The sequence below is a fragment of the Elephas maximus genome, chromosome 6 (assembly GCF_024166365.1).
Source record: "Elephas maximus indicus isolate mEleMax1 chromosome 6, mEleMax1 primary haplotype, whole genome shotgun sequence".
Taxonomy (NCBI): Eukaryota; Metazoa; Chordata; class Mammalia; order Proboscidea; family Elephantidae; genus Elephas; species Elephas maximus.
In genome coordinates, this window is record NC_064824.1 from 74,741,133 (window position 1) to 74,813,221 (window position 72,089).

General features: G+C 40.0%; 1 long non-coding RNA gene across 1 annotated transcript; it reads right to left on the reverse strand.

Moving 5' to 3' along the window:
* Positions 1–13,331: 13,331 nt before the first annotated feature.
* On the reverse strand, positions 13,332–18,170 carry LOC126078441 (uncharacterized). The gene is made up of 3 exons (XR_007518039.1): positions 17,385–18,170; positions 16,162–16,263; positions 13,332–13,674 (listed from the first exon to the last, which is right to left on the reverse strand). It is a non-coding gene; the product is annotated as an uncharacterized LOC126078441 (long non-coding RNA).
* Positions 18,171–72,089: the final 53,919 nt, after the last annotated feature.

Sequence of the window (72,089 nt, forward strand, 5' to 3'; positions counted from 1 at the left end):
AATCCATCCACCTATAGTAACCTGATCTTAGAATTAAATAAGGACCCAAAATTCATTCAATGGGGAAAAGACAGTCTTCTTAACAAATGACGCTGGCAAAACTTGATGTCCATCTGCAAAAAAATGAAACAGCACCCATAGCTCACACCATACACAAAAACTAATTCAAAATGGATCAAAGGCCTAAATATAACACCAAAAAGTGTAAAGATGATAGAAGAAAAAATAGGATCAACACCAGAGGCCCTAATACACATCATTAACAGGATATAAACCATAACTAACAAGGCACAAACTCCAGAAGATAAGCTAGATAACCAGGATCTTCTAAAAATTAAACACTTATGCTCATCAAAAGACTTCCCCAAAAGAGCAAAAAGAGAACCTATAGACTGGGAAAAAATTTTAGGCTATTACAAATGCAACAAAGGTCTAATCTCTAAAATCTATAGTAAAACCCAACACCTCTACAACAAAAAGACAAATAATCCAATTAAAAAATGAACAAAGGAAATGAACAAACACTTCACCAAAGACGACATTCAAGTGGCTAAAAGACACATGAAGAAATGCTTCCGATCACTAGCCATTAGAGAAACGCAAATCAAAACCACAATGAGATGCCACCTCACCCTGGCATTACTGACAAAAACAAAAAACAAAAAACCCAGAAAATAACAAATGTTGGAGAGGCTTGGGGGAGACTGGAACCCTTATGCACTGCTGGTGGGGAAGCAAAATGGTGCAACCATTTTAGAAAATGATATGGTGCTTCCTTAGAAAGCTAGAAATAGAAATAGCTTATGATCCAGCAATCTCACTCCTAGGAATATATCCTAGAGAAATAAGCGTTATCACACGAATAGACATATGCACACCCATGTTAATTGCAGCTTTGTTCACAACAGCAAAAAGATGGAAACAACCTAGATGCCCATCAACAAATGAATGGATAAACAAACTGTCCCTACAGGTTTGTAGGAAGGAAGGGACTCTTACTCTGAATGGAAAACCCAAGTGTTGGGACCAGCAGTCCAAGATTCACACCATCACTGCCGGTGGCCTGACTTTTCAGCAAGTTAGAGGCAGCAACTTCATGGGTTCTGTGAGTTGAAGCCTTATCCTCTGCTCGTCAGCTCGCAAACCTAGAAAGTTGCAAGGAAAGATCTGTCCCATTAGCTGTGGGGGATTCTTTCCTTGACCAGTGCTTAATAAGTCAACCCTTCTCTCATCTTCTACCAAAAAACAAACAAACAAACAAACCTGTTGCCATGGAGTCTATTCTGATTACATGTGTCAGAGTAGAGCTGTGTTCTATAGTTTTTTCAATGGCCATGACCTTTCAGAAGCAGATCACCAGGACTTTCTTCCAAGGTGTTTCTGGGTGGACTTGAATAGCCAACCCTTCGGTTAGTAGCTGAATACGTAACCGTTTGCACTACCTAGTGTCTCCTCTTGCCTTCTATGGTCCTTGTCAAAGGAGTTGGAAAGGGGTGTACCATAAAGATGCAGTTTGTTAATGCCACATTCCTCTGCCATTGTTCTCAGTTCATTCCTACTAGCCTTGGGGAGAATAGAAAGCTATGTTATTTTGATAGTGCTTTCAGTTATAACACAGGGCATATTTTATTATTACCTTCACTTGAGAGATGACAAAATTGAAGTTCAGGGACATTAAAAGAGTCACCTAGAGAGAGAATCGTGGCAGAAATTTGAGTCCCAGTCTGGGGTACTTTCTACTGCAAGACACTTGGTTACGGAAATACTGCACGAAGACTGTACTGCTTCAGTGTGATTTACAATATAAACTTGAATATTTCCAAGGCAATAAAGTGCCCATTCACTCTTTGTTTTCTGCAGGTGTGGTTACCTGACGCCCTTCCTTAGACTCGCTGATCTTGAGTAAGTGTAGCTCTGTGCACCTAATAACAGCAGCGAGTTTCTCGGAGGCCTATGCTGCTTGGGAGCTCCGTGGATGCTGACCAGCATTACTTAAGTTTTCATTCAAAATCTCCTTTAGGGTGACCTCTGTGCACCTGAAGTGCCCATTCAAGAAGATCAACAAATGGCTGAAGACAGATTTTTCAGCTAGAGGAAAGAACTATTACCTTACCATCAGTCTAATGAAAACAGAGGTGAAATACCAACCTGCACTAGATAAACAGCACACGGAGCCATCCATCACACTCAGCCGCACTGAGTAGCATACCCTAACCAGTTTCAACTGACTTTCTGCTCCACTCAGACAGGGGTTCACAGCACCAGAGAGCTGGGACTTTTCCTGCAATTTTCTATCAGAATAAAAAACTGAACAGGAATCCTTTAGGCCATTCCTTCTTCCGGTCTGAATTCCCTTTTCTCTGTAGCCATAGACAGCAGTGGATAGCTTTTTTAGGGGCTCCCTTCTCACCAGCATTATCTGCTAAACTGCTGTTCTCTTCCAGGACCTGGTTTCTACCTCTGAGTCTATTCAGCATATCCAATGGTAACTCTCTTTCTCAGGACCCCCCAGTTGATAACTAGCATGTCCATTCATGTCATATAAATGCTTGCCCACCACGTAACAGGCACTCTGGGTATAAAGATGCCAGGTCCCTCTCTTCTAAGAACTCACAATCTGAGGAAGGTGATAGAAATCTTGTATTTACATAGACATTTTCTTTCATTTTTCACATATATCAACACTTACTTCACCTTAGCAATAGCATTAAGGATAGGAGGCACTGTTAAACTCACCTCCAAGAAGAGGAAGCTATGACAGACAGGTGGTGTCACCCTAGTCATATAAAGAAGTAAACCAGAACTCTGAAGAATTTTTTGAATGTGTAATTAGGCTTCAATCTACTGATCATAGATCAAGGATTCTCCACTACCATCACCAGTGTATCAGGCTTCTTTGATCCTGTTTTCGGATTTCCCCTTTTCTTCCAGAAATCTGAAAATGAAATCTTCTGTAGCATCTAACCTGGCCAGCCCCTACAGAAGACCTTCCACCCAACTACTACTCCTTTATCATTTCCTTCCAGAAATCAGTGTTTGGATAGTCTCAGGGAATTTAGACAACTGCTAAAACAATTACTTAAATTTAGGAGCAGCTTTTGGATGTGGCTACTTCTAATCTTTTGAGTCGGAGGTAAATACAAATAATATAGTTCCTGGTTCTAGACCCAGGTATATTTTGTTCAGGATTCTCATTCATGGGGTTCTGTGTCTTCCCTGTGCCCAAAGATCTGGGTCTCCTAGAAGTAGTGATGCTGGAAGGAAAAGCAATATTGCCACTGTTGGTGTGGTAAGTAGATGGAGCCAGAAGCTACATGGTGGCAGGTGGTGGTGAATCCTTTAGGCCACCCGAACAGAATGGACCGAGTGAGATGAGGATCAGTGCTGTCATCGGTAATAATCACTTGTCACTTCCTTACCCAGGACAGCAGCCCTCAGAGTTTACAGGTGGCTGCAGAGTATGTAGGCCATCCTTAATATGCGGTTCCTTGTCTTGCACATGGCTCACGTCAAAAAATTAGTTTTTCTAGCATTGTGATATTTGTGTGCTGAATGTCACCAAGTCAAACTTAAATGTTGGTCTTCCACTGCCTGAGTGTATTTGTTTGAAAGAAAATGCCCATAAAAATCTAACAGATTTTAAATGTACAATAAATAAATTGTTTAGACACAACTGTATGTTTTTGGCTAGTACGGCCAAGGCCAGAGATCTGATTTTTTATGTTCCCAACTCAGTATCACTCATAGCCAAATATTTGGTCTTGTAAAAGACGAGATGTAAAAATCTGATCATTCTTCAGAAAAAAAAAACAAAAAACAAAGCAAAGCCCATTATGACCTTCATTGACTGGATAATGACGTTAATATCATAGACCCACAACTAAGGAGCAAAATTCCTAAAGCAAGGAATATGTTTATATCCTCTTTGAATTTTGCAAGGTGAGTGACACTTGTGAGTGACTGATGTGGGTGCTTGACTATGTCTTTGCGATAGTGAATAAAAGAAAGAAATACGCATTTTGTTAACTGTAGCCTATTGAGGAGCATGTTTGAAGAGCTCTGGCGTATTGTAAAATCATGTCAGTGTCTGCTGATCCCTGATATAAGGAATTACAATAGAAACAAAATTAAATATTAAATAGATTTGTGGAATGCTTATTGTGTGACAGGCACTAAGCATATACTACCTCTTTTAATATTTACAGCAATCCCATGATGTTTTAGTCTCCACAGTGTACAAATGAAAAAATCAAGGTGTAGAGCTTGCCCAAGATTATACACCTCATAAGTGGCAAAGCTATGATTTGAACCCAGGTCTTTTTCAGGGTATTCAGAAATGACTGGACTCTAACTCACAAGAAACTTACAGGTAAACTAAAACACTGACCATTTACCTGTAGTGGCCACCACGCATCTGTCAGATTGTCATACTGTACAGCCAGAGTGCTCCTTGAAAGCAAAGATGGTGAGACTTGAATTGTAAACTTTCACCTAAAGCACAATAAAGAAAAAACAGCTGGGATTTTGGACTTTCTTCTGTAGTTGTGAACCTTGGAAGTAATCCAGCTGTTGAGTCAATGACAAACTTCACCTGCGCTGTTTCAGATCCATCATGCGTACGAAATGGCAAGATAAGGTTACACCCCGTGAGGTGCTGAAACAAGGAAAATCAAACTGACCCAAGGGCCACGTTAATTAAAACAAAGCTCTGCCGAGCAGGGTTTATCAACTGAAGTGACCTGAGCCTCCCCAATGTGCACAGTTCAGGATCAAACCCAGCAGGCCCTTACCCACGGCTGAGAGGCAGTCCGAGGACCCATTTGAAGCACAACCTGAACTTCACTGGCACAGGCCCAAATATCTACAACTGACTTTGATCATGTAGCTCTGAGTGCCACAGGATTTCAGGCCAATCTGAAGCACAACTACTGCCATTAACAATGACAAAAGGTGGAGACTAGAGGATGCAAGGAAGGCCTCAAACTTCAATCACATGCCAAGCAGATAATACTATGATGCAAAGTAGTTCATGCCTCATAAACTGTGCTTTGAGCCTCGGATCAGAGCCAAACCAAAACCAAACTCTTTGCTGTTGAGTCAATTTCGACTCAGTGATCCTATAGGACAGAGTAGAACTGCCCCATGGGGTTTCCAGGGAGCGGCTGGTGGATTCAAACTACCAATCTTTTGGTTAGCAGCCATAGCAGAAGAGAAGCATCAATATCTCCCTCACAGATATTTTTGTTGGTGGTGGTGGCTTTTTTTTTTTTTTTTACTCTTTTCTGCAACTTAAGACAATTTATTGTGATAAAAATATATATTATATGTATATCTATACATATATTACATAAAATCTGTCATTTGGCCATGTGTTTTTAAACATACAACTCAGTGTCATCAGTAACATTCACAATATTGTGCAGCCATCACCACTAGCTTATTTCCAAAATGTTTTCATCACCTTAGATATTTTGCTTGTCACGTTTCCCTTTTAAGTTCATGTGCATCCATAGCTTTTTGCATACTAATTTTTCTTTCTTTACTGTATTCATACTTCTATGGCACGTCTCATGCTATGGCAGTTAGAGAATCTTGATGTGGCCTAGATTCGGGACAAACATTTCTAGGAATATTTGTTTTCCTTTGTTATGATGGAACACAAACCAAGCCTGAGGCTGGAAAGCTGTTCTCACAGTAAGAGTTCGACAATTTTGGGAAAGACGTGGTATGCATCCAGCCCTTATTCCTTGTTCACCCTTTTTTAGGAGACTTCGCTCATGGTGTCCATGCTCGCTGGAAGCTGAGTGCTGAGAGAAGGAAAGCTGGTGTGTGGGGGCGTGCTGATGGAAGGCGGGTGGAGTGGCAAGTCTGCCAGCCGTGCTGAGTGACATTCTGCACCGTTAGCCTGGGCCAGATGTCCTGGACAGAAGGGATTTGTATGACCCACACAGTTATGAATCTGGAGTCTGTAGCTATGAAGAGGCATTGCAAGAAAGGAATTCCCTCTGCTTGCATGGCCTTTCTGGCATGTCTAGAACTCTTTCCTGGTGAATGGAGTAATTATGTATTTCATTAGTTATGGGGCTAAGTGCCACCTAATAAAATAGCTATTTAATTGCTAATTATACCAATAATAGCCAAAGAACAAGGGCCCTGAATAACTCGTTCAAAACCAAATGTACAAAAAAAAGCAAAACACAATTATTTTCTTTGGTGTTTTTATTAGATAATCATTCACAACTCAGTGTTCCTCGGTGGAGGTAGATTGTAAAATTAAATTCTTTGGTCACTGACGTTGCCTACCTTCATGATCTTTCCACCTCCAAGCATGAATCTCCTGCAAAGACATGATTTGGGGTCATGCCCTCATGATGTCATGTGTGTTCTGCTTGCATTCTGCATAAGAACTACAGGTGGTGTGTGGTTGGGTGCTTTGCTCTCATCAACAAGCTTCTGATAGCTGAGCTTTGTTCATGCTGAATAACTATCATTGTTTTGAATCATTAAAATTGTAGTTTAAAGTAGTCTTTAAAGCAGAACAGGGTACAGCCTTGTCTATTTATTTGGATCTTCCAGACCACGGCACAAATACTAGGTAATAACGGACAACAGTCCTTCAACAACTATCTACTGAGTGCTTATCTGTATGATGGAGATCTTAGCCCCATTGTTCACGCTCCTCTGACCTCATCTCCTGTTTCTCTGCTCCTTGCTCTCTGCACTCTACCCCACTGACATCTTTAATGTTCCTGGGACACACCAGACCTGCTTCATCTCAGGGCCTTTGCACTTGCTATTTCCTCAGCCTGACTGCTCTTCCCAAGCTATCTGCATGGCTCACTCTCTCACTTCCTTCAGTTTTTTACTCAAATTTCACAATTTTAGGGAGGCCTTCCCCCTGCACCACTTACTGTCCTTCTTCCTCACTTTATTTTTTTTCACTGAGCATTTATTGCTATTTTATATACTAGGTATTTTATCAAGTTTTACTGTTAGTTTCCCCAACTAGAATGCAGGGGCAGGGATTAATCTGCATTAAACCTGTTGCATTAAACCAAACGAAACCAACTACATCAAGTCAATTCTGACTTATAGCAACCCTACAGGACAGAGTAAAACCGCCCCATAGGGTTTCCAAGGCTCTAATCTTTGCAGAAGCAGACTGCCACATCTTTCTCCCGCAGAGCAGCTGGTGGGTTCAAACCATCGGCCTTTCAGTTAGCAGTCAAGCATTTTAACCACTGCGCCACCTCTGACAACTGGAGAGTGCCAAATAGGGATTTATGAATGAATGAATGAACGGGAGCCAGGCTCTGTGCTGGCCATTTGTGATCAAGCCAGGCAAGGTTTCTCTTTGCAATGAGTTTATAGTCTAGTAGGAAAGACAGCTATTAAATAAGTAATTAAAATAAAATATGCTTAGTGCAGGGGCTGTGAGAACAAACAGGAGAGGAACCTAACTTGATCTCCCTGAGGACGCGATATTTAAACTGAGATCTGAGCTTATGCGAAGGGCCAGATGCAGGGGACAAAATGGCGCCTTCCGGGAACTGAAAGAAGACCCGGGGGCCTGGAATTCCGCTGTGAGAGGTGAGGAGGATCTAGAGGCACAATGAAGCTCAAGAGGAAGGAAGGGACCAGGCTGTGCAGGTCTTGCAAGACATCTTCTACTAGAGACTGAGAAATGGGAAGCCACAGAAAGGCTGTAAGCAGAGGAATGGCATGACCAGAATAGCATTTTTAACCTGGTTTGAGAGACAGTAGATAAATATTTGAAATGAAATAGGCCTCAGTGTGCACAGAGTGTCGGGTCTGTCAGAGTCTGTCTGGCAGACTCTGAACAAACAAAAATAGTAAGCACAGAGGGTACAAATGAACCATTTTTGGGAGATCATTACAGTTCTAAGAACACACTGAGCTCATTCCTGCCTCTACATTTTCACCCACATGTTCCCCTACTGGAAACATTCTTTTCGTCCATCCAAAGCTACCCACTTTTCACAAATGCAATTTCAGGCCAGCTCCTCTGGTGAGCACTTCCATAGCTCTTCCTGTTCTCACTGGTATTTCTTTTCTTTGATCTCCTAAGGCACTAAGGTACGTCCCACGTAATTTAGCTCTTAATGATCTACCTTCTTGAATAGTCTGATGTTCTCTCCTTGCTGACAAGGACCCCAAGTCCCTTGCCCTCCCTCCCCTCTCCCCAACACACACACATAAAGAAGGGATAAGAGCCTAATCAATGTGCCAATGATTTAGGTCAAGATTTCTGAATATACACTGACATTCTGCAATCTTAGAATGACCTTTTAAGGAGTCACATTTATAAACTGAGATACAGAAAGATTTACTGACTGGCACCTGGGCATTTGTCGGTGAGGGGGGAAAACCAGGGGAAGAACTAAGTTTTAGAGTTATTAGCTTGCTATAATCTAGCCGAATAGCCCTTGAAAAACAAGAACAAAAAATCTGAAAAGCTCTTTTAAGGTGGCCGGGCACTTCTAAATAGCAAAGGTGGAATATGCAAAATTTAAGGGCAAATATCAAATATAATCTAGTGTTAGGAAATTGCCACTAGAATATCCAGTTGGACCTGAAAACCAAACTTTGGTGAAGAAACCAAACCAAGGTCCTAAATATGCAGGAACGGCTCTGTTCTGGAGTAAGGTGTTGAAGCATCGCTTTCTTTTTGATATTAAGAATATTACGGACACCTTCATTAACAATGACTTCATTCCTGTATTCTTCCAGTGTTTTTTCATTGGTGGTCAAGGACCATTCAATGGATCAACATAGCACGGTGTGTGGTATCTCCTGGCTCCATTTACAAAATATCAGTGTTTGAAAAGGATTGGAGGAAGACCCATTACCCACCTGCCATATGCAGATGATACAACCTTGCTTGCTTGCTAAAAGTGAAGAGGACTCAAAGCACTTACTGATGAAGATAAACAACTACAGGCTTCAATATGGATTACACCTCAACATAAAGAAAACAAAAGTCCTTACAACTGGACCAATAAGCAACATCATGATAGATGGAGAAAATATTGAAGCTGTCAAGGATTTCACTTTACTCGGATCCAAAAATCAATGCCCATGGAAGCAGCAGTCAAGAAGTCAAACGATGTGTTGCATTGGGTAAATCTGGGGCAAGATGTCACTTTGAGGACTAAGGTGTGCCTGACCCAAGCCATGGTATTTTCAATTGTCTCACATGCATGTAAAAGCTGAGCAATGAATAAGGAAGACTGAAGAAAAATTGATGCTTTTGAATGTGTTGGCAAAGAATGATGAATTTACCGGGGACTGCCAGAAGAACAAATAGATCTGTCTTGGAAGAGGTACGGTGAGAATGCTGCTTAGAAACAGGGATGGCAAGACTTCATCTCACATACTTTGGACACATTATTAGGAGGGACCAGTCCCTGGAGAAGGACTTCACGCTTGGTAACGTGGAGTGTCAGCAAAAAACAGCAAGATCTTCAACAAGATGGACTGCAACAGTGGCTGCAACAATGGGCTCAAACAGCAATGACTGAGAGGATGGCGCAGACTGGGCAGTGTTTCGTTCTGTTGTACACAGGGTTGCTATGTGTCAGAATTGACTCAATGGCACCTAACAACAATGTTTTATTGAGGCCTTGTTGAAAGAAGGAGCTCCTGGGTGGTACAAATGGTTAACTTACTCACCGGAAGGCTGGCAGTTCGAGTCCACTCAGAAGCTGCTACACGGAAACGTTGGCAGTTTGAGTCCACCCACAGATACCCTGGACGAAAGGCCTGGAGATGGACTTCGGAAAAATTGCCGTGGAAAACCTCACGGAGCACAGTTCTACTCTGACACATATAGGGTCACCAGGAGTTGGAACCAACTCGATGGCAACTGGTCTGTTTTTGTTTTTGTTGAGAGAGATGACAATGAAAGGATGGCACATTGCTGATCTAGATCAAGCAGTTGATCCGACATTACAATATGCCCATACATAAAAGTCAGAGCTAAGTCCTCTGCTGCCTAAACTATGCAGCTATTATCCTGAGCTTAGTTTGAGGCAGATGTCAGTCACACAGCTCTAGTTAAACACGTGTCAGCATTTCTAGTCTAGGTCCTTATATGCAAGAGTTTATAACTTGGACATAAAAAACTAATTATGGAATGAATCTTGGCATATAAAAGTCACTTCCAGAAGAATTAAAACAAAGTAGAAAAAAGCTCCTCACGCTTTGCCTTTCTTACATTACTCCCAGTTCCCAAAATGAATTAGCAAGTCCTTTTTCCTCATTTATTTATTTTCTCCAAGGAAATTGTTTTTGCACTTCAGGGCCTTTGGGTCATTTTTAACCTGCCTTATAAAGGTTATTGCTTGCAGTGGAAAGAATTAAGTTCTTTTGTGTTATACAAAAAATATTTTTTCTTCAGGTGCTGACAGGAGGAGGGAGAGTTGGCTAACACTGAAGCCTCAAGTTTGAGTTCAGGGTTGTATTTCTGAGTGTGAATGAAATGCCAGTACTGTATTGTAATTGTGCATTTAGATGCTGTCTGTTGTTGTTGAATGACTGCTAAAATTTTAGGTAATAAAAAACTGTGAGAATAAAGATTCAATCTTGTTTTTTTTCCTTACAACCCCAGTAACAGATATTCACTGACTGTAAACTGTTCCCAGGTACTTTATGAACACTATGCCATTTATAACTTGCACTTATCCTGCAAACAGGCATTACTGCGTTCATTCTATAAATAAATGAGAAACTAAGGCTAACAGCAGTTAAGTTATTGCCAGTGGTCACACAGCAGAGCTGGAACTTAAAACCCAGGCCTATGGGCAGAAGTGGTTCTATATAGTCATAATGGTGATAAGTAATGTTAAAAAGCACCAATACTTACGTGGAATAAATTACTGGTAGTTAAATATATAACCTAAGGGCTTGATTATGCTAACATACAGTAAATGTTTGGATGATAACTATTAGGGCTCTGTAGCAGCTGATACAGGCAGCCCCTCCATTTAGCATGCCCATTTTGTCTACATCTTCTTTGGCAATTTCCTCAGCTTTCTTCAAGACTTCAAAAAGTTTACTTCAAGAGTTAACTGATCATAGTGACTGGCAGATAGCATTAACTCAAAGCTACAAGTGGTCTTGCTCTCAAAGAAAATTCCAAGCCTGGGGCCTGGCTACAGCCAGGCTAAGCCTGGTGGGCTTCCCTCAAATGCTGATTCGTATTCAAGGAAGCTGAACTTGTCCCCAAACGGCTGCTAGTTATTAAAGTTTTGTTTTGATCAGTTCTATGCCCCGATGTTTAGTAGTGGAAGTCCAATTCACCAGGTTTCCAGATCTTTCAAAAATGGCTTTTCTTTCTCATGTTTTGCTTTCATTTTAATTGGAGGAGCAAGAAAATAATAAGAGGAAGAAGAGGTACAGGAGAAGAAAAGGAAAAGAGATATGATATGTGTTAAAAAGCACTTTTAAAACAATCCTTGATCAAACAGAATTTCAAATACACAAAATCTTTTACCATCTTTTTTTTTTTTTTAATATCGTATCTATTTTTATCATAAGCCCAGTAGGCACAGACCAAGTCAGTTTCAGAATCTGGCATGGAGCCTGCTCCAATGTTGATGATGTAATATCAATCACAATTATAAGTTACTCTGTTATCATTATGTGAATATTATTTTATAAGCTTTGATAAGTTGCATGAGCACTGAAGATGAATAGTTTAAATGCCTAAATTCATATCATGCCAAATATGCAGGATATATTTTTCATAATTGTTCTTATCCCTTGGGTCAATAATACAGTTTATAACGATCATAAAATTTCATTCTTAATTCCTTTTAATTTATCAGAAGGAAAATATGAATGGTTATTACCCAATTAAAATACTCTTGATGCTTTTAAGGTAGACATTATGGGGTTTTTGGAGTTTCACTGAAGACAATGAAAAAAAGGAGAAGCAGCTGCAGAACTTCAAAGTGTTTTTACGTGCTCTGAGTTTGCAGAGCTATTCAGCTGTTCAGTGCCCTGTCCCCACCTGTCTTGTTCTCATATCATCTGTGATGTAAACATTTCACTCACGTGAAAGGTGCAGGAGCGTGTGACTAAAGATAGAATTTTCATTTGGTAGCTATAGAATCCCTCTGACACTGACACACACTTGGCTTAGAACTGCCAAGAGCTGGAAAAGGGTCATCAAAGAAACTGAGACTAAGGCATGAATCTGCGTCTACCTCTGTGGCTTCTAATGTAGAGGCCCCTTGTTTTATTAGAGACATGAAAAGTGTGACCTTAGAGTGGATCCGCATGCTAAAAAACCAACTAAATCTGTTGCCATTGAGCTGCTTCAGACTCATGGTGACCCCATGTGTTACACAGCAGAACTGCTCCATAGGGTCTTCTTGGCTGTAATCTTTATGGAAGCAGATTGCCAAGCTTTTCTTCCGAGGCACTTCTGGGTGAGTCTGAACCATCAACCTTTAGGTTAAGAGTTGAGCACAAACCATCTGCACTACCTGGGGACCTATTCACATGCTACTGACTATAAAAAAAAAATTGAAAATAGGTGTCAGTATGCAACCTAGTAAGGCAGACTTGGTTCCGATGGCTATGATTTCTTTCAGAGAAATTAAATGAATCAACTGGAATAATATCGACAAAAAGAAAATGCCTAGTAATCAAAATTGCATTCCAATTCATTATAAAGAATTAAATGATTGACAAACTCAATTTCTGTCAACTTGGTTGTCTATTTAATCATGACCTTAATCCAGAACTGTGTTGGAATCTATTTTTATTTTCTTTTCCTCACTTATCAGAATATCCATACGAACATTTAGAATTTGAGTTAGGTAAACATTTAGAATTTCATGTACATGTGAATTTCATATACAGTTCATGAAGTTCCAAATGTTTACTCAATATTAAGATGAAAACTCTCTTGGTAAGAGGTTCCTGGAGGACGCCATATTTGTCCCAGGCTTTGCAAGCAATTAGTGAACCTCTCCAAAGGAGAACAAGTTGAGTCGCTTCAGCGGGAGTATGCAGATTATTTGGTGAATGTGGTAAGTCAAATCACATTATTTAACTAGATACGAACACCTTTCATCTGTAGGGCGTGGTACAGTTTACAAGGAGCTTTGGCACGTGTTGCCTCATCTGGTGAAAGTAAGCATACCTACAGTTCTTAGAAACAAGTCACAGCTGTCTCCTAGATTATTGTTCATTTGTGAATGATGTTTTCTTTTTAAATACACAAACTTTCACCAGAAATATTTACCTGTAGGATGATCCATATCACAGAAGGTGATAAAATACTAAGCATTCATCAGTAGAAATAATACTACAACTTTTAGAAGGACATTGTTTTATTACTTAAATGAGTTTCATGACTGGCATATTTGGCATCAGTTACTGTGTTTTGCTCCAGCATGAGAATGTCATGTCTGAACACTGGTTACTCCAGTTCTAAGCACCTATGAATTCTGATAAATAGCTCTTCATTATGAAAGCTTACCTGTTTATGGTTCCACCCAGGTGAGCGAATGGTTCCAGGCTTTTATTTTAGTCTCTCTGACCTAGAAGAATGAAGTCTGGAACACAGGATCTGCAGGCACTGACTTGCAAAGGAGAGTCTCAGAGCTGCAGGTATCACTGCCTTCAGTGAGCGTGGAAACTCTAGCCAGGAGACATTTAATCACTAGGCTTTTCAAAGTAGGAACAGAGCCCCCAACTTTTCAGGAACCTAGCCAAACAGGTGGCAAACCGCTGTACTTCAAAGACCGTAAATCCCTTCAAACGTTAAATTGTAAGCATAGAAAATGACCCACATTCAAGAAAATGGGAAGCCAGTAATTCGGTGTCATATTTGTTCCAGTTTAATGAAGCGTGTTTGGTGGATATTAACTGGTCTTGAGGATCTCTCCTCTGACTAAATTGATGGCAACTGTTTCACCAGAAACCCATGTTTTCAAAAAAAAAAAAAGTAAGTTAAGTTCCCATCAGATGGAAGTTACTATGTAAAGACTCGCTCTGGGCCAGTTTTCACCCTTAAAATTAGTCTGGTTTAAGTTTACAATTACTCAGAATGCTTAAAGATATTCTATGAAAATATTTTTAAAGTCTTCCTGAATATTGTAACTCCAGGAAGGCATCAGGTCACAGTGCAGACTTGGAAAAACGAGCAGATGGATTGCTTAAGGCTGGAAAGACAGCCTGGAAGCTCCTGATTGCAAGGCATGGCTTCCCCAGCAGTTTTCCCCAGCTCAGGATGCTAAAACTAGATGGATTTCTTCCTAATCCCCTAAAGTCCTTAGGGCTCGGTCTGCAGCACTTTGTGCCAAGTGAGTGTCAGTACTAAATGCTTGCCCAATTTGCTCTGAATAAAAGGGGGGCAGGGGGTAGGAATAGCTGAAGAGATGGGAGAAATGGTGCTATTTCCTCACTGCAGGGCCTCCGTTCACCCAGCTTTCCTAAGACTCACTGAACAAACGTGCAAGAAGGAAGGAAACGGGTGGGTGAAAGTCAAGCCCATCTCAGAACAAAAAAGCTGTCCTTCCGTGTTTACATTTTCAAAAAGCGAAATCCAAAAAGGGTTGAGATTGGAAAACTCCTGGGGAACCAAAAAGCTTAACCCACATTCCATAGTTTTATCAACTTAAGCCTCTCAGAGCAGGAAGGTCAAAGTTAACTTGGCTTCCCCGCTTGCGAAGCAAGTCATCTTATTTTGTATGTATAGCTATAAACTGTTTGCAAGTTTCCTAAGTCAGCCACTCGGGATGAATTATGAATGGAATCAGCCAGCTTGACTTGGAATTTCCTCACTTTTACTGGTCTTTAAACAGGATTTTTATACATTCATATGTAATCGATGTGGCCAACACATGAAATGGCCCTTAACATAAAACAGTCTGTCTCAGTGATTTTGCAGTTAAGGAAACTTAAATATGAACTCCTAATGTGGAAAGGGTAGTTTTATATGCTGTTTTCAAACTGATCTGGAAACTGATGATCTGGCCGCAAGATTTCTGTCAGAAATGAAAATCAAGTTTATATTTTAAAATGCAGTTTTAAATGGTTGCTTTCTTTCATGATGCTAATCTGCTTCTCATATGTTTAGTATTAGTCTCCTTAAAATACATAAATTTGGTATTCAGTTATTGAGTACTTAAGTTGAAGGACAGAATGATTCAGATATTTGTAAATGTGGAGCACACGGAAATCGTTCCTGAATGCAAAACTATCTTTAAAACGATCATCCAAATGAGTGACTGCTACGAGTACACCTCCTTATTTCATTTCTATTAGCTATTTCACACTTTAACCTATATTCTTCCACATAAAACTTGCACTGTCTTAAAATTTCTCTCTAAGCTGACATGTCCAGATTGATTTTAATAGCAGTTTGTGTGCATAAAAACTATGAGATCAGGCTCAATGTCAAGTTTTGGAGAGAAAAGTGAACTTGGATTGCTTTTTACTCCAACAAGGCACATGTTTAATTTTATTCCATGTATACAAAAGAAAGATTAAAATAAAATACTTCTCAACTGTTTATACACAAAGTAAAATGGAACAAATTTCAATTTTTTAAAATCATATAGCTGATATAATTAAATATTTGGAACATTTAAAAGTACTAATTAAAGTACACATAAACTTCAACGTTAAAAAGGCGGTTTAAAAATACTTCTCAGTTGTTTAAACAGAATATAATTGGCTTCTATATTTTAATGGTCTTGTAGATTTCTGTAGTAAAATGTTTTTACGAACTTCTCCTTGCCTTTTCAAGTCCCTCAAACGTATAATGGACCGAGAATATTCCTCTACTTTCTTCATAATACAGTCAAAATTATCTACCGTCTGGACAGGACTATGTATTATGGTAACACTTTTCTTGTACCTGATTATATCCTTTCTATAAAATGGGAAATAGTTCCTGACTTTTTTTCGATGGGGGAAAGAATGGTGCGGTATTACCAATTTAAAACATTTTTATGTTCATTTAAAATGTATTAATTTCCAAGTTTCTTTACCAAAACGTTTGATCTCACAGTTTTATACAGATTGCATTTACAGGCTTGGAAATCACTCCTCCCCATTAAACTCCCTGAGTAGGGCAGTACCAATTTTGCTAAAAAAACAACAAAAACAAAACCTACTTACAGCAATCATGTATCTAGCTGGAGATAGTTAGAAATAACAGTCGTGATGTTGTTTTTAATATTTATGAAAATACTTTTTTCTGATGGACAGATGAACTTCAATCTGAAATGCGAACACAGAACAAATGATACAATTAAAAGTTCCCTTTTGAACTTTATAAATGAGTGAAGAAATGTATATCATAAATTCTTAAACGCAAAACTTTTAGATTGAACTGTTGAGAAAATTCTATGCAGTGAAAAATGTGTTTCTATACTTCCATAAACATACTTGCCTTCATTTTCAAAGGCGACAGACACTGACCGGCCACATTCACAATTGCTGTCTGCAGGGAATGGCTCAAAGGCAAGCCACTGACTTGTCAAGTCCCTTCCCCCAGGGCAAGCACACTGAGTCAAATGGAATTTTATTATTTATATTCATTCTTTTTAATTCTGTTTTTTCTTAGCTCTCAAAATCTTGGATAGCAAATACCAAGCCACATTTAGGGTGGCTTGTTTGCTTTCTTAACCCCAATGCTCCAGGCAATTCCAAATTCAGTACTTTGCAGATGACAATAAACAGGCTTTTTTTTTTTTTTAAATTGTTAAAGAACACTTTTCCCCCACCTAACTTATAACAAAAAAAATCTCAAACAAAGGGGTATAATTCCCACTGTAAGTTATATTTATTTCAAGGTAGAAGAGTCAAATGAATATTGTTTATCAACAGATTCTTGGATGCTCAATTTGCCCTTGAACATTAACCTTGCCAGATGAAAGCCAAATGCCCTTGTCATGTGGAAAATTAAAAATATAAGGCGTCCCCATTTCAGTAATCTGCACAACCCTCTACAGGAAACTGAAGGATCTGATGTGGTAACTTCTACTTACCTTTCCCTAGGCTTTAGTAACGTGTTTACTTAAAAAGAAAGAATATATATATATATATATAGTTACTTTCTGGCAAAATGTAGCTAAATTGTAAATGCAGATTAAAGCCTTGGACATCCCAGAGTAAAAATGATGCCAGGAAGCGTGTCCCTGCTCATTTATTTCCAAATTGAACTAACTTCTAATTAACACACTGATAATCGACTTTTCAAAAAGCAGCGTTCGCGTCACTTCAGAGCTGCAAAACAAGACGGGGCCCACTGATCACCTCTAGCTAACAAGCATCCATCTTTCTCATCTTTCTCCGTAGAAGACAAATACTTTTCGGGTCTCTCACTCCTCTTTACAAACCTGCGCAGGGCTTTCGGGGGGAGGGGGAGGCAAGACCTGGGTGGGAGCTGCTTCTCTCCAGCTGACTGCAAAGGCGCCGGCTGGGTGTTCTAGCAGTTTCCTGCCGAATCCAGATTCTCCTCCGAGCAGCGTGGAGAGGAAGTCAGACTTCTTTTCCAGGCGGAGCGTCCAGGACAGGCTTTGGGAGACCCCCGGGATGGGCCGCGGGCGGGGAGGAGCGGGGCTAGTTCCCCGACTCCAGGAGCATCAGGTGCCGGCCGCCTCTGCCCGAGCGCCTCGGCAGCGACCAGGAGCCGGGCGCTCGAGTTCGGGCCCCCAGGCCGAGGGCCCAGCTGAGAGGGCCGGGGCGAGGGGCCCCGGGGGCGGTGGAGACACTGAACTCCCGGGAGGGGGCCGAGCGGGGGAGAAGGTCTGTCCCGGAGCTGCGACGTCCAACGCAGGGGACGCACTTGAACTCGCGGCGAGGCCAGCGACCTGCCGCGCCCTGGGCGCCCTGGAGGAGCCGGACATCGGACTCAGACTCACTGGTTCTTCGGCCTCTCTAGAGACGTGGCCAGCGCGGGGGAGCTCGGCGGGGGTGCCTGCCCGCCCCCTGGAACTGAGCACCGCTTTCCACTCCCGCCCTGGAGCCTGACAGTGGAGACCGACAGCCGCCTGCGGCACAGCTCGACTTCCACTTCATTTTCTTCCTATTTGGTGAAAATGTCACAAGAGGGGGGGAAAAAAAACCTAACTGTAAATATGATTTCGAGGGGGGCGCGGGCCCGGGCGTGCGCGCGGTTCCGGGCGGCGGGCCGCGTGGGCGCTCCAGCCGGGATTCCCGGTCTCGCAGCGCGCCCTAGTGGACGCCCGGCCCGCGTCCGGCTGCCCCCACGACGCGCGCTCCCAGCCTCGTTACAATCTGCAATATATTATTTCTTCCAAAGTATTGACAATGTGTGAGACTCCAGTAACCCCGGAGCTCTTGTCTGTAATCAGCACATTTATTCACATTGAGGGGTAAAAATCCGAATTAAATCCCCGTGACCCATATTGGGTTACAGTGTCATTTTCCCTGGATCCTCTTTTAAATCCACTTCACACAGCTTCTCTGTCTATTACATGCTAATTTAATTTTACTGTGGACGATATTTTCAGCATTTGCTGAGGACAGTAAATTTTGTAGTTTATGTTATTTCACTTTTTATGACTTTTTAACACTTAATAAAATTTTATTAGAGTACTTTTGTGTTTACAAGGCCACAAAACTCTTGGCAGGTTGTCAGAAGTCCTTTTTATTATGATCCTACTGATATACTGCGAGTAATGAAATAATCATGTCCAGAAATGTATCAAAGGCCAGAGGGATTATCCCACTTAATAGCTCCACAGATGCGCCCAGAAGAATGCGGACATGCGGCAGGACGGGTGGAGAGGCTGCGGCAAGAAAGAGGCAGCCCCCGCTGGTCTCTTTACTATTTTGGTTGCTTTCCTAAAAGGCTACATGCAGGGTCATGTGACTTTCCGCGGTCTCAATAAAAAAAAAAAAAATTTATTCTACTGCAAAATGTGCTTTTCTTTTTATTCTCCTTGTTTGGGCACTTAGGGCAGTTCTAGTGGCAGTGGGGCTGGCTCGGCATCTCTGTGTCAGTCACTTTCCTCTCATTTCTAAGTGTACTTTTGTGACATTTGAGCAACCAGTGGTGATATTGGTGTTGAGGCTGCAGCTGCTACAGACCACACCAAGAGAAGGCATTGGGAGGGACCCAGGAGCGTACAAGGTGTTGGACAGTCCTTCTCCTCCTGCCAGACAGTACCTTTTGCTGTTGCTTTTTTGGTTTTATTTTGTTTTGCAAAACAGGGGGACAGTGACTTGAGGACTCTGATTTCTGCCTTGCACCAGAGAATCACAGTGTGCTGCTGTTTATTTATTTAACTGCTATGAGAAGGATTGAGATATTGCACCTTTTATTTTTTAAACACTATTTCTTTTTATTTTATATATCTGTGTGATCACTAAACACACTGGTGTTCAGTTCATTCTCGCGGCAAAAGAAGGCCATTGTACTTCCTGACCCTGAAAGCAAGGTGGGTGGCTTTGTTTTATAATTAAAATTTCTGTCTCCAGCTTCAGATTTTTCTTCCTGTGATTTCCTGAATGTGTGCCAAAGTGATAAAAGAGATGAGGAATCGACTCATCAATGGAGTGATTTTGAAATTGCTGTTGCTCTGTCCATAACACGTGTTCTAAACTTTTGGCTTTGAAGGACTTTGGCAGTGTTTTTCACAAGCAAGCCTGTGTGTGTGTGTGTGCGCACGCACACGTGCGTGTGTGTGTGCATGCATGCGTGTGTGTTCACGTTCAAATACATCACGTTCGGGTTTTGTAATCTGTCATTGTTTAGAACAGCCCCTGGGAATTGCGCATCTCTCTGGATTGCCACCATTGCACACATGTGCGTACTCTCTCGTAGGATGTACATAAGGCTGCTCATGAGGGTGCTTTGATTTTAACTTCAAGGGAGCAATTTTGTTCTTTGTATGCTATTTGCTAACCAAACACAAAACTTAGAGCCTGCTCTAATTGTCAGCTCTGTGCCCCTGACGGTCTAGATTCTGAAAAGAGCGCCTGAAGGATAGCACCCACTCCTTTAAAAAAATTATATCCTGACACTATTTGGGTAGCCATTTTTCTCTTTTTACAGTGTTTTCCATTTGCAAATATGAGGTAGTTTTCCTTTTTTTTTTTTTTTTCTCTCTTTTTCACATTCTTTTCCTAACATAGTTGAAGAAACAGGGAAGGAAATGTTGGGCTCTAGGTGAACATTCTTCCTCCACTCTGGCTATTGCTGGTGGTTTGTGTTCTCTGCCTTTTACCAGGAGAAGCACAAGACGGGCAGAGGCAAAAGTTCAGATCCTAGCCCTCCAGATTTCAAGTCTTTACATAAAAGCCTTTATGCCCAAGAGCGGGAGTCAAAAGAAGCATGATTTTTATTCTGCTATAAGGTGATAGTTTAATTTTATAAATAATTTGTATCTAGGATTATTTACATAATACTTCAAAGGGTGCAATAACCTTCAAGTGAGAAATCTGTTTTATTAGATATGAAGTAAACCCCACCTAAGGTAGATATTTTTTAATGCATCGTAGTATGTTTACAATTTTTACTAAAAGAATGAGAGATTGGTTGAAATGTGATAACTGACACACAGGTTGGTCAATGTAGGGCCTAATTAGTGTCCAGGGATTTTACGGTCTCTTCTGAAGTCTTCAGGGCTGAAAAAAAGAAAAGGGCAATGCCCCATCCTATCATCTAGGGCATCCCTGTATGAAAAGAGCAGTAAACAAACAAACCAGAGACATGAAATAGTTGCCTCATATGGCCAGGTGCTGTCAGGAAGCAGTAAAGCATGAGTGTTAAGAGGGCAGACCCTCACACTACTTTGTTTAGTTCCAATGAAGTTTCGCCATGTATTGGTTGTGTGGCCTTGGTCAAGCTATTTAACCTCTGTGTGCTTAGTTTCTTCATCTGTAAAATGGGACTGGTACTAGTACTTCCCTCCTAGCTTCATCAGCAGGGTTAAATGAGTTAATTATGAAACCCCTATAACAGTCCCTGAATGCAACTTAATGCAAGCCCCAGGAAGACTGATATATCCATCATCTAGCACAGTGCCTAGCACACAGTAAGTGCCAATGAATATTTGCTGGAGAAGTCTTGAATGTTATTTCATTGACTGCCCTGGTTGGTTCAGGTGTGGACCCTGGGTAAGTAACACAAGCAGCGTCAGTCTCAGGTATAGACTTTACCCTACTGAGAATGAACAACATTCCAGGAAATGTCCTGTCTGACTGCTATTTTACTTTTTCTGTGGGTGTCTTCTCAACTAGCAACTGGATTATAAAGTTTTTGAAGAAAGAAAGAGTCCAAAATTTTTGGGAGGGTCCCCATATTGTTCAGCATACATTTTGCATACATTGTTTCAATTCATCCTTACACTGATCTTCATACAAGCAGTTATCACAATCCCTGTTTTACAGATGAAGAATGTCAGGGCAGAGAAGTCAATTGACCTGCCCACGGTCATACAGCTAGTAAATGACAGACCTGGGAGTTTAACCCAGGTCTGCTGGGACTGAAGGCCTATACAGTCAGACAACTGCTATGCTATGTACCACCTCCCCATCTGCTTGACTTTTACATACCACCTAATCTATTTGGTGTAGTGGTTAAGTCCTACAGCTGCTAACCAAAATGTTGGCAGTTCGAATCCACCAGGCGCTCCTTGGAAACTCCATGGGGCAGTTCTACTCTGTTCTATAGGGTTGCTATGAGTTGGAATTGACTCGATGGCAACGGGAATGGGTTAATCTATTTGTTTATTCACAATCATTGTGTAAACCATGATAAAAATGGAAATAATTAAGGCTGAAATCCAGGCTTATTACTCTTAAACCATTTGTGTCTTGTGCAGTAATTTGAATACTGTGGTCAGGTGAATGAGACACAGGTCTGCCTCCCAGAGTCTTGCTAGTCTCAGCTCTTTGCATTGTTACAAGTAGATGTTTGAAAAAGACCAGAGGAGAAGTCAGAGTTACTTTTCCCCCCGTTGGAAAAATATGATTAAGCTGAGTTCACCTTTACTCACTCATCAAGTGAACGCAAGTTGCATGGTAGGTAAAGAATAAGAAACAAAACTAAGTGGGTGACAAAAGAACAGGTTTTCCTTTTAATCAAAAGTTCTTCATGAACTTTAAAGATATTCATTTGCTAAAGATACTTGCTAGGTGTCTGACCATTTCAGGGAGAGCATAGTCTGGAACAATAAGGGAAATCTTGGCCACCACAGTCAAGTCATTTAATGATCAAGTAATGAGTAAAGAAGTGCTCTGCTTTAACCTCGTGATTAATTCTGCACCACTGAGACCAGCATATACCAAACCAAACCAAACGAAACCAAACTTACTGCCGTTGAGTCGATTCTGACTCACAGAGTAGAACTGGTGGATCTGAACTGCCGATAGCAGCTGTAGCACTTAACCACTATGCCACCAGGGTTTCCCCAGCATATACAGAGCCCCCCAAAAAGAAGAGTTCAAGTAACCTACCTTCTGTCCTAGGGAATATTCAGCATCTCTTAATGAAAATCCATCCACAGATAGATTTCAAAAGTAGATGACGAAAAGACAAATGCTAGTGGCAGTTATCTGGTAGATTGTAGTGAAACTCTGCCACAGCTCAAATAGATAGAAATAATCTTTGACTCTTGACTTTGTGATTGTTTTTTGCTGGGAGGAGGGGGGAGAGGAAGAAGGGAAATGGAGGATGCCTCCTAAGAACTCTTGATTCCTCAGAGACTAAGCTCACCGTATAAATAAGAAATCAGTAGACTCTCAGAGGCCTAGTTTGCTGCTCAGGACCAAGGGCAATACCGAGTATTTGTGCTTTGGGTGGGAAGAGTTCTGGGATTTACCAGCCCTTTACTGCTGCGCTACATGTGCCTCTGGGCATTTAGTTCACTTTTCATCTCTGAGTTTTCCTTTTTGAAAGAGAAAAGGACTCAGAATTTTAACTCATGTTTATGGGATGTTTGGAATGAAGAAGACATTTAGAGTGGGTTTTGAGCTTTTCACTAGGAAGTCTGCATACTTTTTTTTTAAATAGATGAGGCACTTCTTGTATCTTGTCGAATATTTGATAAAGATAAAAGAAAATTTTAAAAGCAATATCAACAGCTAAATCCAATGGCACTAAAATAAAAATACAACACTATATACAATTAGAATTGAGGTTAGAAATTTCTAGAAAGAACACTGAGGAAGAGATGCTGTACAGATACATAGCTGCAGCAGATACATAGTTTTATGCCATCAAGACTTTTAAGGATCTTGGGCCATTTTCTTCCGATTTGGCTTGCCTTTTTTCTGCATCTGTGGATTTGCCAAGTTAAAGTTTATTGCTATAGCAGATTTTGAAGGAGACAGCATCTTTTTTTGAAAAGCTCTGAGTAGTTTTTGATTATTAGATGGAAAGAATATACACTTTTCCCTTTTTATGTATCTTTTAAACCAGCTGCTCTGATATAAATAAAATATTTCGTAAATGTATTCACCGTTTTTGGGCTAAGAGCAAGTATTTTGTTCTGTGAAAGTTATGAATGATGGTTGAAAGGATGAGTGAAATGGTACCTCAGCTCTAACCTAGTTAGTTGGCTAGCCTGCAAGCCAGCCCTGATGCCTCAAGTTTCAGAGTGTAGAGTGAACGTCAAGATCAGCGATGTCAAAATGCAGAACCCTAGGCAACAAAGCAGTGAGCACCGGGCAGACTCCGAGGACAGGAAGCCACTGGAATCTGGTTGCTAGGAGACGCTCGTCTTTCGCTGGCGGCAGGAAGATGTCCTTGAGCGTGGCTTCCCCTGTGGTTGGCTTTGGACAAGCCGTGAATCAGTCTGTCCTCAGGAATGCCGCCTTCCAGCACATCCAAACAGCCACAGCGCAGGTGCCACCAAGGGGCAATGGTGGGTCCTGTTCTGTTGGGCAGTTTGTCACACACGGCCCTGCCTTTCTGTTGTACTCTTAGGAAATCAGTCTTTAAGCGTTTTATATGTCTACTCTGTGTTATGAGGACGTGGGAAAAAGAGCTTCCTGTGAGGTGCTTACACCTTTGAGGATTTTACAAAACAAAAGCACACACTAAACTCTATGTCACAGCCTACGGTGCTGTGTCGCTTCCTACAAGTGCTGTAGGAAAAAGAAGGGGTAGGATGGCTAATTAATGGGAATGAGAAGAGACTTCAGAGAGGAAAGTGGTCTGGAGCCAGGAGGATTCCCATAGGGAAGAGTGATTCTGACAGAGGAACACCAGAGCTACCATGAGGTGCTCACAGAAGGTCCCCAGCACCTAAGACACTGCTTATGGCTCAGTGTTCAAGGACTGTATGAATGCGGGAGAATGAGGCTGCTAGGAGATGAACGGTGGGAACCTGGAGGACACTGTGGATCTTTTAGGCAAAGGTCAGTTGAAAGAATGTTGAATGAAGAAGGCTGGCCTTATTCTATCAGGGCATCTGTCTTAGAAAATGGTGAGGGATGAAATTGGCCAGGTAAGGTACAGCCCAGTGAGGCAGGCTCTTAAAAAGCAAACAGAAAATGGCTTAAAAAATTAGGGAGCTACTTTTAATTACGGATTCTGAAGCTGGCAGAGATGAAAAGTTTTATGGTTTGCAAATGTCCTTTTGAATGCGTTATCTCTTAAATATGGGCTGTTTTTATTATATGTCAGTTACAACTCAATAAAGCTGTTAAAAATACATGATCTCATTAGAGGTTCAATGTTTGGTGAAATGGACCTTATCATTATTTTATTTTTACAGATAAGAACACTGAGACCCAGAGAGGTTCTTGGCTTGCCTGAGTTTATACATTGTCCGGGACAAGCCAAAGCTTCTGGGTCTTTTATGTCCACACACCTTACTTGCTCTTTTCTGGAAGCAGTCTTCTGCTGAGGGACTTGGAATGAGGCCAGGCTGTGGTTGGGGCGGCTAGCTAGGAGATGGTGGCAGCTATGAGTGACCACAGTGCTGACTTTGGGGACTGAAAAGAGGAAGACAGGACAGACAGCTGTTTTCTCTTTCTCCTTCTCCCTTAATTCAGTTGCTCTACTTTTCTTTTTCCGTGCCAGCACTTCAGACCTCTCAGTGACAGTCCTGCTAAGCATCACATATCTGTCCCTGTATGGGCTCCCTAACTGCCACGGCTTCTTTAGGGTCGGCTTTGACGGCACTGGGTTTGATTTTTTTTTTGGTGGGGGGCAATACTGTGCTGCCTGGGAGGGAAAAGGGACAACACCTTTTGTATCTGAAACATTATATCTGTGGCACCTCTTTGGAAAAGTCTGATGTAAAAGAGAACACAAAGAATGAGGGTTGAAATTAATGGAAATCACTAAGGTTTGGACAATACATGGGAATGTTAGACTATCTTAATGGTCTTCCAAACATGGTTTCAAAAATATTCACCCAACTTTCACGTCTGTAAGAGAAAATTGCTTAGATTTTGATCTGAATAATTAACAGCCTCAAATATAAATAATTTGACCACATCAGAGAAGCAGTAAATTGCTGTGGGCTTTGAGGGCAGGTGACTCTGAAGTTAAAATCCACATTTCACCCACCATCTAGAAGTCTGGTTTAATTTCGCTGAGCCTCAGTTTTTTTCATCCGTGGAATGGGAATGATAAGTCTTACTTAACGCATTTGTTGTGTTAGTTAAATAAAATTAATGTAAGGTATTCAGCACAGTGCTAGGCATACAATGAACATTCACCACGTAAAATCGTAACTCCCATCATCTTCATCATCCCATCCTTTTCCTCCATAGCATTACCTGAAATGCTCATTTCCTACTTACGACATTAGGAAAAAAACAAAAGCAAACAAACAAGCAAAAACTCAGCCTCCCTTCCTTTAGCTTTTGAACCCCTTCAAGGCTAAAATGTGTGTTCTTAATGCCACATTTAAATACATTTTTTTGTCCTTAATTATTCCTTCAGCAGTCTTTCTTTTACATCAACTTGCATGCGTAGAGCTATTCAGCAAATGACACTGAGAGGTTTCTTAGTAAATGTTTGCTGAGTGAACGTGTGATGTTACATAAATGACGCCTCATCCATAGCAAGTTCACTTTCTCCCAATGGTTCCAGTAGGATTTTTTTTCTTCTTTTTTTTTAAGGAGGGGGTGGTATTGATTCAAGGGATGACATGGGACAGGTGGTTGCATGGGTTCAGGTACCTGGCAAAACCAAACCAAGCCCCTTGCCATCAAGTCAATTCCAACTTATACCGACCCTTATAGGACAGAGTAGAACTGCCCCATAGAGTTTTCAAGGCTGTAAATCATTGCGGGAGCAGACTGCCACATCTTTCTCCCGAGGAGTGGCTGGTAGGTTTGAACCATGACCAGTAGGTTAGCAGCTAAGCACTTAACTACTGCACCTTACAACCAGCCCATCAACCCAACATTTGGAAATTCCTGTTCGTCACATGCCAAAGCAGCCAGTTGGATAACGAAAACTAAGTTAACTCGTTCTTTTATAGAATATATTCAGCTTGGCAGGATTTTTTTTTTTCATGAAATCTCTCCCCTGCACCTCCCCAGTGGCCTGGCTGGATTGACTCATTGTTTCCAACCTACCAGCTTTATGTGATGCTTACATGACAGAGCCCACAGCTCAATGCTCATTTCTTCCCCAAAGCACTCAGCCCACTGCTGGGCAGAAGGTGGGTTTGACCATCTCCAGCCTCTCCACGGAGTCTTATTGGCTCTAAAAGTCATTTTGTTGCTAAACCCAGGTTTGCAGCGTGGGTGTAGACAAGGTGTACAACATCAGTATTAAGCAACGGAATAATTGACAAATGGGAAGAAACTGAACAAACAAACAAGCAAAAAACCAGCAAGGAGATCAAGAGACCTGACAGAGTGAAAGGGAGTTCGGGCCAGCAAGGCAGATCTTCTGATGGCACATTATACAAAACACTGGAAACACAGGCCTCTTCTTAACAAGAGTCAGACCTATAACAAGAGTCAGACCTATACATACTCTTTAATCTTTTAGTTATTCTTAGGTTAAAAAAACCTTTTTTTAAAGTATTAGGTCTATGTTTTCCTTTGTTATCAGAGGCTCTTCTTCCCGAGGAGTCCCTGGGTGGTGCGAATGACTAACATGCTCGGCTGCTACCGAAAGGCTGGAGATTGGAGTCTACCCAGAGATGCCTCAGAAGAAAGGCCTGGTGATCTACTTCTGAAAAATCAGCTGTTGAAGACCCTCGGGAGCACGATTCTTCTCTGACACACATGGGATTGCCATGAGTTGGGATCAGCTTGACAGGAACTGGTTTTTTCTTCTTCCAGATTCTACCAAGAATTCCAGTAGTAACAATAATTTTGAAGGGGTTCTAAAATCCTGTGAAACCTCACTTAACTCTGGAGCTCCCTTCATCTTTAGCTCAGATCACCACGGCAGGACCTGTTTCCAGCCCCGTGCAGGGCCGATCGTTGGGTTTGTCTTGGGCCATCCCACCTGAGGCCCTGGAGATCTGGCTCTACATTTCATTGACTGTGCTGAGACTCATTCAAAGTTCTCATCTGAAAGGAATATCAGACTAGACCACCAGACCTGTGTCTGAGAAACATTTTTTTAAGAAGCATTTTCCTGTCCACCCGCCCATCCATCCATCCATCCATCCATCCATCCATCCATCCATCCATCCATCCATCCATCCATCCATCCATCCATCCATCCATCCATCCATCCATCTCCCCAACAAATATTCTTACACAGACTGTACATTTCATGAGGTAGATATGTCTGTCTTCTTGGCTACTTTATCTCCAAATCTTAGCCTGTGCCTGGCTTAAACACTGAAGGCATATTTGTTCAATAAATGAATGAACACTTATCAAAAGCCCACTATGTGTTGAAGTGGGGGTATGGATATGATACACAGTTCCTCCCTTCTGGTGTTTGCACTTGTTTTTAAGATAGCTTTGTACCCCAACAGAAAAATAGATTTTAAGGCTGCCAATGCTCTTTCTATCTTTGACTGGCCATTTCAGTAATTGACTGTTAATGCACTCAGACAGCTGCAAAATTCCCTTCGGAGAGAAATGAGGGGAAAAAATAAACAGCATCACCTCAGACAGATTCTGATCATTTCTTCCAAAAGCGAACAGCGCCTCTAATCACTAATGGCTGTAGGAGACTTTGGGGACAATCATCTTAACGACTCTGTTGTTTCCTATAGGTCTTGTTAGTTCCTAAAACCATCTGTAAGAAGTTATTTTATTTGGCTTTCTTCAGCCATATTTTTAAAGCAAGACATTTAATTAGTGCCTGTTAAGATGTTGCCAATGTTTTGGCCACTTCTCTCAGTCCTGCTGTTTCTTCTTGTCAGCATATTTTCTGGAAGTGCTATTTCCAGGAAAGAGCATAAGATGGTCCTGTGTTTGGTGAATTGCTATGTGTGTATCCACATGAAGGGAGTCTCTGATGAAAACTGAAGGGACCATCAGATTGGCTATGCAGAAAGTGCCTCTGTGTTCACGGCTTTCACTCTGAAAGGCCTCTAGATTTGACATTTTTATTGAGAAAGCTGAGACCTCGAAATGCATTTGGAACAGACAACTACAAAAGTGTGAACCAGAGCCCTAGAGAAGAACGTCTCAAAAGGGAAATACATTTGGAAATGCTTTCAAAATCTTAAATCTAAGCACCTTGGCAAAAACAGCAGAAAAGGAATTTGCTTGAAATGACATAATATTTAGTTACCGTAAGAGACATTATGAAAACTGAAAAAGAGTTTTTGGAACTGAAAAGTTCACTGATACTCACTAAAGGAAAAAACTGTGTTGAGTGTTGTTCTATTATTTTTGCAGACTTTAGTACTATAAAATTAATTACAAATTCAAACCATTTTATAAAATAAGATTTTTTTTTTTTTTTACTGATTTTCCCTCAAAATTGTTTATTCATATTTGGATAAGAATGGTCTGACATTTGTATTCGTTTATAAATCACAAATGCCTGTCAAATGTTGTTATATCAAAATAAAAAAAATATTTCAACAAAATATGGCATCTGTGAAAATGAAGAACTACATGTACCCAGATAGGTTAAGACATACTATGTCATCTATGCGGGGAACTTACTCAGTACTTTTTTCTGGAGCACACACTGAAGGAACAAAAACTTTCATGCTGGTTCTTGCTTAAATGGTAACTAAAACATCGAATTTTAATGTGGTCCTCTATGATAATCCTTGATTGACGAAGAGATTCAATAAATATAATAAAGAGTTAGCCAAATTTTTAAATCTCTATATTCCACATGTCATTTCTGCTGGAATCCCTTTTGCCTGCATAATCTAGACATTTAAGTATATTTAAGGCTTCAGTGAAGGATTAGCATTTGGCACTGGGTGTAAAAGCATTCCCTGCTGGGCCTTCAACCACTAACAAGATTTTTGTTTGGAAAAGAGGCTGGAGGTGAGAGCGGGGAAGATTAAGGGACTCAGTTGGCCAACTCTTGACATCTGAAATCTTTATCAGCGCCAGCAACTTTTTTGGTTTGTGTTGATGATTTGTGGTATTGTTGTTTATCCGTATATCATTCACTTGGACTCACTGTTTAGATCTGAAAGTCTCAAGACCATTTGCAATCTTGACAGGTAGTTGTAGCAGACAAGCCAGACATTTGGCTGTCAGTTATAATTGCATCCCTGCCCCTGAAGTTGTTGTTAAATACTCCTGATTCCCTTTGAACGTACGACTGTGATGCACAACAGTTTCAAGCCATTGATGTGAGAGAGAGAGAGTCGATTCCTGGTTTCAGTCTGGTTGGAAACAAGATTTATGAAATTAGCAGGGGTATCCATTTTTTTTTTTAATCCATTTAGCTGGGAGGGTTTCTGTTTAGTCTGCATCATATTTAATGATATAGCAGTTTCCCCTGCAGCCTGTATAACTTACTCTTTGAACACAGAAAGAAATAGTGCATCAGAAAATTATTTTCATGGTGTTGCCATGTTTACTGTTTCCTGTTGTCTTTTCCTGAAAGTGTTTTAACAAAAATTAGGGTCGAGCATAAAAACGTTTGAGCCAGGGGATGAAAGGAGTTGTTACTGTGTTTCCTTTCCAGGTTAATGTGGTCACCCTTGATTTAAGCACTATAGGTTTAGGGCAGGATATGACACCAATTAAAAACATGAAACTTAATTTTTGGACTAAACAATCACATAATCCTTCTTCTGGTATCTGGTTGGGGGTTATTGACATGACATTTATTTCTCAGCTACAATCATAAATTTATTGGATTGGTTTTTTTTTAAGATACCTGGGGCAACAAATATTAATGAATGTAAAAGCCTTGCAATATCTCCAAGATTGTAGAGCAGCTACTATGAAGAGAATGTATCCTCCCTGGTGACTGTCAGCAAAAGATCAAGAATACGTACAAGGTTACTCCGTGAGCCCTAGATCCACTCATCTTTCTTAGGAGACAGATCTTAATTTAAAATCTAAAATTTAAAACAAATGAATTCATTTTTTCCTTATAAAGTACAACAGGGAAAATTTAACTGAATAACTTCATATTTAAGTTGCATTTTCACAAGTGTTTTAGTATTTATTGAAAATCAACAGTAGATAGTAACCACAAAATTAACTGCTAATCACAAAATGCATTATTCATAGTTTTTTTTTTTTAAATGGAAAGTTATTTATTTGGATACCAATATATTTAAATTGTAAAGTTGACTATTGGAGTCTATTTCATTTTAGTGGAAAAAATAATTAGGGTGAAGGCATGCAAATAGAATGAGCCAGGTCAGCCTCCCCATCTTTTCACTTTGATGCCTCCTTTAACTCCAGCTGATGATCCTATGAGAAAAGTATTAGCAGTTTCAGTTCAGCCCCTGGTGGTCTATGTCACTTATTGCATAGCCTGCTGGTGGGTCTTCAGGGCTGTTTCTCCTCTACAGGCAGTAGCCCCAGCCTACGGGCAGTATTCTGTCTTGAGGAGCACAGGATGGGGAGTGTTCTGTTGCAACCTATTTATTACGCACTTGAAAATAGTGAAAATGTTTATAGAGGAAACTCAAATTAAATTTGGTAAGACGCTTGAATGCCTTAAAATGTTCAGATTTGAGCCTGCAACTCTATGCCAAGTGCTCAAGTAAAGCCATTATGTGTAAAAGGAAAAAGTCACTCATGGCTTCCACTCTATGTGGAAAATCACCAAAGACTGCAGCTTTTCTAACCATGAAATTTCTCATTTCCCATGTGCAGTTGGTTAACTCCTCACTGCATCCCCAGGGAGTCTGTGAGTCTGAAGCACTGCAGAAAAATGAGAATTTCCACACTCGGAAAGAGCCAAGGCAACATTTTTAGTGATTAAAAAAATAAGAGCAGAAAAAGTGGGCAAAGAAGAGAAGATCGTGCCTTGGGCTCGCTTCACATTTTTATAAAACATTAAAAAAAATTCTCTTTAAAATTTCTGAATTCGAAATTTCATGCACTGAATGCTAAAATGAAAGGAGCCATCAAGGCCAAGCTCACTATACAGCTTTTTGCGAACTGTTAGAAGCAATCTCAGGATCCGTGCTTTTTACTTCGGTTTGCTGTACCTTTCAGCTGAGTGTTAGTTTTTGGCCAGTCCATTCTGTCCATTCTACGAATGTACACAGCCAATTCTTTCTGCATTTCATACACACACATGCACGCATACACAGATACACACGCACACATACTCACATACATTTCTATGTATTTGAAAGAAATGAACACCTTTTGCCACTTAGTAACAATATTTCTAAAAGAAGCTTGACAATTCGATGAGAGAGTGGAATACCGTCAAAGACAACTCTCACGGGCACAATGTGTTAGTTAACTGTTTGCTGTGCCACCATTTTATTGTTGTGCGAGCGGACAGCAAAATGGTGGTTCCAGCATTTTGTTGTACAAGGGCTCCTTCACTGTCAGCCTCTGGCCGCAGAGCCAGCTTGGATACCCATGGAAAAGTCAGGTCTCTCAGACCCAGGGACTGAGGCAATAAAGCATCCACACAAAGCTTCCTCTGGCAAGCTTCGCAGATACTTAAGCAAAATTTTAGGTATGTAAGCACAAAGAGAGCAAATCCTGATTAAAATAAAAAAAAAAACAAAGCAATGAAATTATGGTTAAATAATAATTTGGTAAATGCATACATCATAAATAGACCCTCCAACGTCAAAGTTAGTAATCTACCTTGAGAAAAGATCTGGGACAGAGTTAACATAGAAAATGCGAATATTTTACTTGTGAATAAATGATCTTTCCAGATCAAGGTTGAGGTCATTGGCAAGCTAGTTTAGGTGAGCTCATTCCACAGTTATTTGCACATGCAAATTGATGTTTTAATTTTTCTTTTTAATGTTACTGCCTTTGGTTCATGAGGTGATCTTTAAATAAATTCTTAAAATGAAAATATTAAAATCATAGAAAAATGCTCCTTTGCTAATAGTGTTATTTTTGATTAGCTCCTAAATAGAACCAAAGGTAAGATGGGTTTTGACTTGCCCTTAACTGGATCTCAATCAAAGAGAGATGAATTTGACTAAGAGAAGAATTTGATTTCGCCCTCTATTACCTAAAAAAATTTAATGCTTTCTTTTGTCTGAAGGAAAACATTTTCTTCTCAATGAGGTATATATATTTTTAAGACTGAAGAAAACAGGTTCAAAGCATATAGCATTGTTTTTTTTTGGCTTTTTGACAGCACTTGCCAAACATTTGAGATTATAAAAACGGTAGTGCTACATAAAATAGACCTGCAACAACACTGTTTATGGCACACACAACAGTATTATTTTCTGCTGTTTGGTGTGCAGAAGCTGTAAATAGGAAAATGTGTAAGCTATTAAATCTAGGAGCAATAAGACTCTTAAAGCAAGGTTTATTACACCAGCGCCTGAAAAAGCTTTACTTTTTTTTTTTTTTCCCCTTATCTGTAGGTGTTAAATTTTCGTATCTGCAACAGTATTTTCGCTCTGGAGCTGTTTATCTGGTAACATTTTTGAGAAAGAGGAAATGGACAGATGTCCGTAAACAAAGGGCTCCACCTGGTGGCAAAGAGGGGGTATGAAATGTTGATGAAGCGAACTAATGCAGCAAAGAGAGACAGATGGAAGCGCGGCATTGTGTGTACATGTTTCCTGTAATGAACATGTTTTAAGGAAAAAGAAGGAAACAATTACCAAATTCGGATTCCAATGCTATAGCTTTTCGGCTAACATCATTTAATTGTTTCTTTCATTAATTGCTTCAATGCTTCCTACACATTTACAAATTAATTTTTGTTTCCAGATAAATGCATCCGAACAAACTTTAACATGTGACCTTGACAGACATTAACATAATAGAAGGCAGACTATGCACAACGTCTGATCATCTTACTTTCAGGTAGGGTACCATTTAGTAGACATATTAAAAAAAGGAAAACATCTATTCCAACACCAGGGTGTTCTTCGCCCCTCTAGTGAGAAATAACCAGGAAGGATGTGGCGCAAAGCTCCACGGTCAGAGAACTGAAGAAACGGTCCCAAATCCATGACTATGAAAGAAAAAATCTCTCATTCTTAAAATGGCATTCGTGGCTGAAATGTGGAAGCCTTTGAATCTGCATATTGCAACACTTCCACCTTTTCAAACTCTAAAATCAGGCTAGAAATTACATATATCAAACGCTATGCAAAATGTGAAAGAGGCATGCCATTTATGGCTCTCGACGTTAAGGTGGAAATTAAATCTTCAGCCTCCAGTAAAATTGTATTTCTGTAATAAAACTGCTGCACCTTGATTCTAGACTACATTGAATCCCAAATTAAACACTCCATTTACTGTACTGTAACAAGCAAAAGGGTTTGCTACACTGAACAATATTACAGACAGGAAAAGCATATTGTGTTTTGCTTTACCATCCAGGTATAGCTTGCTGCAACAGGCTCACCCCCCCCCCTTCCTCTTTCTTAAAACATAACGTATTTTGATGACAGGGTTTTTTGTTTAAGTTTGTCTTTCATTGCTAAAATTTATGTTTCTTCCTTAATTATATAAGTCAGTATAGATCTAGGCCTAAAACAGTCAATCAGGTAGAAAAATTACTACAAAATGTCTTGCTGAATCTCAGGATAAGTCAGTCTTATAAGCAGAAACAGCTGGTACGCTAAAGGCTGGGTGCATTTCCTCATACATTATATATAATGTAGAAGCCTCTCCCTATAACGCACACACACCGTTCATTCTGTATCTGTGTCTGCGGTGCACACATACTACTATATAATGTATGAAGGTTTGAAACTTAGGATCTGTTAATCCATGCTATGTATTTATCTCACCCAGTGTTCATTTAGAAGAATGACTGGATGTTACTTTAGACAAATATCGTAGGTGGGTATTTTTTCCCTCCATGCCATGGCGCAGTCAACACTGACTTCTGGCATTTCTGAGGTGACTTTATTAAATTTATTAAAACCTACAGAGGGTGAGAAATGGAGAGCAATGAATACTAATATTGCTCCATCTTACCAAGTAAAGGGCAGGCAAGCAAGATCTGGAGCTGTGCCTCTCTGCCTCAGCCATCCTCCAGGACTCCAGGAGCCACCCTCTAGTGGACTGAGGGGGAAGTTTCTTCTCCTTGGCAGCCTCACACTGGCCTTCATTTAATAAATATATTTCCCTCCCTCTCTCTCAGGAGATGGTGGATATTATTAACCTTCAAGCAGGATACAGTGAGATGAATGTTAATCACGAAGGGATTTCTAATGAAGTTTAATGGTGTAGGACATGGAGAAGTTGTGTTAGCAGTTTCAATCCTGCTAAAAATGCTAATTGTTATGGTTCCTATGATAGGTGAGGATAATATGAAAATGGCGATAGCTTTAGCGTCCCCTTTGTTACACTGTTGACCATTTATCTGCACATTCAATTGTTAAGTTGTTGCCCGTAATTTTGAGGCAAGTGTGGAGGAAAAGGATAGCATTCTTAGCATGAACGACTTGTCAAAAGGCTAATATACAGGACTGCTTCTTCAGAGACATTGGAGATTTGAAGCTTTATGTCTATTCAGATCAAGAATTCTCTCTGCTGTGAGGAAGTCCTTTAGTGTCAGAAGCTAACAGAATCAGTTTGGGAGCGGGAAACAGCACTTGCCTACACTAAGGAATACGGAGATCATAGTGTTGAATACTGATCTCTTGAGCTTTCCCATCCTTTAGTTTTCCCTTTAAGATTCATTGTCATTTTTGTCAATGTGTGAAAGGCAATTAAAAAAAAAAATTTCCACCCTCACCTAGGTCTTATGTGATAATCTTAGGATTCCTATGTGAGAACTGAGAGAATCTCAGCTTTCTCTTCTCAACTTCTCTGTCTTTCATCAACTTATAAGTATACCTCTGCTCTGGCGTAAGGACACCCAACTGTCCCAGCTTCAATGCTCACTCTCACAAAGTTGATATTTCAGGCACCTCTGTTGTCTGCGTGGTCCTGGCTATCTGAGTTCCAATTTCTTGCTGGGCAGGCATGCACACGGAAGTAGAGGGTGTTGGATATTACATGGTCAGTGTCTCCGGTGTATGCTTCTACTTGATTTTGATCACCCTAAGTTTCATGGCTCAAACCTAAACATCTGTATAGAACTTCATGGTGTCACCTGCCAATGAACTGGAAAGCAAATGGCAGTTTATCAGTTGGTTGCAGGCCTTGAAAAGTTTCCTTGTATTTTTGTAGCTTATATAAAAAAAAAAAAAAAGGAAACATCTAAGTGATACATTCAAATTATCAAAAGATAATCCATTAAAAATATGAGCTTATATGGATATGGACCATTTTAACTGTATTATCAGAGTATCCATATGTGGCTTTTGTCATTTTTAAGAAGAAAAAAATGATTCAGAATAGAGAAGATGTAAATGACTCCCGAGTACTAACTTGAGATGTGATATCAGTGGCCAAAATTATTTTCCATCAGTTATTATCATTATACTCATCAGTCTAGGCATCACACCTGTGCAAAACCCTTATCCCTATTTTACAGATGAAGTAACTGAGACACCACAAGGTTCATTGCTTGCCCAAAGCCATGTAGCAATTCGGTGAATACCACGTTTTAAATCTCGCACTCTTGCTTCCTTGGCAATGGAACAATTATGCCTCTCTACAAAGTAGGAAAATTATTTATTGCTTGTATCAAAGGAGGTTCGTGTTGATGGACAATGGAGCAAAGTGGCCACGTATTATTCGTTTTACAATTGTAAAATCTTTTTTTCTTATTAGTGGAGTCTTTTACTGTGTTTTCTAGGTTGCAATTCCCTGAGTGTCATAAAGCTCCGTATTGGTGCTTTTAGCAAAATCAGTAGTCACCCGTGCAAATGAGAGGATGGTAATTAAAGGCTGTACACCTTCCAACATACCCTTCAGGTGAAGGTAGAGAAAATTCAACGAGATACCTAGCTCTTTCCCTTTCCTTTCACAGAAGACTTAAGTGTTTGCTTTTTCTTCCCAAATGTTTCAGAGAGAACGGCAACGTGCATGAAGAGGCAGTTTTGCATGCATGTATTCAGAGAACAATGTGCGGTATTTATCCCTTTGGATTAAAAAAAAAAAAAGGCATACACACAACAAACTTGAAAACAGATGGTTCTGATACAGTCTGATAAAAATGTAAACAGGAAAATATCTTTGTTGACTTATTTCTTAGTAATCAGTAGTAATTAGTTATTGTCTAGAGATGAATTACAGTTTGGATTTCACAAGCATGGCCACAAACAGCCTCTGAAAAGGGAAACTAAATTTCTGACTTTGGGGAGGAATGAGTGGCTGTTGCCGAACCTTTTTCCTTCACGTTCTCCTCGATTGATACAAAGGAATGGAAGCCTTAGAGAGGATAATTTCTGCATCTTTCTTTGTTCCTTTTGTCATGATGTGATTTAGAGCTATTATACCCTTATGGCTAATACATCAATTGGCTAGTTTGAAATAGAACTTAAAATTCCTCCACAGCTTAGTGAACTAAGCTCTCTTTATTTCTTCTTTGCCTGCCTGCCTTCCTTCTCTTCTTCTTTCCTTCCTTCCTTTCTTTCCTCCCTCCTTCCTTCCAGTGCTTTCTTTTTTCTTGGTGTTATTATACTAAAAAACTAGATTAAGATAAAATCTTTCCTCTTTAGAGTCTGGACTAAGGAGCCTTGGTGGTGCAGTGGTTCAGAGCCCGGCTGCTGACCAAAAGGTGGGTGGTTCAAACCCACCAGCTGCTCTATGGGAGAAAGATGTGGCAGTCTTCTTCTGTACAGATTACAGCCTTGGAAACCCTATGTGGCATTTCTATCCTGTCCTATAGGGTGGCTATGAGTTGGAATCGACTTGACAGCAGTGGGTTTGGTTTTTAGGTTTACGGTTCAGCTGGAGAGGCAGTACACAAACACATAACTGGGCAAAGTAGCAGGGGAGAGGATTGGTTCTCCCTTGGGAGGCTGGAAATGCTTTCTAGAGGAAGTATGAGACCAGGTCTTCCATACTGCCTTCATTGAGTCCTGGCTGCAGAGATCCCTGGGCTGTTGACTGGAACATCCTGAGTGAGTAATGAAAATTTCAAATTACGGATCGATTATTTGGCTCAGGCAATTTCAAGCCATCAGTTGTTTGGGCAACATCTATACAAAGTCATGGATTCCTGCCACAATCCAAATGTTTTGGGAGGCGTCCTTCTTTAAAAGTTTCTCTATTCCACAAACTTTACTATAGAAAACTTAGGTCGCATCTTACATGTTGCTCCAAGATAACATGCCATTGGAAAGCATAACACCTTCTTTAATATGTAATTCAGCCATCTGAAAATATTTGTTATTATAATAAATGAATACAAGTAGCCTACACAATTCATCCTAGAAGCCCTTGGCATTTCTTTTATTTAACAATATTCAACACACATTTGGCTGGTGGCACAGTGATTAAGAACTTGGCTGCTAGCCAAAAGGTCAGCAGTCCTAATCCACCAGCCACTCCTTGGAAACTCTATGAAGCAGTTCTGCTCTGTCCTATAGGGTCTCTATGAGTTGGAATTTCCTCCATGGCAATGGGTTTGGGTTTTTTATTATTATTATTATGTGTCAGGTACTGTGCTAGACACATGGAGATATAACCTGTCCTTGTGGAGCATAAAATCTGGTGAGGAAGGCAGGATCAAACAGAAAATTACCCAAATAATTTATTCATTAAAATGTGACAAGTGCTATTGTAAGAGATAAATGCTGTGACTTTATCTACTCTGCCTCTATTGTTTCTTCTTCCGCCAAGAGTGGCTTGATTTTGTTTTTGAGTACTACGCTTACAATTGTATGCATCCTTGACGGGACCATCAGTCAAGGTGCCCCACCTCTAGCCTGTGGTCCACACTAGGGCAATAAGATGCTGTTTTCTAAGACTGAGATTGTACTCTATAGCTTCATGGTCTAAATATTTTGAAAGTTTGTAGCTGATTCATCCTCAGCTTTTCCTTTGATTTTGAGAGTTAACTTGTATTCTTGCAACCAGGTATAACACTTGCAGTTGTTGTTCAGTGCCGTTGAATCGGTTCGGAATCATAGTGACCTCATGTTCAACAGAATGATACACTGCCAGGTCCTGCACCATCCTTATGATCCTTGTTATGCTTGAGCCCATTGTTATAGCCACTGTGTCAGTCCATCTCAAAGAGGGATCTCCCTCTTTCTCTCTGCTTTACCAAGCATGATGTCCTTCTCCAGGGACTAGTTCCTCCTGATCATGTGTCCAAAGCACGTGGCACCGCATCTCGCCATCCTTCCTTCTAAGGATCAATCTGGCTATACTTCTTCCAAGACAGATTTTTTTTTTTGTTCTTCTGGCAGTCCACAGTATATTCAATATTCTTCAGCAACAGCATAATACAAATGCATCAATTTTTCTTCAGTCTTCCTTATTTGTTGTCCAGCTTTCAAATGCATCTGAGGTGATTGAAAATACCATGGCTTGGGTCAGGCTCACCTTAGTCCTCAAGGTGACATCTTTGCTTTTTAAAACATTTTAAAGAGGTATTTTGCAGCAGATTTGCCCAAAATCTTTTGATTTCTTGACTGCTGCTTCCATGGTGTTATAAAACTTATAAATAAAGAGACAAAAAAGTTGCCATCAACTTAATTCCCACTTAAGGCAATCCCATGTGTTTCAAAGTAGAACTGTGCTCCATAGGGTTTTCAATGGCTGTGATCTTTTGGAAGTAGATTGCTGGGCCTTTCTTCCAAGGAGCCTTTGGGTGAATTTAAACTGCTACCCTTTTGGTTAGTAGCTGAGTGCTTAACTGCACTGCCTAGGAACTCCTTATAGAACTTATAAAACTGTCCAAAAAGCCAGGATTCAAATAAGAAGTATAAATTAAGGTGTAGCATGATTTTGAGGATATTATTGAGTTTAAGAAGAGAGAATTCATTTGAAAATGATGCTTGGAACACTTTTGAATGGCATAATTCTGGTGACATAAGATTAATTTCCTTCTTCTGGTGTCTGCAATAAATAACCGTTTCATAATGATAGGATCGCAAGTCATAACAGTAGTCATAAAACAGAATGTAAACATTATAAACTTTGATAGTGTAAAAGCGATACCTAACAGAAGCCTGGAGGTGGAGAAGTGTGTTCATTTCCTCATCTTGAAATAGTTAAGGTCAATAAATATTTTCTAAAGCTGCTAAATCCTGAAATGGAGGTATATCTATAGCATTTAAGAATTCTTCAGCTGCTCACCCGAAGAACTAAAAAATCATAAATTATGCCAAATCGGTGGGAAGATGGGAAGAGGAGGAAATCAATAGCTACTGACAGCCTATGATTAAAAAGTCAAGAAAGAGAGGTATAGACTTATTATTTATTTAGAGTTAAGGTAAAAAACCACTGGAAGAACAAAAATCTATATTTATTAATAGCGACTTCTTTTGGGGAGTAGTTGGTGTTGGGAGAAGGGCCCAGAAAGAGGATATAATTAGACATAAACTTGGCTGGAGACTATCTGACATCCCAGAAATATATGCACCATTAATCTAGTCGTGGCATTAAGAAAGCAACATTATCCTGGGTTGTGTTAAGACAAGTATTGTTTGGAACTGAGAAGTAATCCTTGTGTAAAATTCATTGTCTTTTGGGCTCTTATTTAAATAGTGTTATAGTTTGGGTCTGTAACGTTTAAAACTTATGTATGAAAATTGTATAGAATTCATAGTAGAGGAAGAGGAAAATGATGACAAGAATTGGAGAATATGTACCTAAGGAAAGAAAAAACTAGTTGCCACTGAGTCGACCACAGCACATGGAGACTCCCTGTGATAGAGTAGAACTGTGCTCGATAGGGTTTTCAATGGTTGATTTTCAGAAGCAGATGGCCAGGCCTTTTTTCTGAGGTACTTCTTCATGAACTCAAACTTTTAACCTTTTGGCTAGCATCGAGTGTGTTAATTATGTGCACTACCCAGAGGTGGGTTGTTGGAGACAGTGAGGTGAAACTGTGGAGAACATCAGCCAGCCTTCTCCATTTCCTGGGACCAAGCAGAATAAGTTCAGACTACATCAACAGAGAGTCTGTTTCTAGACCCAGAAAGACTTTACAATCTGTTATGTATAAGTGAACTTTGGGACAGCCTGCCCCAGGAACTCTTAGCATATTTTAGAAATAATGTACCTGTTGCTGTCAAATCGATTCTGACCCACAAAACAGTGACCCTATAGGACAGAGTAGAGCCGCCCCATAGGGTTTCCAAGGCTGAAATTTTTACAGAAGCAGACTGCCACATTTCTCTCCTGCAAGGAGCTGGTGGGTTTGAACTGCCGACCTTTCGGTTAATAGACGAGCACTTAACCACACTGTGCCACAGGGACACCTTAGAAATAATATCAAAGTCATCATTTTCAAAGTAAGAATTTGTACCAGTCTTGAGGTCCTTTAGAGATGTATGTAGCAAGCACATTTTATAGTTTGCTGTCTATGAATTTTTTTTTTTTTTTTGGAGAAAGGCTAATGGTAAAGTAGTCTAAATAGCCCTACCTTGGATGTAATTCCCAGGTAATTTCTCATTGTTGTCGTTGTTATTAGGTGCCATCGAGTCAATTCCGACTCATAGTGACACTATGTATACCAGATCAAAACATGCCCAGTCCTGCACCATTCTCACAATCAATTCTATGTTTGAGCTCATTGTTGCAGCCACTGTGTCAATCCACGTCATTGAGGGTCTTCCTCTTTTTCATTGATCTTCTACTTTACCAAGTATTATGTCCTTCTCCTGGGACCAGTCCCTCCTGATAACATATCCAAAGTATGTGAGACGAAGTCTCGCTATCCTTGCTTCTAAGGAGCATTCTGACTGTACCTCTTCCAAGAAATGCTTGTTCATCTGGCAGGCCATGATATATTCAATATTCTTTGCCAGCACATATCAAAAGCATCAAGTTTTCTTCAGTCTTCCTTATTCATTGTTCAGTTTTCCCGTGCGTATAATGCAATTGAAAATACCATGGATTGGGTCAGGCACACCTAGTCTTCAAGGTGACATCTTAGCTTTTAAGCACTTTAAAGAGGTCCTTTGCAGCAGATTTGCCCACTGCAATGCATCTTCTGATTTCTTGACTGCTGCTTCCATGGGTGTTGATTGTGGATCCAAGTAAAATAAATCCTTGATAACTTCAATCTTTTCTCCATTTATCATGATGTTGTTTATTGGTCCAGTTGTGATGATTTTTGTTTTCTGTGTGTTGAAGTGTAATCCATACTGAAGGCTGTGGTCTTTGATTTTCATTAGTAAGTGCTTCAAGTCCTCTTCACTTTCAGCAAGTAAAGTGTCTTCTGCATAACGCAGGTTGTTAATGAGTCTTCCTCCAATCCTGATGCCCCGTTCTTCTTCATATAGCCCAGCTTTCAGCATACAGATTGAATACTATGGTGAAAGGATACGACCCTGACGCATACCTTTCCTGACTTCAATCCACTCAGTATTCCCTTGTTCTGTCTGAGCAACTGCCTCTTGGTCTGTGTACAGGTTCCTCATGAGCACAATTAAGTGTTCTGGAATTCCCATTCTTCGCAATGTTATCCATAATTCCTTAAATTTGTTAAAACACAGGTAAACATCCTTCTGGTATTCTCTGCTTTCAGCCAGAATCCATCTAACATCAGCAATGATATCCCTGGTGCCACGTCCTCTTCTGAATCTGGCCTGAATTTCTAGCCAATTTCTGTCCATATACTACTGCAGCTGCTTTTGAATGATCTTTGGCAAAATTTTGCTTGCATGTGATATTAATGATATTGTTCAATAATTTCCACATTTGGTTGGATCACCTTTCTTGCGAATAGGCATAAATATGGATCTTCTTCCAGTCAGTTGGCCAGGTAGCTGTCTTCCATATTTCTGGCATAGACGAGTAAGCACTTCCAGTGCTGCATCTGTTTGTTGAAACATCTCGATTGATATTCCGTCAACTCCTGGAGCCTTGGTTTTTGCCAATGCCTTCAGTGCAGCTTGGACTTCTTCCTTCAGTACCATCGGTTCCTGATCATATGCCACCTCTTCAAATGGTTGATTGTCAGCTAATTCTTTTTGGTATAATAACTCTGTGTACTCCTTTGATGGTAATAAATTTTTTTTTAGTTTCTCTGCCTGCTTACCTTCTTGTCTTCACTTTAGAGCAATTTTTGATCTTTTGGTTTCCTATAGATGATTTTTCTTAGAGAAGCTCATTACTTATGGGTGATATTCTTTATTTTATGAGTCAATCTGTTATTTAGCTAAAAGGTGACCTCAAGGGATAATTTCAGTTTAAGGTTTAAAGAGAATCTCAGGGCATTATTCTCGGGGAGTTCTCTAGTTTCAACCAGTCCAGTAAGTCTGGACATTTTAGGAATTTGAATTCTTTTCCATCTCTCTTCTGTTCTGTTCTATAGGGATCCATTTATTGTAGCCCTGGTCAGAATGGCCGGTAGTGGTAGATGGTCACTATCTAGTTCTTCTGGTCTCAGGGTAGATGAGGCCATGGCTCACATAGACTATTAGACCCGTAGACTACTTCCTTCTCTGAGTCTTTGATTTCCTTCTTTCTGTTTTGATCCAAGTAAATAGAGACCAATTGTTGTATCTTAGATGGCCGCTCAAAAGCTTTTAAGACCCCAGACACTACTCACCACATTGACATGTAGAACCTACACTTTATGAACTATGTTATGCCAATGACTTGAGTTGTCCCATGAGACTATGGTCCTAAATCTTCAAATCCAGGAATAAAACAGTCTCGTGAGTTGTTTCTGTCTTAGAAGTATCCATACTTGTGTCCCCTATGTGATTTATTATATATATGGATATAATGCATGCACACACATACCTGTACGTACATATGCCTATAGATACTTCTATCTGTGCATACATATGTACCCACATATTCATACTCATATACATATATATTTATATATATATACACGCATAGTTTTTGGTTTTGACTGGTGTTGTTGCAGAATTATATTTGTCATATCCTTTACCAAAGACATCCTTTACTCTTGTGCACTTGTTAGTGATGTCTTAGTCTGGAAGATGCACTGAAACCCGTGCACCATGAGTGGCCCTGCTGATATCTGAAACACTAGTGGCATAGCTTTCAACATTATAGCAACATTCAAGCCACAACAGTATGATAAGCTGACAGGCAATTCTAACAATAAAAGTAGTAAATTCTTAATGATGAAAACTTCTAAAACACAGCACACGCACACAGGCACACACATAAAATGGAACTCTTTTGCATTAGAAAGTGAGCAAGCAAAAAAAAAAAAAAAAAAAAAACTGTTAGATTTGGCCATTTCCTGCTTGCTGCTTAAGTGGTCCAGGTGGGGTATCCCTGGGCAGGAATCTGCTCCCCTAGGCTCACCCTTTCAAGAATGAGGTAGGAGTGCATGGTTAGCTGTGCTTTCATGTCTCCTCACTGCCATTGGATCTCACTTTCCCATTCTCTGACACTTCCTGCATTGGAAAAATGAGTAGAAGTGTGGTAATGGAGCGTTGATTTAGCTGGTACCTAAATCAGGGCTACTCCCTTTTGAAAGCTGGTTGTATCATCTGCCTGTGTAGCCGTGACCTTGAAACAATTAGTTCAGACACTAAAATTAACATCTGGCTTCTCACTGGTTCAGGCACTTGTATTTAACCTCTGAATAGGATTCTTCAATTTTGGACTTTGGGTCTGAGGAGGAACCCTGTCTCCTGAAGTTCTCTGTTGCTTGAGATTTGGTGGGGGAGGCAGGAGAGGAAGGCCTATTGTTTCTTTAACCAATAATGAATGCCACAATAGGACCCAGAGCTAAAAATAAGCTTAAAAATTGCATACCATGCTGTTTCACAACACACAGGAGTTTTAGACACACGAAGAGAGAATCTGGGGAAACTGCCATAGGTTGCGAGACTTGGAAGCTCTAACAAGTGCAGAGGAGTTGGAGGGAATTTGGTTGTGTATAGTTACATGTGTTACCTCTTCAACTACTCCCCACGAGCAATGATCTGCATCTACATGGCTTTGCCATGGTTTTGGAGTCAGAATTATGCTTTTAGGGGCTCTCACTATGAGGAAACTAGCTGTAGGTTGAGCGTTTTTTACTGAGGCTGCATATACTTTCATTAACAAGAACACAAGGCACCCTACTGAAGACATCTGAAAACCACAACTGAACGCATTGCTCTTTACCCACTGCCTGCTTGGCTTTGGCTGTAATTGTCATTTGTGGTCTAGTTTACTTAATAATTAAAAAACCAGTAAAGTTTGTACTGAATGTCTCATACAAGTCCATTAAAAAAAAAAAAAACCTATAAAGAAAAGCAGGAACATTCTAGCTAACTGTCTAATTTTGGAAAAATCATTTAACCTTTCTGATTCTTGTTCTCTGTGTCTGTAAAGAAACAGCTTGAAATTTCTGACTCTAACAACTCAGTCTTGGCTTATCTATTACCACATCTGCGGCACAAATTCACCTTTGGAACAGTAGTGGGCTCTGGGTTGGTCAGAAATGGTTTATATGATAAATTGATACAAAAGGTGACTTCTGTTTATCGGCCCACAAAAGTTATGTTGACCTTTGTCACTTCTACACAGCTGACTGGTGGGTCAGAGACCAAATGTGCCACCCTAGTTTTGCCATGGAATCAACCCCATTCTTAAGCACTGTCCAGATTATACCACGGAAACAGGCGGGGAGTTGTTGTTGTTAGTGGCCATTAGGTCGGCTCTGACTCACGGTGACCTTATGCATAACAGAATGAAACGTTGCCTGGTCCTGCTTCATCTTCGTGATCATTGGTATGTTTGGGTCCATTGTTGTGGCTATTGTATCAATCTAAGTCGTTAAGGGTTTCCCTCATTTTCATTGACCCTCTACTTTTCCAAACATGATGTCCTTTTTTAGCAATTGGTCTTTCCTCACGACATGGCCAAAGTAAGCAAGGTGAAGCCATCCTTGCTTCTAAGGAGCATTTTAGTTGTATTTCTTCTAAGACTGATTTGTTTGTTCTTCTGGCAGTCCACGGTATATTCGCTGTTCTAATGCATCAGTTTTTCTTCTGTCTTCCTTTTTTGTTGTCCAGATTTTGTATAGTTATGTGGCAATTGAAAAGACCATAGCTTGGATCAGGTGCACCTTAGTCATCAGTGTGAGGTCTTTTGCCTTCAGGGTATAGGGTTAGACATTTTCCAAAGGGAACCCAGGGAAGTTTTATGCTTCCTTCATAAGGGAGTTGGAAAATTGCATTTCCATGAGCAAGATCATCCCATTGCTCGGGATGAGCCTTGTGTGTTAAATGTTAAATTTCCAACTGCTCTCCTTTGTTTGACTCAGAGTTCATCAAGGAGTCCCTTCCTTAGGACTTGGCTTGCTGGTTAGATCTGTCTACAGGGAGAGAATAAACTTGAGTATTTGAGTTCCCTTGACAGCTATGCTCATTGCAAATTTAAAAAAAGAGGGAGAGAAGCCGTATTAACACGGTGGAGAGGGAATTTAAAGCAGTAGAGTGTACTAGAGAAACAAGTGAGGAAAAGTGGAGGAAAGGCAAGAGTTGGGCCAAAAGGGTGTCATTCTGTGACCATTAGAGGTATTTTGTAGAGCATGGGAAGGTCGTCAATATGTCTGTGCTGCTGGCATGTCAACAAACAGTGCAAATATCAATAGTGGATTTGTTTTATCATCAAGGTGGCATTTTGCAATTAATTTCTAATAAAGCATGTGAGTTGTTTATTAAAGACTGATTTGTATTGTGAATAGTATTTATTACAAATAGTGGGCACAAAAAAAATGAGTAAGGATCAGTTTGAAAATTGAGCTACCATGAAATTGCTGAATGGATACCTTGATTGAGTATTCTAGCCTCTTATATGTGGATATATCTGTCATTTGTAGATTGACGTATTTCCATACACTTCTGGTTGGGCTAGTACTAAGGACAGAGAAACTTGAACATTTCAGAAGTTGAACAGTTTTACAGAGATGGGAAGCATTACTATTTAACAGGGAATATATATTCCACATATGTCATTTAAAAAGTAAGCCTCTAGATTTATATCTGTCTCTTAAAACCCAAACTAAAAATCTTCAACAAGCATAAACACAAATGCCCTCAATCAAAAACAAGCTGCTTAGCAGTCTAAGAATATAATTAAAGAAGCCCATTTTAGGCATATATGCTGGGCCATTATTTTAAGATATGTTCATAATTTGCTTTTAGTAGCAGGATTGGGTTATTAACCATACAACTTACCAACCGCCTTAATCATGTTAACAGAAATAAAATGTCCAGAAACTTCAGGAAGTTGATTAGAAATCTACATTTTTGTGCTAATTATGGGAAGCACATTCTAGATTATAAATATGGAAGACAAAAATCCCAGGTTACCAAGTGCAAAAATAAATAAATAAACTTTCATATACTTCGACAAGCATTGCCTGGTCTGAACTATTTATAATACTTTAGAGTGTACTAGCACTTTTTTGACAATATAAAAAGTAATAGAATCTTAGTAATAGGAGGCCCCACTAGAGATATTTGCTATTAAATCGTCGCTGAGTGTGCAGAGGTTTGGGGAGAATTATTGCGTTTGCAGATTAGCAAAGCAGGTTCTGGCAATGTTCTAAAATTGACTCAGTGATGCTTTAAAATGAGGTATATTTTCAGGATTCACAATAAGAATTTTAAAATAGCTGAAAAGATTGGTTTGTTACCCTCAAGTGATGCGCGTTAATTAGTGTTTTTATGCAAACTAATTTTAAGGTTGCCTACAGATTTAAGCATATGCGAGCAGGGGGCTGGTAGTACAAGGGAGTTCAGGAGAGGCTTTTTGAAAATGAGTGTCACATTCATTTTAAATAAGAATCTTCCCATTTTATTTCTGCTTTCTTTTTATTTTTTTAATCTTCCCCTTTTCAACCATTATGAAAACAAAGGAAGGTCCAATTACGTGAAATTCGCCTTTTGCCTTTCTAATTCTGAATTCAATACGCTTTTAGTTTCACCTGGAATGTTGCCAAGGCTAGTTCTTTTCTCTCCTCAGTCCTGTAACCTTTGGGAGGAATACCCAAAGAAGGTATGTGCCACTTTGTAGCTCATTGCCACTAGTGAAGCTTGCCTTCTGTCCTTATCGGGTCTGTTTCTGCTGTGAGCAAGGTAGCCCAGCATCATAAAGCTACTTGATGGAGAACCAAAAAAAAAAAAAAAAAAAAAACCAAACCCGTTGCCTTCGAGTCAATTCTGACTCTTAGTGAGTGACCCTATAGGACAGAATAGAACTGCTCCATAGAGTTTCCAAGGAGTGCCTGGTGGATTTGAACTGCTGACCTTTTGCTTAGCAGCCATAGCTCTTAAACACTACACCACCAGGGTTTCCACTTGATGGTAGAACTGTGGAATCTGCTGTCTTCACTATGTCTACCCATTTAAAAATTAAAAGGTTGAAGATATGGGAAGAGAGGAATTCTTTCTGGTCGCCAAATAACTGATTTAATTATTTTTATTAGCCTATGTTGCACCCTAGAGTTACCAATGATGAGGACATAGTTACTGGATGTTCAAGAAAGAAATCCTAGTTGTTTGGCAGCAATAGTTTTCAGTAGTCATCTTCAATTTATTTTGAAACAATTATTTAAGCCAGAATTAGTTATTAAGTCACATACAAGACATTTAGCATATATGATGTGATTATTCAAAGGGAATTTGTATTTAATTATCATGAAATATATGTCCTAGGAAAACAAGTCTTTTATAAAATGAGCTAATTATTGTGGTACTAATAATTATACCTGTAAGAGGTGGATCCTCTGTTGACTATTAACATTAATTACAGGATAATCTTAGACTTGCAAGGATCCTGAAAGTTCATCCAATCTAGCTTCTGACCATTAGAGAAGATTAAGCCAAAACTCTATCTCTTCCTTAAAAACAATTTTTTCTGCCCCAAACTTTAGTGAAGCTTTTCTTCCTCTGAATTCTGCCTGCAATCTTTGCTATACATTTGGCGCTTAGCATTGGTTGCTCTGTATTTCAATTTGGTGCATGTGTCCCTGTCTTCAGAACCAGAAACCATCAGCACCTCTCAAGGTAAAGATTGTATTTAAACCTTTTGGCCCCCAGAATCTAGAGCAGTGGCTCATCATAGAAGATGCTCCATACATATTGAGGTTGATGATGTAAATTCATCTTGAAACCCCTGATAGTCCCTAACAATCGAAAGGGGCTGGTGTGCCCCTTTAGTCTCATTTGTTTTATGGGCCTGTCTAATCTTTGGCTGAAGGATGAACCTCAGGAGTGACTTCATTACTGAGCCAAAAGGGTGTCCAGGGGCCATAGTCTCAGGTTTTCTCCAGTCTCTGTCAGGCCAGCAAGTGTGGTCTTGCTTTTTTAGTTAGAATATTGTTCGCCATTTTTCTCCATCTCTGTCTGGAACCCTCTATTGTGATCCCTGTCAGAGCAGTCAGTGATGGTAGCTGGGTACCATCTAGTTGTACTGGACTCAGTCTGGTAAAGGCTGTGGTAGATGTGGTCCATTATTCCTTTGGACTAATCTTTAAACAATGAATAGGTGGGTCATTGTAAATGTCTGAGGTGCCAACCCTGTGTTCTCTCTTTGTATAGTCATAGATTAGTGGTACTTTATAACACTACAGATGTGTTCTGATATCAGCCAGAGGCCCTGAGAACTTAATTTACAATGTCTGGGTATTCCACATTCTCTTGAGAATGCGGTATTTTTTTCCTCAAAACTTCTTGTTTTTTAGGTTGCTCATTGATCAAAGTAGAAGGTAGGGGAAATGTGTCTTCATCATTCACTGCTCCAAACTGGGAAAACCAGGTCAGTGAATTGTACATCTGTATCAGCTAGTTTGGAAGGACCATTTTGAGCATTCTCAGACGTGTAGCTAAGCAAGTCTGGGGCTCTCTGACATGACATAATTTCTCTGCTAAACCAAAGAGCTCATTGAGTATTGCTGTTAAGCAACATCTTATGTTGGATTATGGGGATATTGTTTCAAAGCTCAATTTCATCATTTGTCCAGTCTCATGGTATTTTTCCAGATTGGGAAGCGGCCTTCTAGGCTTGACTGGTTTTTCAGACAAATGTAGATACTGCTGGGAGAGTTTTCAGCTGCAAATCGATGAATAAATACAATGTAGAGTTTTCATTTGTGACAGATGTTATCTTGATTCTAACTTTTGTTCAAGTTATTTTGAAGAAAAACACCTCCCATTTTCTCTGACCAACTTAAAAAAAAAAGATGAAAAGATCTTCTCAGCATCAGTAATAGCAAAAAGCACGTGACAATCCAAGCTTTTGAACTCTCAGACAGCTGGGGTGCCCAGAACTGGCATGGGTTTCCTTTAATGACTCCAGAGAACCATGTGTGTGATCAGAGGAGACTGTGTGATCTTAAACAGCCCTGGTCTCACATGATGAGTTTCCATTTCTTGACTTAAATAGACTTTCTGGTTGGAAATTAGCATCCCACTGAGAAAACCAGGACCATGTACGAGGAGGTTGGCTGAGGCCTTTGCTGTCATTTGAAACAAGCACTGCTTCTGCTTCTCCTAACTCCAGTGAATTTGGGTGCTATTTGGACTGGGGGATCAAGTGATTATGAAGTCTCTCCAAGAAAGAAGAATCTAAATGAAGCATTTACTAGCAAAAACATGGGTAAAAATGCAGCCCAGGTCAGCAAAGGAATGAATTAAAAACAGACTGTGAAAACTTCACCTATGGTCAGACACACACAGTGAGTTGAAGACACCAGGAGAGGATGGTCTGGGTTTTCACTTCCTTTGTTGCAGGCAGAATCCTGATAATGTGGGGGCAGGCATGAAAGTGATGGGGTTGGTTACTGGGACTTGTGGCCCCACGTCTCGTTAACTTCCACGAGAGTGTGCAGAGAGGCTAAGTTCTGTGGTCCAATGGTTACCTTACCTTGGCATTTCATGGACTAGAAAAGCATTCGAAAATAATTTGAGGACCAACATAGGATTACCAATTCCCTCCCACCCCCAGCCCAGTAAAGACATTGAACATACCCCATCTACTTTTATCCTTGCTTTATACAAGAAGATGAATTTCAATACCTTTATATGAGAAGAAACCCTGGTGGCGTCGGAATTGACTAGAGGGCACTGGGTTTTTTTGGGGTTATATGAGAAAGACCATAATCTAAGAAGAAAGTCCTTTAAATTGGATAAAATTGATTTTTAGGAAAAAGTCACTATTTTTGCTCTTTTTGGAAAAAAAAAAAAATCTCTTATTTTGCTGTGGACCTGTGAAAATATTTGCCCAGAGCTGCCTTTGGGAAATCACTGCTCTAGGTGAGCGATACCACAGAACTCCCTCTGCTTACAGCTATAGTATAGTTTTTCTTCTAACTCAGGCTAACTTCCTGAGTAGTTAGTGCTCTTTTTTATTCTGGTCACTTAGTACAAGTGGAAGCCTTGCTCAGTGGTTTAGGTAGATGCTCATTGGTATTATCATAATTCATCCTTTCACTCATTCACCCAGTATATGCGACTGTTCTAATTCAGAGTAATGCTCACAAGGACCCAATTCCTGATTCACGACCCAATTCCATATATCAGTAGTAGAATCCTGGATGGCCCTACTATTCCCAAATGTTCCTCTGTAAACCACCTCGCATCCAGTGTATAAGGGCTGAGTCTCTAAAAGCCAACAGTTAGGCTGGCAAAGTGGAAGTGTCACAAAAAAAATTCTTTATGAGGAATTACAGACCTGGGCTGTAATTGGATGTTTTGCCACTAGCTTGTTAGGTGATTCCAAGAAAATCATTTAAACTTTCAGTTTTCTAATGTCTGTGAAATGGAGGTAGCCACATCAGCCACATTCCAGAAACTGTAATTTATTGGACATTCTTGGAGCCTCTATGTTTTTAATCTGTAAATTGAGTGGATGTGGGTCACTAAATGACGAAGGTTTCTTTCAGCTTTAATCTCTTATGTTTCTAAAGGCTTATAGTGTTTGCCAGTGGAATTCGCCACGCCTCAAACATTCATTGAATGCGTAAGTTGGGTCATGCCCTGGACTGGGTCTCAAAGGCATAAAGCAAACAATACATTGTTATTATTATTTAGGTTGTTTTCAGAAAGTCATGCTTCCATTTTCAGTAGTTTGTTCATTCATTTGTTTGTTTATTTAACAAACATAGCTAGACCCAGGCTATGTGCTGGAAAGACAAAATAAGGCAAGTTCACTACCCTCATGGAGCTTGACAGTCCTTTTTAAGAGTCTATGATTAAAAAAAAAAAAAAAAAAAAGCATCTCTTTTTTGTGCATGATGGCTTAAATAGAACACAAAGAGAAATTGTGGAAGAGTGTTTCTACATACCCTGACTACAGGTTTACTGGAGAATAATTCTCTCTCTGCTCACTGTCTTTCTGTCTCTTGCTCTGTACTAGTCAAAGAGGCCCATCTTTTTACAAAGTTAGCTGAAAGTTATTCAACTGGGCAAAATTCTGACAATGAAATCCAAGCTAACACAACCTAATGTGACTTAGGGGCACCAACAATCAAGGGAAATTTAGAACACGTCCAGTTCCCAGCATCTATTCATTTAAGCAATGCAGTTTACCAAAATGTTCAGACTCCCTTCTTTCTCTCAAAATGCCCACACCATTAATGACAAAATGATAAATTAAAAGAAAAAATCTCCTTAGAAGCATAAAATGTTTTACCTCTAGCAATGCTAAAATTAAGTATACCTTTGTCAAATAGCTACATTACATTGCACTGTATTGTTAGATGGTTGTGTGCCTTCAAGTAGATTCTAACTCATAGTGACCCTACAGAATGGAGTAGAACTGCCCCAAAGGGTTTCCTAAGCTGTAATCTTTATGAGAGCAGATGGCCAGGTCTTTTCTCCCACAGAGCCACTGGTGGGTTTGAACCACTGACCTTTCAGGTAGCAGTTGAGTGCTTAACCATGGCTCCACCAGGCTTTGATTGCTGGGTGAAATTTCTTGCAGCTGATGAAGCTAAAAAATTACTTCTGCCTTGTCAGGGCACTTCTCACAGTAATTCTGGGTGCCTTCAGGAATCTTGGACACTACTGTCACCCCATGTCACCCAAAAGATGGGGAAGGGGACCCAGTCAATAATGACTATGAGGGGACAGTTTGCTGGCTAGTTTAAAATGTCTCATTTCCCTCTTTTTTTCCTCAGCTATATTTTTTTTTTTTATGGCTAGGAGGCCAGAAAGGTGAATTGGTTACATTTTTTTTTTTTTTTTTTTTTAGGTGAAATGGTACTTGTGATGTTTTATTTCTTGAGTTGAGTAATAGGTTTCTTAATGTCTATTTTATTTGCTTAATGGCATTAACTTACATATTATTTTGATGGTTATGGTTTTTGAAGTAGGTAGATTGGGTAGGAAAGATGGGACTAAGTAAGAGAGAGAAAGACAGAAAAACAGGCGTTAGGAAGGGACCAGAATCCCTCTGCCTCTAAAGAGGATGATAACATTACAGGGCATTTAAATGTTGATTGTATGGAACCCTTGGAGTGTTCTGGAATGAAAAGTTCTTAAATGGAGCATCTAAATGCTCACATACAGATTTCGTGTTGGGATTCTTGCACGCCCAATCGGTACCAGCCTCTATATTGATTAAAGCAAGCTTGTGTAGGGGATTTGAATTTTGCCAGCCTTCGTCCATTCAAGGCAATTTACTGAAATTTGGCGTCAGATCTTGTAAGAACACAATGAGAGATAGAACCTTTTTTTATTCTTTTCAGCTTGTCATCCAGAATACTTGCTGTCAGAATGTTGTATCAGATATTAAAATGTGGTCCTTCAATAAAATGGTTTTGCTTTCGCTTTAGTGTGAGAACTGTGTATATGAAGCACTGGAAAATCTAAAAGCCAGAAAACAAGCGGTGATTTAAAATAAATCCTCAAAAGCATAAGAAATCTAAAAAGTTTATTTCTTTAGAATATAATGAAATATTAGTTGGAAAGGTAACTTGCCAAGGTGACGCTGCTCTAATACAGTTCCTGGAATAGCCTTCCCGACTGAATCAATAATACACTGCTTTTTTTTTTTAAATTAAAGGTAGGCTGATGTACTGACATTAAATTCCACGCAAATATTCTGGTTATTTAATAATAATTTACTGTAGTTTTACTGGAAATTTTCTCCTCTTAGTTCTTAAAAGGTTTTACAGCCTCAATTAACACTTTTACTCCTAATAATCAATATTGGTTTTTCTGTATTCCTTTTAGATTAAAAAGAATTTTTTTTTTTACCTTGAATTCAATTCTTAACAGTTTTTAAAGTAACATATCTCATTAAAAAAAATTAAGCTTAATGGGTGGAGTTTCTTTGTCTTCTGGAAAATGATAAATTTCCCTTAGCTCTTCATTCAGGAAAGAAATGACAGTTCTGGTTAATATGAACTGTCTGGATTTGGAACTGTTGACAAAATGTTTAACAAGAGTGTGTGCATCATTTCCAAGTATCTTCTCAAAATTAGGTTCTTTTTAATCATACCGCAAATTCTGTTTTTAGCCTGGCTATTTATCTCTGTGTCCTAATACACTTGATGTGCCTAGGAGCTGATTCTGCTGCTCGGAACTTGGGTGGACTTCACAGGGCATGCTGCCTAAGCAGGGACCTCTGAGCTGACCCCCAGTGTATTAGGAGATGTCTTCATGAGGCAAAAGGTGAACAGCCAAAGATAATCCCTGTTCGTGCACTGTGCTGGGACGGTGAGCCAGGATTATTCGTTTTTCACATTAACTGCTTTTTTCCCCTAGTATGCCAGGCTTTCTCTACTGACATGCCACATACTACGTCTGGAACACAAATACTTCATCAAAGCCCATCAATTAAATCCTGAAAATTGTTTTGTTTAAATATTTCCTGTGATCTTTTAGGCAACGTTCAATTTCATCTTCTTTTGAAATCTTAACGGTCAGTTTTGTGGTTGTTTGGAGCAGTTAGTGACCCTAGTAGAAAATAAAAAAGGATTTCTAAGTTCTACTCTTTCCAGTCACACATTCACAAACATCCAACTAAGTTGGGTCAGTCAGGAAATTTCTGCCGCCACGTTAGTGATGTGATAATGGGCTTCACATATCACCTGGACGGACATAGAATGAAATCGCTTATTGCTTCTGAAAGCAGCTTTGTTCTGAAGGCACCCTACGAGCGCAGTAGACTTTCTATCACGGAGGCGAAAGTCAGAAATAACCTAAAGCCATCGTGTGTGTGTGTGTGTGTGTGTGTGTGTACGTTGTTCATCTTTAATGGGTCCACTGATATTTGATGGAAATAACCAAAATCCAGCTAGTTGCATAAAGTATTTCTGGGTCTCCAATCTGCTCTGCTCTGTGACATGCAAAACTTGTAATGACTGGGGACCTCTAACTCAACTGCAATAGCCCATCAAAGGTGCAACTTTATTCTCTCATAACAGCCTGGTAATGTGATCAGCAGACATTACTGCAAACTTTTCCCTGAGCTGTGCAGATGTGGCCATAAAAGAGGTACGTATGCCATTGTGTATTTCCTACTTTCCTTCAAAAACGAATTTGGTTTCTGATTATGGCCGAGTGGCTGCTGTACAAAATGTCCTACAGGTGCACTCTCACTTAAAGAAAGCCCAATCTATGAAGATTGGTAACTGCAAACTGAGAACAATTCAGGGCTATTATTCATTTTATAAAACCATCCTCTGCTTTGTAAAGATATTCATCAAAGAATTCTACAAATAAAAGCTTCTCTCATGCATCGATGATATTCTTCAGTTAATGAAAATTAGATGTATAGGTATTTTTCAGTTAGACACTGATCACATAAATTAAAACACAGATATTATTAAATAATTAGCCTGGCAATTTTTTTGGTTGGGGAAAATTGTAAACTGTGAATTGATTTGCTGTGTGATTTTTATCTTTTTAATTGGGTATGTATATTTTATCTGAAAAAAAATCAGCCCTTGAATGACTAGTCACAAAAATAAAATGTGTGGTTTCTGAAACTTAGTTTTGATTTTTTAACCTATTTCTCCTCTGAAGAATGCAGGCTTGTGAACAGCATACATTTGTCATATCACATTCGAAGTCTAATCCGTTTTTTCTAGCAATCCCTTGGATAGGTGTAAACAGATAAATAGTCACCATACACCGTTGACTGCCTTACTCATTTTTCATCTTTTGAAATAAAAGCCCAAGAGAATTTTGTCAGGATAAATTGGAGATAAAAAAAGAAAAAAAGTTCTCTTTTGAAGTGGACACTTTGAACATGGCAGATTTGTGGAGAATTTTCTTTTGCCTTTGACTCCTTTTAAGGTCCAGAAGTCTCTACAAAATTAGAACCTAGGTTACTGGAAAGGGTGCTTATCTGACCCTGAATTAAATAACTGCCTTTGAGCCAGGACCGGAATTGTTTTGGTTTTTATAATTTCAGATATATTATCAGGCTTAACACTAAATGTAAACATTATAAATTAGTTGATGTTTTCCCTAATTAGTCACAACTACATTTCTTGTAAAAGCTAAAAATATGAATACTTACATTTCTTTTTACAGAAGCCTAATTACGTTGTTATCTGAAACAGTATTTCCTTAACGGTTCTTCGAACAATGCTGCCTATGTTTTCTTCCTGCATGCAGGCCTTTCATAAACAGGGCAGTCTACATCAAGACAAACGGTACGTTCAGCAAGTTTTGTGGTATGGAGAGAGGTAGGTTGGAAAAGCAATTGAACCAAGCCTCTGGGTTTGTAACAAACTTCTAGATCTCTTTAATGTAGAATTCACGATAGCTACATACATTTTTCGGGGGGGGGGGTTATTTTAATATTGCCTTCGTAAATTACTATTCATCAAATGTCCAAAGAAGGCAAATTACCTACAGGGAAGACTGAAGAAGCCCAGAAATACTGAGCTAAGGTGACATCATGAAGATAAAATGCTCAGCAGAATAATAGCCATGCTAATACTATCACTACTGATAATAAAGAAAACATGGTAGCTAAAGGCGTCATATTAAAAGTGAAACTTTCTGTGTAAGATGCAAAAAAAAAAAAAAAAAATGGGGGGAGAGCAAGAGACCTTATCAATTCTAATTCGTCTTCTTTATTTATAACAAAAATAAAACAAAGCTTCTAGCATATCCCTCAAGACATTTTAAATCCTACATAAGATAGAGCAGAGTTAAAGAGCATTACATGGACTTTTGAGTCACACAACTACAGAATTATTATTCGTTGAGCTGTATATAATGTCTTCCCCTCTCGTCCTGGGATTTTTTTTTTTTTTTTTAGCAGTTTCGTGAAGCCAGACGCATCACTTTTGTTTTTCCAAAGGAATTGTGTATAGAGAATTACATTTCAGCATGGAAACATGCATTGTGCTCTGACATAAGTTTGTTTCTTCTCCAAAATTCAATTTTGTGCTATATTTATTCATTTCTTTAAGAATGCCTTGAGTTTATCCCCCCCCCAAAAAAATCTTTATACGTGCCACATACCATGGACCCGTGGGCATAAATAACCCAACGTGAATTCAAATACACATCCTTTTCCCATTCGTTTCCATTTTCAGTGCCAACTTTGGTTCAATAAACAATGACCTTCAGCTTAGTGTGAAGGAAGCATCCAGAACATAATACACAGAGCAGTGCCCCACGAAAGAATGAAACCCTTCAGAGTGGTCAAGGGTCAGAAGAGAATAGAAGCTCATGAGAGCAGAATACTGAGTAGGGGAGACATTTCAAATTCACCTGAGGTAGCAGTACCAACAACTGCGGCTCAGTTGGGGAACTGTTTTCAAGCATAGTTTTGATGCTTACTTTTAAAAACATGACTGAAAATAAGCCTGGATGGCATTCATGAAATGAGGAGTTGAAATGGTCATAGAACTGAACAAAACCTGAGATCTCCTGATTCATTCCTTATTGTACTTGTTCCTTAACTTCTCCAGAATGAAAATAGAAGTATTAGTCCTTCCCACATTCCTCAAAATCATGTTTCAACAACTAAAGAATTCAGGGTAGCAAAGGATCAAATTGCTATTTATCTAGGACTCTTTCTAACTGGGGAGTATCATGTGGCACCGTGGAAGAATTTATTTATCGAATCCCCAATTGAATTGGCCTCAGAGAGTTAATACAACATCCATGGTGGCAAATTTACTCACTATGAATGAATTGCACTGGTTCCATTATTTGTAAAGCACTTTCCCATCTGGGAAGAAAGTTGTGTTATAAATCCCATTCTTTTCAATGCCTTGATTGGGGAGGTTTCAAAGAAACTAGCTCAGCCTTTTATGAGCTAAGAATGTTAGGTTTTCTTCTTCTTCTTCTTCTATTAATTTATAAAGTATTCTCTATTCCATGAGTTTGAACACACTGGAAATATGGCAAGTGGCAGAGAGCAAGGACAAGGGAAAATAGGTGGGCCCTCTGCCCCGCAGGGCTGTGTCACCCTTTAATTTTGTTGAGTCTTATGGTTTCTCAAGATTTGAGGCCAATGTTGGCTCAAAATAGGGTCCTCTGAGTTGAAAACCAGACGAATCATTTTGGTTGAGGCTGATTTCCAGGTCAGAGAGCATCTCAAAATTTTAGTAAATTTGGCAAGGTCTTAGGGGGGCCAAAATCCTAGGTTCTCTACCCCTCAGGATTCCACAGAAGCAGTGCTGTATAATGCCAGGTATACATATATATTTGGGAGACCAACAACGTGACTTCAAGCACTAGTACCGCACTTATTCACTGTTTGACTTTGGTTAAATTAATCTCACCTATACAAGTCTCAGTTAGACAGGTAAAAAAATAAAAAAACCCCGTTGCTGTCCAGTTGATTCTGATTCATAGCCACCCTATAGGGCAGAGAATTGCCCCGTTGGGTTTCCAAGGAGTGATTGGTAGATTTGAACAGCCAGCCTTTGGTTAGCAGCCAAATGCTTAACCACTGCACAACCAGGGCCCCCTATCCCAGCCCCCTATAGGTGAAATTAATTTAATCACCTATCTAAGCCTCAGTTGGAGCCCTGGTAGTTCCATCCAGAGAGCACTCATTTAGGTCCTCTGTAGGTGGGCCCCGTACCAGTCCCTTGAGCAGAAGGGAAAATACATGGAATAACTTTAAAAACAATATAAAGCATATTTATACATACAAATGAGCTAGTAATGAATTTTATACAATTTGATTTTTTGACAATAGCTAACACATTGAGGAGGAGCCCTGGTGGTACAATGGTTAAGTATGTGGCTGCTAACCATAAGGTTCATGGTTTGAGCTCACCAAGTGGCTCCACAGGAGAAAGACCTAGCCATCTGCTCCCATAAAGATTACAGCCTAGAAAACCCTATGGGGCAGTTCTACTCTGTCCCATGGGGTCACTCTGAGTAGAAATCGACACCTAACAACAACACATTGAGAGCTCACCATGTATCAGCTACTGTGCTAAGGGCTTTATGTAAAGAATGTTAAAAGGCAGGGACTGTTAGTTGGCATATCAATAGCACCACAGAAGAAAGACCTGGTTATCTAGTTATTTAAGATTACAGCCACTGAAAACTCCATGGAGCACAGTTCTGCTCTGACACACATGGGTCGCCATGCATCAGAATTCACTTGAAGGCAACAGGTTTGGCTTTTGCTTGGTTGGTTTGTTGTTATTCTGGTGACCCCATGTGTGTCAGAGGAGAATTTTGCTCCACAGTGTTTTCATTGGCTGATTTTTCAGAAGTCTGGGTGGACTTGAACCTTCAACTTTTAAGTTAGCAGTCGAATGAATTCATTAACCATTTGCACCAGTCAGAACTGAAACTGGAGCGGACTTGAATTTTTACAATTTGGGTGACCTGGAACAATAACCGAAATGGGAAAAATTACCAAAGTCCTGGAATGCTTTTTCCCACGCTATTATTTTTCTAAACTTGGAACCCAAACATTCTAACTCCAGAGTCCTTATCCTTAACTACTACTCTACCATCATAAAATAATACTGATTGCTAACATACATGGACTGCCAGAAGAATGAACAAATATGTCTTGGAAAAAGTACAGTCAGAATGCTCCTTAGAAGCAAGAGTGGGAAGACTTCACCTCACATACTTTGGACATGTTATCAGGAGGGACCAGTCTCTGGAGAAGGACATCATGATTGGGAAAGTAAAGGGTCAGTGAAAAGGAGGAAGACCCTCAATGAAATGGATTGACACAGTGGCTGTAACATTGGGCTCAAGCGTAACAAAAATCGTGAGGATGATGCAGGACTAGGCAGTGTTTTGTGCTGTTGTACACACGGTCGCTATGAGTTGGAAACGACAACAAGCCGTGCCTCTAGTACCTGTCGTTCTTGGAGGACTTAGGCCTTACAGTTTGCCACCATGCTGTGTTGCATGAAACACAGTTGCAACCTCATTTGCTATTAGCAGTCAATCTTTTCCACTTGTTTTGCAATTTCCAGTTTACAGGAAAGTGTTCTCTGCTTTGTTATTTAAACCTCATGTTTCACTAAAAAGCAGGATTTCAAACAGGTTTGAACCAGTTCAGTCACAGCCAATGGAGTGAAAACAGGACAGACCAGAATTTTTACAATTTGGGTGATCTGGAAAGATATCCGAAATGGGAAAAATTATGAGTCAAAGCTCTGGAATTGGAGACTCAGAAGAGGTGTAGTGAGCCCTTTCAGGAGGCTGATGCCTGAGATTGGATTATTGACTGGGCTGTGGAGAGCAACACACGTTCAAAGCAGCATGATAGGCCACCATTTTTGAGCAGGGCATGGCTATTTCTGACACTGCTCAAAACCTAATGGTTAAGAGATTTGGTTACTATGCAAGGTGTATTCTGCCCTTGTTTTCTAAGATAGACATCAGATTTCTAGCAGGGCTTCAGCAAGTTCACCTAAATTTTAAAAATTTGGGTCTGTTCTGGTTTCACTTTATCAGCCATGACTAAAGTGGTTGGAGCCTTGCTAAAATTTCACAAGGCTCTCATCTATGTAATCCTGACCAGAAGTTCACCATTGTCCCTGTTTTGCTGCTAAGGAGATAGGAGCCTTGGCTAGTGCACACGACTAGGCCATAGCCACTCCACTAATGAGTAAACCCAGTATAGCTGGAACCCAGGTCTTTTGGTCTAAATACATAATGAAATCATCTTTAGTCTTTTAGGATTGGAATAATGTATTTTACCCATACAAAAGAAAAATGACTTTAAACCCGGAAGTAAATCACTGCAGGCAGCATCCATAGAAAGCCAGCCCATTTTCTTGCTCATACAATCAACATGGTTGTGCTGCTTACCCAGTGCAAGGCACTGCCAGGGATGCAAAAGTAAACGAGACACAGGGTCTGGCCGCAAGGAACTTATATGAAAGAGAAAATTAGAATCTTCAATCAAAATACAGTAATAATAATATGGGCCATGAAAGAGGGATTAGAGTTCAGGGGACTGAGGGAGTCTTCGCGGCGGCAGCTCGGGGTATCCCCTCTCAAAGGAGAGGGCGACTTTTGCAGGGGAAGGAGTTCATGTCAAAGAATTGCTAAGCTGGTTTACTCCATAAAGAGCTGGTTAGCTCAATTGGCACTAAAATAAAAAATGGTTTTGTCTGTGAATTTTTTCTTTGCTACCAGTTGTTTTGTTCTCACTGAGAAGGTGTGAAGTATTTTATGAATTCAAATGAAAGATTTCACACACCAAATAAAAACACTGAACGTTCTTATTTTCAGCTATTTCATATTTTGCCTTTCACTTATTTTAAAGCTCTTCCACACTGTTGACGGTCAGCTTTGGCACTGAAACATCTCCGAGTAACACACTTATGCAGTTTCTCTTTAAGAAAAGATTTGGGGGCTGTTTCTCACATGGTCATTCAGTGATACAAACCTGTAGGCATGAGATAAATCGCTCCTGGAAACACTTTCCTCTTGGAAAATCACAGATGCGACTAAATGAGACATTTTATATATATAGTAGCAAACAGTCATAGGTACATTTCATTTTGAAAGTCCCATCTGTCTTGCAACCCAAACAGGTTTTGACATCACGGAATGATTGCAGCACTTCAGGACATAGGGAGATCCAGGATACACACCAGGGCCCTGAGAACTTTACCTTTTACATTTTCTTTAAAGCAAAAATATAATTAGAATGGTAATTATGTCTCTTGATGTATGTGAACATGGCATTTTTCCAAGCATAACTTGAATACCCCACTCTAGCTTTTAAATATACCTACAGCTTTTGGAACAAAAGAGAAGCAGCAAGGCTTTTTGCTAGGATTAGAGTTTAGTGCAGTGGGTTTTTTTGAGAGTTTAATGAGCCCTGGTGGCACAGTGGTTAAGCCTTCAGCTGCTAACTGAAAGGTCTGTGGTTCAAACCCGCCAGCCACTCTGTGGGAGGAAGACATGGCAATCTTCCATAAAGATTCACAGCCTTGGAAATCCTATGGGGCGGTTCTACCCTGTCCTATAGGGTCGTTATAGGGTCACTACGAGTCTGAATTTACTTGATGGCAGTGGGTTTGTTTTGTTTTTTTGGTTAGAGTTTTAACTGATATCGTTATAGCTAAAAGTTTGAACATGATGGGAATAATGTCTCTGGTGTTTTTCAGCACCTTATTATTCATTTTACTTCTTTGTGTCAGCTACGTGCTCAAGTCCACAGAGCCTGTAATATTTAAATTAATAATGTAAATTTAACTGTTGCCATTAAAGCGAAGAGCTAATTAGGTCCCTGCTTGCTGCCTGGCAGTGTGATGCAATGAGTAAATGGTTTGAGCTGATTGCTAACACTGCCAGGAAAATGTGAGCTGAGTTCACTTGAGATTAAACAACCTCTAAGACTCCAAAGGAAGGGAAAATAAACTGCTTCATCCCATTTTTCTAAAAAAGACAAAAAAAAAAAAAAAAATCCATGAAGAGACACAAATAAGTCATCAAGTGGCCCAGAGCAAGATTTCTGAGATGTTGTGCAATTATTTTCTGCCTTCCATTCAATGGCTTTTCTTCTGAGCATTTGGTGGAGACCCAGTTTTTGCAGGCATTGCTTTAAATATGTTGCCTTCTTCCCTAGTTTTCACATTCTAAGCCAGAGGGGCAAATGAGCTAAACTTTGCCTGTTTCATAAATACCTATTCTAAATAAAACCAAAACCAAACTCACTGCTGTCAAGTCGACTCCGACCCCTAGAAACCCTATAGGACAGAGTAGAACTGCCCCACAGAGTTTCCAAGGAGCACCTGGTGGATTTGAACTGACGACCTCTTGGTTAGCAGCTGTAGCACTTAACCACTACACCACCAGGGTTTCCATTCTAAATAAGCATTTTAAGAAAAAAAGAAAAAAGCTTGAGTGGCATTTCTGTTTGCCATTATCCTCATTTCAGAAAAACAACCAAAATTAAGTAGTAGAAATTGAGAGGAGAGGCAAAGTAATGTGCATTTCAAATTCAAATAAGGCTATTTGGTCCTGAAACTTCGAGAAGCAGAATGACTTGTGGAAAGGCATAAATGGCATAAGCACATGCTCCATTATAGAGTGAAACTTCTGATGACTGTCAGAAACAAAGCAAGGGCTTGCTTATTGTCGGTTTTTCTTCTTGAACCGGGTGTCAGTTTGCTGTCTGCTGTAGGCTGGCTCAACGGGAGCTGCTTTCAGAAACATGAGACAGCCCAGCCTCTCTCTCCTTTCTCTGGGTTCTGACACAACTAGTAGGCTGTTTGGACATCTAACGGGAAGTCAGGCTGATCAGGTAGTCCCATCTGAAAGGTACAATAGAGCTATAATTGGATGCGAGGCAGAAAAATGGGACCTGGCTGAACATGCTTTTAAAAAAGAAGCTTTGAATGTAATAAAAGGTGAGCATTATGTTCATCGAGGGATAGTTCCATATGTTGTGTGAAAAGACTCCATTTTTAAGAACAATGCTCTTACTCTAAGGCAGCCAATTTTTTAATTGGATCACTACAGCCTCACACCATTAAATATTTGCGTCATTTGACTTCGTCTAATGACAGATCGTACATCCTCGCTAATAAATCTACTTGTTAAGAATTTTTTTCTCAAATCAAATATACTCATGCTCTTCCATGTTCTCAAACCTTCTCTCTCCCTTTCTCCCCATTTCTAAAATGTCATCATGTGACTCATTAATGCTAAGTTCTTCGTTGTAGAAGGCTCTCCAGCAGCAAACAGTGAAGTCCCCTGTATTGGTTTCCTAGGGCTGCCATAGCAAAATGCCACAAACTGGGTGCCTGAAAACCACAGATATTTTTTGTCTCACAGTTCTTTAGGCTAGAAGTCAGAAATCAAGGTGTCAGCAGGGCCATGCTCTCTCCGAAGGCTCCAGGGAAGATCGTCCCTTGCCTCCTCCTAGCTTCCGGTAGTTCCTGGCCATCCTCGGTGTTCCTTGGCTTGTAGATGCACACCTCCAATTTCTGACTCCTTCTGCACATGGCCATCTTCCCTCTGTGTCTGTGTCTCTTCTTTTTTTCTAAGGACAGTGCTCCTATTGGATTACAACCCACCTTAGTATGACCTTGTATTAACTTAGCTAATAACAACTTTGAAGACCCTATTTCCAAACAAGGCCATGTTCACAGGTAGTAGGAGCTAGGAGTTCAACATATCTTTTGGGGAACAAAATTAAATCCAAAATAGACCCCATTTACAAAAAGCAGTGTTTACCTTTACCTCTAGCTTGACAAGGAACTGGCATTAAAGTGCTAAGAGTCTTAACTATTAAAAGGCTATGTTGGCTAAAGGTGTGGGTCAAAAGTATTCTTGAACTTGCCTACATAGCATCAATTGTTTCTGTTTCATATAAAAAAAATTACTTTTAAAAAAGTGGATTGTTTAGCATTGCTAGAGGCAATGTTGTATAGCGGTTGGTAAAAATAACCAGTTCTATTTACTGAGCAGTTACTGTAGCTAGATGCCTATGATCTCATTTAATCCTCAAGACATTTTTATGACTGGGCTTTAAAGTCATGCAGATCAGTTAAGCTATTTGGGAACTCAGTTTCCTTATCTGTAATATGGGTAATAATACCTCAGGGGATTTTTAAGAGGATACAATAAAATCATGCATGGAAATTGACTAATAATATGGCCCCTCCCATAAGCAGTGTTTACTCTAATCATTTACCAGGAAGAATGAAGTTGTCTTCCCTGTGCTACTGGAATTTGGTAGCTCTACTCTTTTTTTTTTTTTTTTTTTACTCAACAGGGGCAGTGTTTGAAGAGCAAAATTGTCTAGCCATTTCGAAACCCCCCCCCTTTCAAAAGGAGGCTGCATTAGAAAGAATCCATCAAGTTTGTTCTTTCAAATTTTCCTCCTGAGTTAATGCCACTGCAGAATCCTTCTGAAAGTTCTCAGTGGGCCTTCAGAATTGAGTTGCTAGTATTCTATCGATTGGAAGTAGCAATATAAATTTAATCTACTGGTAGATATTTAGGTTATTGCCCTTTTTAAGGAGTCCTGGTTGCACAGTGGTTAAGTGCTCTGCTGCTAACCAAAAGCTCAGCAGTTTGAATCCACCAGCCACTCCTTGGAAATCCTATGGGGCGGTTCTACTCTGTCCTATAGGGTCACTATGAGTCAGAATTGACTTGACCACAATGGGTGGGTCCATTTTAAAATACCTTAATACTGTGGTTAACATTTTCATGTTCATTTTTTTCTGCATTCCCCATGATTTCTTTAGGAAAGATTCCCAGAAGTGAGAGAGACGACTGACTGAGTTGAAGAAGGCAAGCATTTTTATGGGTCTTGATATGTACTGCCAAATTGCTTTCTAAAAATGTCTGCCAATTTACGATACATTATGTGTATATAGTTTCACCAAACTCTAAATGTAAATTTGAGTTCTGTTCTCTTACAGAAAATCTCCAATTCAAAAATTTTTGCGAAAAGATAGTACTCTGTGAATAACGGGATAAGTGCCTGTTGAAGGACATGATAATGAAGTATATACTCACACTCCCAACCAAACAAAACAATACTCTTTTTTGGTTCTGGGCAGGAACTAGATAATTTCAAAAGAATCCCTTTAGAACAATAACCTATATTATATAGCAAACATGGCGGTAGCACAGGAACCAGTCTCCCCTTGGAGTTTTGGGTATATTCCTTAGGTCAGAGGAGTTTTGGGTATATTCCTTAGGTCAGAGGAGTTTTGGGTATATTCCTTAGGTCAACCAGGAGGATGGTTTCCACTGCAACCGAAACTGTTCCAAGAATAACATGATGGTTTCTCAGGAGTTGCTATCTAGTTTTTAATCTGTGTCAGGTCCATTGTTCCTGCCTACTTGGAGCAGGGTAGGGCTCCCTGGCACCAATTATACTATGACTATGAACAGTGGAGTAAAAAGAAGGTTAAATGAAGGGACCATGACAGCCAAGGCAAAGCTGAGCAATCAAGGTAGAGGGCAGAACCAGGCATGGGCTGTACCTAGGGAATTTTTGGAAGTTGGTAGACAAGAAAGAACCCTCATATTGGACATGGGACCTATAGATAAGTGTGAAGAAACATATCAAAACCAGGCTGGCTCACAGGAGAAAATGAGATGCAGCTAATATTTATTGAGCCTTCCTATAAACCAGGTCTGTGCCTAGCTCTTTACTTGGACTGTTTCATCAAACCCTCCAAAGACCCCCATTTTAAGGTTGAGGAATCTTTACTTGTATCAGAAAGGGTGCATCTGAAAGCAAATTTTCCAAGAGGCAAGAAAAGTCCATAACAATCAGCTTTATTTCCTGTTTTTCATCCACAGTGCCTTCTCCGAAAGCCATATGGGGGGATACCTTCTCCTAGGGGGTTAAACGAGGAAGAAAGGGAGAAAGATGAAAGGGAATTGAACTGTTCCATTCCTGGAAGCCCTGGTGGTACAGTGGTTAAGAACTTGGCTGCTAACTGAAAGGTTGGCAGTTTGAACCCATCAGTCACTCCATGGGAGAAAGATGTGGCAGTCTGCTTCCATGAAGATTACAGCCTTGGAAACCCTATGGGGCAGTTCTGCTCTGTCCCATAGGATCACTATGAGTTGAGTCGAATCGACTGAATGGAAACAGGTTTTTGGGGTTTATTCCTAGAAGCCCTCAGAAGTGTTTATACCACCACGATCTGTGGTTCACTGGGTCAGAGGTCCCCTTGAAGTTTCGTGGGATGGAAGCAGCCAACACACTGCAAATGTTGTTAGGTGGTGTGGTAGCAGTTAACAGTACCAATAAACCGGCCTTTCGTGAAGAGTTTCTGTATCACTGAAACACAAACGCATATACATCCCTGTCCAGATCAGACACAAGGGCTTTTCAGTTCACATTTTCTTTCCTGAACAAGCAAATTTATCACGGTCAGTGCAAAAGAAATGACTTTTATGTGCAGTTCCCTTTTGTCTCTCTTCCCATGCCTTGGGCCATCAAAAGAGCACAAGACTGACATTTTGTAGGATTTACCTCTGAGACACCAGTGTCACTAAAACAGCTGGGAGTATTGAATATGCCCCAGTACCAGCCAATATCTTGGGGGCCTTTCTGTTGATTTTATTTCCGGGGTCACAGGAAGACCCAGGGTGCTTCCTTTGACTCAGTACTGACATGGGACAGTCTGCGCGGAGGTTCGAAAAGGGAAATATAAGGGGGAAAGAGAAGGTGCAGGCTAGCTTCAGAAATACAACTGTGAGAGACTAAGCTGAAATATCCTACCTGCTGTATTTCAAAACAGCAAATTTATTCCTATTCTATCAAAATACTACTTCGTGATGTCCCCATTGCTCTCAGGATAAAGTCCAAGTTTCTTAACTCGAACAAGTTCAAGTGTGGCTCACACAGCTCTTCAGGATTCGCCTCCTTCCCTCACTGGCCACTACTTTCCCCTTACCAGGTGCACTCTAGCCTTACTGACCCACTTTCAGCTCTAGGGTTGATTGGTTTTCTTTCTTGCTTTGAGGATATGCATCTGCTGATTCCTCTGCCTTTAGGATTTTTCTCCTCCTTCCTCCCTGGCTTGGCAACTAACACCACCTCTTCCAGGGACGCTGCCCGACCACCCAAAACCTGGACATGTTTCTTTCCTCTGGGAGCTATCAAAGTGCTACTCTGGCTGCTTGAAATTGCCTTTTACTTACCCATTCTCCCACTAGGCTGTAAGCAAGAGAGGAAGCTGGAGGGTAGAGACTGTGTCTTATTCAGTGTTTTCATGCCCAGTTCTTAGAAGAGTGCTTGACTCAGAGAAGGCACTTAATAAACGTCTGTTATTTTGGAAGTCCAGACTTACACTGAGTCTTTCGATGACAGGTGCCTATATTAAAATGCGCTATGTGTATAGAGATTAGTATCCCATTCCTATGTTTGTTCCACTGAACTGTGGGCTATCTGAATAACTACTGCCACCACACGACTCTGTCTCTGTCTCTTTCTCACACACACACACACTCATGCAGACGCACATGGTTATTAAGTACATTGTTGAACTAGAATCTTGCCTATGACACTGCTGTATGCTCAGAAGGCACACCCGCACTATTTATCTAGAAAACACGGCTACTAACTCTACTGACTGTCCCACAAAACCTTGGTAAGAAATTGATACAAGCTCAAAGGTGGCTGATCGTGCTCCATCTGCCTTGCATTCTAAGTAGCTGGACTTTGGGTCCCCAAGCCCACAGAAACACTCCTCGGAACCACTTGGTCTTTTGGGCTGGGAGAAAAGGTATGCATTTTTGCTGTTGTTTCCAAAAGTCAGTTAAGACCTTCCTGAATAATAAACACAAAGCATACCCTGGGAGCAGCCTATTACTCCTTCTGCTACTGTGGCTGTTCCCAGGGGCTTGCAAATCATTGGTGAAAACTATAACATACCTTCAGAGAATTAAAATGTTGGTTGGGCAAATGGCTCAATTTTCAAGAGTGGCTTTGTCTAGAGGCACCTGGTGACAGTTTCTCAGCTTTCTTCCTTGGACAGAGAGTAGGAGTCACTACTGACCACCTACGTCCTGCCCTCTTAACCCAGAGCTTGTTACATTAAGGCAGGGAAGTTTTATGTGTATAATTTGTGAAGTTCTCTTGAGCAGACAGTGCTATATAAATGTGAAATGCTGTTATTAATAATAAAGTTTGGCTAACCTAAGAATACTGTAGAATTAAAGTAATGAGATTCTATTTTTAGGCAGACTTGCCAATAACATGCAAGTATGATAAGGCTGTGATTTAAAGCTCACCTTCACCTTTCATTGCTCTAAAGAGTACATTTTCTGGGCCGCCTACACAGTAGTCAGCGGCATAGCACGCTATTAACGCTAATGGCAGATCACACTTGAATCCCAGAATGCCCAGCTAAAAATAGGCATCGCTCTTTCAGACACAGGAGCCTGTCTCACAGACAACTTGCTTTCACCAAATATGGATCAGCCTCTTCTGTCATCTTGCAAACCCTGATCACTGTCTTTGAAAGGATCGAAAAAGCCTCTAGTACCTGTTTTGAAATCCTAATACTTCTGTAATTATGTGAAGATATAGAATGTGCTTGGGAGATGTAAAAAGATGTTTAACAAAGGCCAGGGCTCGAAGTGATTCACAACTAGAAAAGAAGCCCCACTCCTCGGGGGGGAAAAATGAGCTCTTCCTCCACTAATGTTCAGGTCAATGCTTTGTCAATAACAGTAACTCTTCTTCACCAATTTAGTGCACCCTATAAAGATCATTATGACTCATAATTACAGATGCAGATTTATGTCAAAATGCACCTATAAATCTCTGGTTCTGGGTGTGGGTCACCTCTTATCAGAAAAAAGATTTGTGTGAGGAGACACTCTCCTTGATCCCTGTAGGTATTTTTCTTTCCATTTTGGGGGCAGAGTTATAAGGGTTTGCTATCAATGACACAAATATGACCCAAGGCACATTAGAGATTCACAGCTGCAGGGAGCAAGGAGCTGGCTGGCTTTGGTGGTGGGTAATGGGGGAGGGTGATGGAGGTGGAGAGATATGCCTTCTGGGATGATTGCTATCTGGCCAAATGAAGACAACCTCTTCAACACCTACCTGTAAATCAGAGGAAAGATGATTATATGAACAGAGGGAGATGGGTTTTTAAATGACTGAGACTTCCTGAGGCTGAAAACTACTGCTTGTTTCAGGGAAACAGGAAAGTCTCAGACCTGATGGGTTATCAAATTCTGTGGAACTCAGAGCAGTCAAATAAGATGTCAGGTTGGCCTTGCCAAGGAGTCTCACAGCCTGGGATTTGTTTTTTGATGTATTTGCTGCTAGACTATCTGAGCTTTGAAACATCACCTGGTCCCTGGAGACCAATCTCACTGACGGTAACAGGGCAAGGTTTCTTTCCTGTATCTGTGAAGGATGAAAGATGCACCCACCCTCTACATGTGAACAGGCAGCTGCTAAAAAGTTTCTGACTATTCTTTTTGGAAGAGAAGAGGTCCCTGGATAGCACAAATAGTTTGCACTCATCTACTAACCTAAAAGTTGGCAGTTCGAACCCACCCAGTAGTACTATGGAAGTCAGTCCTGATGATCTGCTTCTGTAAAGGTTACAGCCACTAAAATCCCATGGAGCAGTTCTACTGTGTACCACATGGGGTCACCATGAATTAGAATCAACTTGATAGCAACAGATTTGGTTATTTTTGTTTGGGTTCTATTTAGTATTTGCCTAAATGCTGAATCTGGGAGATTACTATGAGAATGCCCAGAAAGTCCACGTTTTTCCTGCCTGTAGATCTCAGCTACGCTTATCTAGAGGCAATGTATATTTAATATGGCAATGTTCAGACAACGTAATCAAAATACATAGAAACTTAAACATACTCTATGACCAATTCTACCTCTGGGGATACACCCAAAAGAAGCAAGTGCATATGTCCACAAGAAGACCTATTCAAGAATGTTTATCACAGCTTTATTCATAATAGCCAACCCCGGGAGCAACCTAAATGTCCAGCAACAGGTGAATGGATAAACGAACTGTTGTATATCCCAACATTCAACAATACAAAGGAATGAACTACTGATACACAACATAGAGGAATCTAAAAAATGTTATATTAGGTGTAAAAGACCCAGACACAAAGGAATACATAATATATGATTCCATTTAATGAATTCCAAGGACAGACAAAACTGATCTATGGAAATAGAAACCAGAATAGTGGTTACTTTAATGGGATGGGTGTTACTGACTAGAAAGCTGCACAAAGGAACCCTCATGGGGATGAAAATGTTCTATAGCTCCACTTACTCAGTGGTTAACATGGTGTAACCAAAAAAACCAAACCCACTGCCATTGACTCAATTCTGACTCTTAGTGACACTATAGGACAGAGTAGAATGGCCCCATAGAATTTCGAAGGCTGTAAATTTTTACGGAAGCAGATTGCCACATTTTTCTCCCTTGGAGTAGCTGGTGCTTTCCAACCGCTGACCTTTAGTTAGCAGTGCAGCGCTTTGACCACTGTGCTACCAGGTCTTCTTATAATGTGGTGTATACATATATAGGAGTCCCGGTGGTGCAGTGGTTAAAAGCTAGGCTGCTAACCAAAAGGTTGACAGTTCGAATCTACGAACTGCCCTTTGGAAACCCCATAGGGCAGTTCTACTCTGTCCTGTAGGGAATTGACTTGACAGCTGTGGCGTTTATATACATACATAAAAATAAATTGACCTGTTACACTTAATTAAGATTTATACATTTTATTGTTTGTAAATTATAGCTTGATAAACATTTAAATTTTAAACATTTAAAAAGCTATGTGGAAAAAAAAAAAACTCAGAAAAGCTCACTCTTTAAATGCAATCATGGGCAGACTTAAGACAGAGCCATGAAAATAATCTAAAGAGCAAATGATAAAGGGTAAATGGAAAAATATGTACCTTTAGGCCTTCTCATTTCTGTCAAAGGGCCCGGAAATGCTGGGGCTCCAGAACCAAAACCAGTATCCAACATGCTCAGGAATTCACCAAGAGCTCTTTAAACGGTATTTTCACAACGTTCCTCTTAAATTAGGAAGTGCTTCATTTGCAAGTTTCTCTGTAGTAAATGCTGCTGTTTAAACATAAACAACCAGGAAATAGATATTTTAGGTTGATTCTTCACTTGCCTTAATAAGAGATAAATTAGTCAATCTACTGTTGACCTTCAGCAAACTCTACTAAAATGTATTTCATTTTCTTAATTAAGGTAGGAGGCAACAGTACTTTTCTGACAAAAATTGATATTAAATATGCATTTTGCATTTCTCATGCAGTACATTTCAGTCTGTTTGTGGTTGTCCTCTGATAAAGACTTTTAAGTTGTTAAAGGAAGTCTTAGTGGGGTACTTGCCTTCCTGCTTCACTAATGAAACCAAGAAGGCTTATTTTTCAAGAACGATCATGACAGGACTTCAACATGGCGTCTGCTACCCATTATTCAGCTGACTTTTCCATTTCTGGAATTCTAAAGTTTGTTTGAAATTGTTAGTGACATTTATAAAATGCTTGCAAAATTGTAAAATGGACCCTAGAGATCACTGTGTCATTCCCCCTCATTTAAGATGAAGAAACTGAGATCAAGAAAAGGTTAAGTGAGTTGCCCGGGTTCAGCTTCTTTTGCT